The sequence below is a fragment of the Apodemus sylvaticus genome, chromosome 20, assembly GCF_947179515.1.
Source record: "Apodemus sylvaticus chromosome 20, mApoSyl1.1, whole genome shotgun sequence".
Lineage (NCBI taxonomy): Eukaryota > Metazoa > Chordata > Mammalia > Rodentia > Muridae > Apodemus > Apodemus sylvaticus.
The window spans coordinates 47143012-47212757 of NC_067491.1; the positions used below are offsets into that span (position 1 = coordinate 47143012).

The 69746-nt window shown below is 42.2% G+C and overlaps 1 protein-coding gene across 2 annotated transcripts; it reads right to left on the reverse strand.

The window, feature by feature from the left end:
• Positions 1-15465: 15465 nt before the first annotated feature.
• On the reverse strand, positions 15466-59023 carry Washc3 (WASH complex subunit 3). 2 transcript variants are annotated; one of them, XM_052165027.1, is made up of 7 exons: positions 58877-59023; positions 58219-58317; positions 48165-48230; positions 45790-45897; positions 43082-43189; positions 25502-25566; positions 15466-15721 (listed from the first exon to the last, which is right to left on the reverse strand). In XM_052165027.1, exons 1-7 carry the CDS (start codon positions 58925-58927, stop codon positions 15637-15639), a joined length of 582 nt encoding a protein of 193 aa, XP_052020987.1. In that variant the 5' UTR covers positions 58928-59023; the 3' UTR covers positions 15466-15636. The 2 variants fall into 2 exon arrangements, with proteins under 2 accessions (XP_052020987.1, XP_052020986.1); XM_052165026.1 differs by having other exon boundaries at positions 43082-43192.
• Positions 59024-69746: the final 10723 nt, after the last annotated feature.

Here is a 69746-nt window from a genome sequence, read left to right on the forward strand (position 1 = left end):
AAATCAGCCAGAGATACATAGCAAGACCTTATATGAAAACAATCTCCATCCAGGGAAGCAGGGAGGCTAAGTGTAGATCTTCACCACCTCTCTCTCCTCTCCTTCAATTCAAGCCCCCAGTATCATCCTCATCTCTGTGACAGAACACCCATCGTGGTCTGTGCTTCCTTTCTTCCCCCATCTCCAGTGGATCACATAGACCCTCGACCCTCCCCTTCAATCATCCTCCGGGACTGCTCATCAATATGTCCCCACCCACAACTCCACCAGGCACTCCCTGGGAAACCATCAGTCAAGAGTGGCAGAGCATCTGTACCTCATTTTTTAATAGGGTTATTTGGTTCCCTGGGGTCCAACTTCTTGAGTTCTTTGTATATATTGGATATTAGCCCTCTGTCAGATGTAGGGTTGGTGAATATCCTTTCCCAATTTGATGGTTGCCGTTTTGTCCTTTTAACAGTGTCCTTTGCCTTACAGAAACTTTGTAATTTTATGAGGTCCCAATTGTCAATTTTTGATCTTAGAGCATAAGCTATTGGTGATCTGTTCAGGAACTTTTCCCCCCTCCCCCCCTGCCTATGTCCTCTAGGGTCTTCCCCAGTTTCTTTTCTATTAGTTTCAGTGTGTCTGGTTTTACTTGGAGGTCCTTGATCCACTTGGAGTGAAGTTTAGTACATGGAGATAAGAATGGATCAATTCGCATTCTTCTGCATGCTGACCTCCAATTGAACCAGCACCATTTGTTGAAAAGGCTATCTTTTTTCCACTGGATGTTTTTGGCTCCTTTGTTGAAGATCAAGTGACCATAGTACAGATCTAAACAAAGAATTTTCACCTGAAGAAATTCGGATGGCCGAGAGGCACCTTAAGAAGTGCTCAACATCATTAGTCATTAGGGAAATGCAAATCAAAACAACCCTGAGATTTCACCTTACACCAGTCAGAATGGCTAAGGTCAAAAACTCAGGAGACAGCAGGATGTGGAGAAAGAGGAACACTCCTCCACTGCTGGTGGGTTGTAAGATGGTACAACCACTTTGGAAATCAGTCTGGCGGTTCCTCAGAAAACTGGACATGACACTTCCATAGTACCCTACTATACCTCTCCTGGGCATATACCCAAAGGATTCTCCGGCATGCAATAAAGACACATGCTCCATTATGTTCATAGCAGCCTTATTTATAATAGCCAGAAGCTGGAAAGAACCCAGATGCCCCTCAAAGGTGGAATGGATACAGAAAATGTGGTATATTTACACAATGGAATACTACTCAGCAATTAGAAACAATGAATTCACAAAATATTTAGGCAAATGATTTGATCTGGAAAATATTATCCTAAGTGAGGTAACCCAGTCACAAAAGAATACACATGGAATGCAATCTCTGATAAGTGGATATTAATTAGCCCAGAAGCCCTGAATACCCAAGGCACAAATCGCATAACAAATGACTCCCATGAAGAAGTATGGAGAAGGTCCTGATCCTGGAAAGGATTGATCTAGCATTGGAGTGGAATATCAGGACAGAGAAGAAAAGGAGGGAGGTAACAGGAGAATGGATGGAGAGAAGAAGGTTTATGGGACATATGGGGAGGGGGTTCCAGGAAAGGGGAAATCATTTGGAATGTAAACAAAGAATATAGAAAATAAAAATATTAATAAAAAAAAGAGTGGCAGAGCAGCAAGCAGGAGAGCATTAGATCTTCATGCTCCCCCATCTCTACATCTAATTCCCTGCTCTGCAGCACACTCCCTATTGTGGCCTCTCCTGGATCTCTACATCTAATTCCCTCTTCTGCAGCACACTCCCTATTGTGGCCTCTCTTGGATCTCTCTGCCTCTACTCCCAGGATTTGCACAGAAAACTGGTCTCTGCCTTAGACATCTTTCTGACCCTGAAATGGCCCTTACATTTCTCATTACTAAATTAATTCTACAGAATTTCGTATTAATGCCTGTTGGTGCTTTATTGATTTAACTGAGCTGCATATCCCAACAAGCTGAAAAATAATTATGAATAATAATTAATAATTATTAATTATTAATTAATAATATTTATAGTTTATTTTATATTAATAACATATTTTATATTTTAAATAGTTATTAATTAATAATTAATGATATATTGATTAATAATTTTTAAATATGAAATAAAGACTCTATGCAATCTGTTTCCTTCCTATCAAATTCAACTATCTACGGATAGAGCCTGGTGGGACACCCTGCTTTCCTCTCCCTGTGGACTCCTCACCACCACCCCATCCCATGCCCACTTCAAAGTGTCAGTTGTCAGGATCTAGAAACACATTTTACCCACAACCCCACAGTGGCCACATGTGACAGGATCCCAGAAGTACTCCGTACTAGTCAATGTGACCACACACACACACACACACACACACACACCCGCCCCAAGAACCAGCAACAGCAACAGAAACCAAAGAACAAAACACCCACCCAAAAAGACAAGATCAGACATCAGTACTAAGAATTTCAATCTTCCCAAACCCAGATGCCTACATGATAGTGTAAAAACACACTAACAGCCAGGACAGTGCTAGAGCCCAGAAACCCTACTGCAGTATGCCCTGAGAATTGAAACATAGTGGAAGCATAAGACAAGGACCTTAAAATAATTGTTATGAATGTGATAGAGATCCTTAAAAAGGAAATGAATGAATCATTTTAAAATATCAATGAAAGCACAAAGAGTGGAAGATGAATGAAATTCTGAAAGTAGAGGGAGAATCAATAAAGAAAACCCAAGCAAAGAGAAATGTGGAAATGGAGAACTTAGGAACATCAGCAGTAAACCTCACCAACAGAGTACAAAGGCTGGAAGAGAGAGTCTCAAGCACTGAAGACACAGTAGAAGAAATGGATGCTTCGGTCAAAGAAAATATTAAATCTAAAATACTCTTGGCATAAAACATTCAGGAAGTCTCGGACACCATGAAAAGACCAAGTCTAAGAACAATAGGAATAGAGAAAGGAGAAGAAACCCAGGTCAAAGACTCAGAAATTATTTTTAACAAAAATCATAGAAGAAAACTTTTCTAACCTAAAGAAGGAGATGCCTACTAAGGTACAAGAAGCATACAGAATGCCAAATAGACTGTACCAGAGAGAAAAGTCCTCTCAGCACATAATAATCAAAACACTAAACATGCTGAATGGAGAAATGATAAAAGTAAATTTAAGCAATATCTGTTTATAAATCCAGCCCTATAGAGGTATTAGAAGGAAAACTTCAATCTAAAGAAGTTCCCACACCCAAGAAAACACAAAGAATCCAAGACTAGAAAATCAAGAGAGGAAACACACACACACACACACACACACACACACACACACACACACACACACACACACACAGCCTACCACCACCACCACCACCACCACCACCACCACCACCACCAAATAACAGGAATCAATAAACACTGCTCATTGATAACTCTTAACACCCAATTTCCCAATAAAAAAGACATAAGCTACAGAATGGATGCAAAACCAGGATCCATCCTTCTGCTGTATCCAAGAAACAGACCTTAACACCAAGTATAGACATTACCTTAGGACTGAAAATGATATTACAAGTAAATGGAGATAAGAAGCAAGGTGGTGGAGCCATTTTAATATCTGACAAATCAGAAGAGTCAAGGAAAGGACACTATATACACATCAACGGAAGCAAACCACTAAGAGAACATTGCAATCCTTAACATCTATGCACCAAACACAAGGACACCCAAGTTTATAAAAGAAATACCACTACAGTTTAACTCACACATTAACTCTTACACACTGATAGTGGGAAACTTAATACCTGACTCTTGCCAATAGACAGGTCATCCAGACAAAAGCAAAAGAGAGAAATGCTGGAGTTAATTAATGTTATAAACCAAATGGACCTAACAGATATCTACAGAACATTTCACCTGAACACAAAAGAATATGCCTTCTTCTCGGCACCACATGGAACTTTCTCCAAAACTGACCACATAATTGGACACAAAACAAGTCTCAACAGACACAAGAGAACTGAAATAACATCTTGTATCCTATAGGAGCACCACAGATTGAAGCCGCACATCAACTACAACAGAAAACACAACACAACAAAACAGAAAGCTTACGGAAACTGAACAACTCTCTTCTGAACTGAAAATGGATCAAGAAATAAATGAAAAGGCTTTCTAGAATTCAACAAAAATGAATATATAACATATTCAAACTTATGGGACATAATGAAGGCAGTTCTAAGAGGCATGTTCATAGCACTAAGTATCTATATATAAAAAAAAAATTGGAGATATCTCATACTAGTAACTTAACAGCATGCTGGAAAACTCTAGAACAAAAAAGAAGAAATCACACCCAAAAGGGGGTAGATGGCAAGAAATAATCAAATGCAGGGTGAAATCAATAAAATCAACCAAACAAACACATCACAAAGAATCAATGAAACAAAGAGTTGGTTCCTTGAGATAATCACAAAGATTAATAATACACACTTAACCAAATTACCCAAAAAGAAGAGAAAGAATACCAAAATTAACAAAATTAGAGATAAAAGGGGGTATAAGAATAGAAATCAAGGAAATCCAGAGATTTGTTAGCACATAATTTAAAAACTGTACTCCACCAAATTGGAAAATCCAAAAGAAATGGACAATTTTCTTGATAGTACCACAAACCAAAATTAAATAAAGATCAGATAAGCTATATAAACAGACCTATAACCCCTAGTAAAGTAGAAGCAGTCATTAAAAGTCTCCTAACTGAAACAAATCTTGGGGCCAGATGGTCTCAGCACAGAGTCCCACCAGACTTTCAAAGAGTCAATGCCAACTCTCCTCAAATTATTCCACAAAATAGAAACAGAAGAAACATTGCCCAATTTGTTTTATGAGGCCACAGTTACTCTGATACCCAAACCACATAAAGACTCAACAAAGAAAGTGATTTACAGACCAATTTCCCTTATGAACATAGAGGCAAAAATTCTTAATAAAACACTCACAAACTGATTCCAAGAACACATCAAAAAGATTATCCACCGTGATCAAGTAGGTTTCACCACAGAGCTGCAGGGATGGGTTAACATATGTAAATCAATAAATTTAATCCGCCATATAAACAAACTAAAAGACAAAAACCTTATGATCATCTCATTGGATGCCAAATAGGCCTTGACAAAAATAAATTTCCCTTCATGATGAAAGTTGTGGAGAAGGCTGGAGAGATGGCTCAGTGGTTATGAACACTGGCTCTTCTTCCAGAGGTCCTGAGTTTAATTCCCAGCAACCACAAGGTGGCTCACAACCATCTGTAATAGAATCGAATACTCTCTTCTGGTGTGTCTGAAGACAGCGACAGTGTGCGCACATACACATGAAATAAATAAATAAATTTTTAAAAAGACTGGTGTGACTAAAAAAATCTTTAAGACATTGAAAAAATGAAGAGATCAGAAAATGTAAAGATTTCTCATGCTCATGGATTGATAGGATTAATAAAGTAAAAACCACTCTCCTACCAGAGTCAGTCTTTAGATTCAATGCAATCTCCATCACAATTCCAACACAATTCCTAACAGATCTTGAAAGGACAGTTTTTGGCTTCGTTTGGAAATACACACACACACACACACACACACACACACACACACACACACACACACACACACACACCAGCTAAATATAATCCTGAGCAATAAAAGAACTGTTGGAGGTATCACCAGTTCTTACCTCAAATTGTAGTACAGAGCTATAGTGATTTAAAAAAAATCTAAAAAAAAATCTACACTGCTTGGTGACCAAGAGCCTGAGATTCGGTGGCCCATGAGCCTCAGTGAAAATTAAATGGACACATGGCCTCATTCCTTTTTTTTTTATTTATATATTTTTATTTATATTCTTTGTTTACATTCCAAATGATTTCCCCTTTCCCAGTTCCCCCCTCCCCATATGTCCCATGAACCTTCTTCTCTCCACTTATTCTCCAATCACCTCCATTTTCTCTGTCCTGATACTCCCCTCCAATGCTAGATCAAGCCTTTCCAGGATCAGGACCCTCTCCTTTCTTCTTCATGGGAGTCATTTGTTATGCTAATTGTGCCTTGGGTATTCAGAGCTTCTGGGCTAATTAATATCCACTTATCAGAGATGGCATTCCATGTGTATTCTTTTGTGATTGGGTTACCTCACTTAGGATGATATTTTCCAGCTCCAACCATTTGCCTAAAAATTTCATGAATTCATTGTTTTTAATGGCTGAGTAGTATTCCATTGTGTAAATATACCACATTTTCTGTATCCATTCCTCCACTGAGGGACATCTGAGTTCTTTCCAGCTTCTGGCTATTATAAATAAGGCTGCTATGAACATAATGGAGCATGTGTCTTTATTGCATGCGGGAGAATCCTTTGGGTATATGCCAAGGAGAGGTATAGTAGGGTACTCTGGAAGTGTCATGTCCAGTTTTCTGAGGAACCGCCAGAGTGATTTCCAAAGTGGTTGTACCATCTTACAACCCCACCAGCAGTGGAGGAGTGTTCCTCTTTCTCCACATCCTCACCAACACCTGCTGTCTCCTGAGTTTTTAACCTTAGCCATTCTGACTGATGTGAGGTGAAAACTCAGGGTTGTTTTGATTTGCATTTCCCTAATGACTAGTGATGTTGAGCATTTCTTAAGGTGCTTCTTGGCCATCTGAATTTCTTCAGGTGAAAATTCTTTGTTTAGCTCTGAACCCCATTTTTAATAGGGCTATTTGGTTCCCCGGGGTCTAACTTCTTGAGTTCTTTGTATATATTGGATATTAGCCCTAGGGTTGGTGAAAATCTTTTCCCAATTTGTTGGTTGCTGATTTGTCTTTTTGACAGTGTCCTTTGCCTTACAGAAACTTTGTAATTTTATGGGGTCCCATTTGTTAATTCTTGATCTTAGAGCATAAGCTATTGGTGTTCTGTTCAGGAGCTTTCCCCTTGTGCCCATGTCCTCAAGGGTTTTCCCAGTTTCTTTTCTATTAGATTCAGTGTGTCTGGTTTTATGTGGAGGTCCTTGATCCACTTGGAGTGAAGTTTAGTACATGGAGATAAGAATGGATCAATTCGCATTCTTCTGCATGCTGACCTCCAGTTGAACCAGCACCATTTGTTGAAAAGGCTATCTTTTTTCCACTGGATGTTTTTGGCTCCTTTGTCGAAGATCAAGTGACCATAGGTCTGTGGATTTATTTCTGGGTCTTCAATTCTATTCCATTGGTCCACTTGCCTGTCACTGTGCCAATACCATGCAGTTTTTAACACTATTGCTCTGTAGTATTGCTTGAAGTCTGGGATACTGATTCCCCCAGAAGTTCTTTTACTGTTGAGAATAGTTTGAGCTATCCTGGGGTTTTTGTTATTCCAGACGAATTTGAGAATTGCTTTTTCTAACTCTGTGAAGAGCTGAGTTGGGATTTTGATGGGCATTGCATTGAATCTGTAGATTGCTTTTGGCAAGATGGCCATTTTAACTATATTAATCCTGCCAATCCATGAGCATGGAAGATTTTTCCATTTTCGGAGGTCTTCTTCAATTTCCTTCTTCAGAGACCTGAAGTTCTTGTCATATAGATCTTTCACTTGTTTGGTTAGAGTCACACCAAGATGCTTTATATTGTTTGTGGCTATTGTGAAGGGTGTCATTTCCCTAACTTTCTTCTCAACCTGCTTATCCTTTGAGTATAGGAAGGTAACTGATTTGCTTGAGTTGATTTTATAACCAGCCACTTTGCTGAAGTTGCTTATCAGCTGTAGGAGTTCTCTGGTGGAGTTTTTGGGTCACTGAAGTAGACTGTCATGTCATCTGCAAATAGTGATAATTTGACTTCTTCCTTTCCAATTTGTATCCCCCTGACCTCCTTATGTTATCTAATTGCTCTAGCTAGAACTTCAAGTACTATATTGAAAAGATATGGAGAGATAGGACTGTCTAGTCCCTGATTTCAGTGGGATTGCTTCAAGTTTCTTTTCCATTTAGTTTGATGTTGGCTACCGGTTTGCTGTATATTGCTTTAATGATGTTTAGGTATTGGCCTTGAATTCCTGTTCTTTCCAAGACTTTTAGCATGAAAGGATGCTGAATTTTGTCAAATGCTTTTTCAGCATCTAATGAAATGATCATATGTTTTTTGTTTTTGTTTTTTTTTTTTTTTACTTTGAGTTTGTTTATATAGTGGATTGCATTGATGGATTTCCTTATATTGAATCATCCCTGCATTCCTGGAATGAAGCCTACTTGATCATGGTGGATGATCGTTTTGATGTGTTCTTGGATTCAGTTGGCAAGAATTTTATTAAGTATTTTTGCATCAATATTCATAAGGGAAATTGGCCTGAAGTTCTCTTTTTTGTTGGATCTTTGTGTGGTTTTGGTATCAGTGCAATTATGGATTCATAGAACAAGTTGGGTAGTGTTCCTTCTGTTTCTATTTTGTGGAATAGTTTGAAGAGTATTGGTGTTAGGTCTTTTATGAAGGTCTGATCGAATTCTGCATTGAAGCCATCTGGTCCCGTGCTTTTTTTGGTTGGGAGACTTTCTATGACCCCTTTTATTTCTTTAGGGGTTATGGGTCTGTTTATATAATCTATTTCATCCTGATTTAGTTTCGGTGTCGGATATCTGTCTAGGAAACTGTCCATTTCCTCCATATTCTCCAGTTGTGTTGAGTATAGGCTTTTGTAGTAGGATCTAATGATTTTTTTGAATTTCCTCAGTTTCTGTTGTTCCTCAGTATCTCCCTTTTCATTTCTAATTTTGTTAATCTGGATACTGTCTCCGTGCCCTTTGGTTAGTCTGGCTAAGGGTTTATCTATCTTGTTGATTTTCTCAAAGAACCAGCTCCTGGTTTTGTTCTTTGTATGGTTCTCTTAGTTTCTACTTGATTGATTTCGGCCCTGAGTTTGTTGATTTCCTGCCTTCTACTCCTTCTGGGTGAAATAGCTTCTTTTTGTTCCAGGGCTTTCAGGTGTGTCATTAAGGTGCTAGTATATGCTCTCTCCATTTTCTTTTTGGAAGCACTCGGGGCTATGAGTTTTCCTCTTAGCACTGCTTTTATTGTGTCCCATAGATTTGGGTATGTTGTGTCTTCATTTTCATTAAATTCTAAAAAGTCTTTGATTTCTTTATTTCTTTCTTGACCAAGGTATCATTGAGTAGAATATTGTTCAGTTTCCACGTGTATGTGGGCTTTCTGTTGTTTTTGTTGCTATTGAAGACCACTTTTATTCCATAGTGATCTGATAGGAGGCACAGGATTATTTCGATCTTTTTATATTTGTTGAGGTCTGTCTTGTGACCAATTATATGATCGATTTTGGAGAAGGTACCATGAGGTGCTGAGAAAAAGGTATATTCTTTTGCTTTAGGATAAAATGTTCTATATATATCTGTTAAATCTAATTGGTCTAAAGCTTCAATTAGTTTCACTGTGTCCCTGTTCAGTTTCTGTTTTCCTGATTGGTCCATTGAGGAAAGTGCAGTGTTGAAGTCACCTACAATTATTGTGTTAGGTGCAATGTGTGCTTTGAGCTTTAGTAAAGTTTCTTTTATGAATGAGGGTGCCCTTGCATTAGGAGCATAGATGTTCAGGATTGAGAGTTCTTCTTGGTGTATTTTTCCTTTGACCAACAAGAAATGTCCCTCATTCCTAACCCAGAAGCCATCTCTAATTGATAACCACTTGCAAATGAAAATTTAGTTTTCTCCAAGGGAGTCTCACTGGAGAAACAAACTATTCATAAGGGTAGGCTGTGTGCCCAGCAGTAGATGGATAGCAGAAAATGAACTCAACTGCATCTTTGGAGGTTTCTTGTCTCCTAATATCTTGACAAGTCTTTAATTTTTTTTTGATTATTTTTTTTCAAGACAGGGTTTCTCTGTGTAGCCCTGGCTGTCCTGGAACTCACTCTGTAGACCAGGCAGGCCTTGAACTCAGAAATCCACCTGCCTCTGCCTCCCAAGTACTGGGATTAAAGGCGTGTGCCACCACTGTCTGGCTTAAAAAAATTTTTATTACACATATTTATATTCTATTTATTTCTATTATATAGAATAAAATATTTTCTGTCTCTCTCTCTGTCTCTCTCTGTTTCCTTCTCTCTCTCTTTTACCCTAAAGGGGTTTGTGTATATATTATGGCTACCAGTTTTGTGTTTTTTATACGATTCCTGAGTTAGGGAATAAGTGGTTCTGTGCATCTCTGTTTCCTGTGCCTTTGGGGTGGGGACTCTTTTCCTTCTGTTTGTTTATACTGGACTAGTACGATGTGTTAAGTTTTGTTTTATCTAATTTAATTATCCCTTAGAAGCCTGTTTGTTTTCTAAGAAAGAAGAAAGGGGGTGGATCTCAGTTGGAGAGGAGGTGGGGGAGTTGGGGGCAGCAGCAGGAGGGAAGACCGTAGTCAGGATATATGAGAAAAAAAATCTATTCTCAATAAAAGGAAACAAGGGAGAAAGGCACAAAAATTGTAAACTGACTCCAGACAGAGGTGTCTTAGTTCACTGTGCTATTCTGCCTCTTGCCTGCAGTTGAGATTATTTCCAGTTAAGAAGACAAGGCCTCATGAGGAAACTTTTTTCTCTCATACTTCCCTTACCAGTGTAAGTGAGGGAAGCTCCGGCCAGGAGCTGAGAGCAGGCAGGTTAAAAGGTCCTGGGTGTTACACGGGCTCCCTGAATTATAGGCGCTCTGCATCTCACATACGAAGCCTACTACATAAAAAGGAGAAATCCCATCTTTATCAAAAAAAAAAAAAAGTCCCAAAGGAAAAAATATAAAAACAAAGGAACAAAATCAAGATAAAATCAAACACTGAACAAAACCATATCAGTAGCAGGCAGGTCACATGCTGTGACTAGTTATGTGGCCTCTTATACTGCATTTTAATTTGGGAATGATATTAACAGAATAGTTACGTACAACTAGTTCCATTTTAAAAAGTTTTTACATTTAATACCACAGCAGATTTGCTTGTGTTTTTGTTTCTTGAGACAGGGTTTCTCTGTGTAGTCATGACTGAACTCACTCTGTAGACCAGGCTGACCTTGAACTCAGAAATCCACCTGCCTCTGCCTCCTGAGTGCTGGGATTAAAGGCGTGTGCCACCAACACGTGGCTAGCAGATTTTTTTTTTTTAAAAAGTAAATTCTTTTCTTGTTTTTTTCTTTTTTCCTTGGTGCTGGAATGGCAAGTGCCACTGCACTCAGGTCATGTTGTTCTGGCTTTTTGAGAGGCCAAATGTGGTAAACAGGGATGAGGAAGACCATCTGGGACATGACAGAGAAGTTCTGTGCTCTGTGTCCTGGCATAGACATCAACCTTAGACTGAATTCAGTTGTCCTTCAATAAGATCAGAATAAGGAAACTGTTTCTTAAGGCAATTTTAGAAGATGGACTGGAAAACAGAGCCAATACGCCAATATTAGCCAATTCTAGAACTTTCTAGTCTGTGGGATATAAATTATAGAATTAGATCAGGGCCAGGTAATGAAATGATATTTTGGCAGATGCAACATACGAGGCATTTCCTCTGAAGACAATTCAGACATCTATATTAGACATGGACATGTAATTGCCTGGAGGGTCTACTGAAGAAGGGGCCAGTATGTTCATGGGGGTTTCTTGGTGATTTCCATGAACATTTCAGAAATGATATGGAGGTATATAGACCACAGGACAATGGGTAAAGAATTCCTGTTTAGGGAAAGAACCAGAATAGATAATATGGCATACAAAAAGTTCATTGATGAAAACGGGAGGAAATGGGGCCTCATTCATTCAATAACTGTTGCATATCCTGAACGCACAAAGCCCTATTCTGTTAGCTTAGCTGAAAAGGCCAAGGTTGCAATTAAATTAACAGTCTGCTTACAGTCTAATTAAAGCATTGGGAGCTGGTGGGATAGCTCAGTGGTTAATCAATGCTTGCTGCTCCTCCAGAGGACAGGGCGAGGGGGATGCTCATCAATCACTAGTAACGAGGTGGTAACTCATTACCTCATAGCTAACAACTCCATAACTCCATACTCATAACTCCAGTTCCATGACCTCAAATGCTTACAGCCGTGAGGGAGTAATGGAAACAAAATTAATCTTTTCTTTAAAAAGTTAAACATTTCTCAAACATTGACTTTTGGATATTGCAAATCAGGCAGTACAGGCGTTCTCCTACAAAAGACACTGAATGGTACAGTTTCGAGGACGGTGTTCAGGGAAGCACTTAGGACAGCTTGGCAGTCTCCCTGAACTGGGCAGACAGAGTTTAGATTATAAAGATACCAAAGCAGTACAATTCAGGGCCCAGAATGCTAGAGAGAGGAGCCGGAACAAGCCGGCGACAAAGAGTCTCCCTGGGGCTTTCGCTAAATTGTAGTCAGCGTGTGGTTGTGACAAATGGTCAAGGCTGCAAAAGAAGCACAAAGGGAGAAATCTGGGGCGTCCCCAGGCTGGGTGCTGCAAGTCCCCATGGGCCACAGTAGAAAAACTTTACCTATGAACCGAATAGAGCCCTCAGGAGAAGGAACTAGTCATTCTGAATAATCCCTAGCTTAAGAGACAGTTTGAAATCACAAAATTTAGGGGGAGGCTTCAAAACCAAATAATTAAGCCCAAGCAAATCACTAGTCATTCCAGACAAAGAGCACAAAGAACAAACAAATCCAAGGAACGAATACACACACACACACACACACACACACACACACACACACACACACATACATACACACATACATACACACACATATGTAGGACAGCTTGGCAATCTCCTTGAACTGGGCAGACAGAGTTTAGATTATAAAGATACCAAAGTAGTACAATTCAGGGTCCAGAATTATATATATGTCACTCCTAAACATGATGGATACTTTTCTTAATTACTAATTAATGTGAGAAGGTGGCCCAGGCTACTAGCTAGAGATGCTAGCCCTGGGCTATGTAAGAAAGATGGCTGAGCCAGGAAGGGGACTGTGGTTCCACATCAGTTCCTGTCTCTGAGTTCCTGCTTGAGCGACTGCCCTGACTCCCTTCACTGACAGCCCGTTACTTGGAAGTGCAAGCGGAGTTAAACCTTCTCCTTTCCCAAGTTGGCTTGGTCAGTGTTGTATCACAGCAAGAGAGGGACCAGCTAGGAACTCCAGGTGCACACTGAGGAATGGTACAGCTGAGTCCTATTTCCCTTGATTTCCACAATGGCTGCCTTTGCTTCTTTTGCAGTTGAGTAGGGTTCATCTTTCATGACGTTGGTGCTGCATACTTTCAGTAAAGTCTGTCTACCGGGGGCTCATGTATTTAAACATGTGACGCTTGGCTGGTGGAGCTGTTTTGGGGGGGGGGGGAATGATGCTGAAGGAGGTCCATCACGGGGAATGGCTTTGAGTGTTTCTAACCTTGTCCCACTCTGAGTTCACTTCCTTGGCACCTTTTTGCAGGTGAGAAGCTTCCTGCATCAGCGTCCATGCCTACCTGCCACTGACATCAGTGTGTTTCATTGACGAGTTACTTTAGGCCTTGGCATTTTGTCACAGCAGCAGAAAATTTGCTGACATAATGGCTAGCAGGGATTCCCAAGTGTGTGTCCATGTGTGTCCATGTGTGTGTGTGTGTGTGTGTGTGTGTGTGTGTAGGGGTGTGGTCTGGGCAGATAATGGATTCAAGGCCACGCTGATCAGGCACAAATTACTGAACTCAACAGCACAAAGGAGGACAGGTTTCGGAGAAACGGTAGTTGCAACTGAGAATTTGACTTTGGAGCACTTTGGACTCCCAGGTGATGCTACCCAGGATCAAAGGAGTTGCAGCAAATCTGGTGTGTGTGTGTGTGTGTATGTGTGTGTGTGTGTGTGTGTGTCCTGGATTGGAGATGGAGATTTGGAGTGAATCAGTTTGGTTGGTGAAACTATGGACCTGGATAACGAGAAAGACATGTATTGACAGTGTTTCAACTTCTAGTAGTTATTATTTTGAATTGATCTTCCAGCGTTCCAATACCCAGTCAGTGGAAGCCTGTTCACATTGGTTATTTTGTCTTTCTGAGCCTCACCTGGATTGTTTCTAATACTAGCTCCCTTGCCTTCCCACATATTTTATTCCAAGCATGTTTTCTTTTCTTTCTCCCTCCCCCCACACCTTCCTTCCCTCTCTCCTTCCCTCTCTCCCTCCCTAGGCTTAAAGCTACCCATTTTCCCTTAGAAGCTTCATGGGGAACGGTGCTGGGGACACTCCCAGTTGATTTTACTGTATTGATCGTTATGTCCTTCAATCTTGTGAAACTTGCCTGAGTTCCATGTTGTCTACTCTCCCCTCCAAGACTTCAAAGAGGATATCAAACCATACTCTTAAAATACGATACGAGATTAATAAGACACACTATCCTTCCTGTTGTCGCAGCTGAACCCGAGGCCAAACTGACGGTTACCGTCTGCTTTCTCTACTGTCTGTTTTAGAAGAGAGTATGGACTACAGGGGATTTGGAAGAAGCTAAAGTTACTTTGTATGAACCTATAATGTTGAAGCCATTATATGTTTGTCAAAACCCACAGACCTGACCAGAACAGTGGATCTCAATAGAATCTGTAGACTAGTGAAAAATAATACATTGATATTTATTAATTTAACAAATGTATTGCTAAAGCAAGAGCTTAAAAACAGGGAAGGTGGGGATTTGGAGTGAGGTGAATTTATAGGTCTGTGAATACGATCTATATAAAAGAACCCTACTAATCAAGCACTTTTATACATCTTTCCACCTAGGCATTGTAGATATTTTCTAGGCTGTGCTTAAGTAATTTGTTATGAAGATTTACTTGCAAGGTGAAGTGAGAACATTTTAACTTCAGAAATGTAATGTTCTGTCAAGGAGAGAGTCGATGACAGTGATGACTCTGCACTCTGAACCACACTGTAATCACCCCACTATTTCTATTTAGTAATAGATACAATAATATATCTGACTTTGGTAATATATAAACTATTGGCTAAGGCATATATATATATATATATACATATACATATACATACATACACACTTTAAAGATATACATCTCTTTCTATATATATGCATGTACACACACACACACACACACACACACACACACACAAATGCTATCAAATACTGTCAGTGAATTCCATAATAGCTGTGTATAAGTTTCCAACACTGACTGGAAATCTCACCACAGTACTAATTTCTATCAGAACTTTCCTCAATAAGTTTACAAAATAAAAACATACACAATAATTTTCAAACTAACATTCACTAAATTGAAAACTTAGTCCCATTCTCTTATTTTTTATCAGTAAACCCACTAACTCCACTTTAGAATGTTCATCGAACCCATCTTATTATTCACAGTGTTTGTAGCAATTTATGTTGTTCTCTTGTTAACTTCAGAGCATTTTATTTGGTTAACAAATCATATGGAAAGATTATAAATGCTTTATTATTATTATCATTATTTTTAAACAGAGAAAGGTTGGGGTAGGTATGTAGCAGTTGGTGATTTTTATCACCGAGAGCTATCAGAGCTTAGGCTCTTCCCTAGAACGTAAATACATCCCTCCACATTCTGTGTGATTCTCACAGCCCAGCTCAGTCACTGAAGGAAGAGTCACTATCTGAACTTTCTTCTATGGCTTTCTCACTTTCGCCATTAGGCACCGGAGCATCTGGCTTCCTGAAAAAGAAGGGAAAAATTTTAAGGTTTTTTTTTTTTTTTTCCCCAACTGAAGAAAGCACTTACAAACTGTAAATTAGCTTCATCCTGGAATCCCGTTGCTAATAAACCTGCCACATCTGTGTCCTTTCCCAGGAACCTCCAGCAGGACACCCCAGCCACACCCCAGTGTGCTGCTTGAGGCTCCCTGGCCTCAGCACTGTGCTTGGGGATTAAGTGCTATTCCTGCAGAGGCTGGGCACACTTGCCAGCCCTGACCCAGTGTGCTCCCTCAGCACTTTCTGCATCCCATTACCATGGAGACACAACTACAGACAGAGATGTGATCCATACAGGCTGGCTGCCCAGGGATAAGCTCCTGCCTGCGGCCTTGGGAGTGAGTGCACTGAGGTGCGGAGAGGAGAGGTCAGGAACAGAAAGGGAGTGAAAGCTGTGGAGACTCCAGAGCTCACAAGCACAGGCAATAAGGAAGTTCTGTGAGGGAGGAGCGCATGGCCAAAGAAGGTTCTTACTGTCTACGGGATGTTTTCACTTACGGGATTTTTGTTTCTGTGTTTTTATTCTAGAGCATGAATATAAAAAGTATGAGTTGGTTAAAAAAAAAATTACAGTCTCAAAGACAGCACAACAGGAAACACAGATCGCCTACACCCAAACTTCGTATGAGTGTGCTATACTAAACAAAATGAAAGCTTAACAGGGCTTTTAAAATCACTCCGAGAGGCTCAGCTGATGGCTCAGGCAGTAAAGCATGTGCCTTGGACGTGTGAGACCTGAGTTTGCAGCCCCCAGACCACACGGGGCCAGAGATACTGACAGTGAAGTGGGAAGTGGGGGCAGGGAGCTCTTGCAGCCTTCCGGTCTGTTAGTCTAACTTACTTGGTGACATTTCAGGACAATGAGAGACCTTGTCTCAAACAACAGGTGGAAGGCACCCGAGACATGACACACGAGGTTGTCCTCTGACCTCCACTGGACAAGCACACATGTGCATGTATGCACCTACACTCATATGTATACCACGCCCAGAAGCATGTGCCCCGCCCCTTGGCCCACTCCCCACACACAGTTCTTTTTCGTGGGCCTCAGTAGTGTGTGTGCCAGGAAGCCATCTACTCACCACTGACGGGCTCTCACTCAGCTTCCGGTCACTCGGACCAGAAAGCAAGGCAGGAAAGGAAAGTGCACGGCCGGGGAAAGCAAAAGAGAAAGCTACATGCTTCTAGTTAAAATGACCACGTTCATTTCTGCATCAGGGCCCTTGGCTCTTATTAAAGGATTCAGAAGACACATTGAGTAGAAATTATCACCAACATGAGGCAATACATAGTCTTATTTGCTACTTTTAGCTACTCAAAAGTATGGCTAAAATATGGCTTATTAATCTGAATACATCTGGCTTGTCACTCAACAACAACAGCAAAATGCTAGCACTGCTCCTACCTGTCACATATAAGGTAAGTGAATGTGCTGAGCTGTTTTCGACTACGCCTTTAAGGCAGTCATATGAATCCACCAAAGAAGAGTTTTGAAGGTTTGATTGACACTCTGTAACCCTAAAATACTAATGGTCGCCCTTCCCCGAGGCAACAGCTCTAGAAGCGGTGGACATGATACAGGACACTTCTCCTCATGTTTCTCTCTGCTCTACAGCTGATGTCTAACATCCCCCCCACCCACTGAGACAGTCTCACCATACAGCTCTGGAACTCCCTGTGCAGACCAGGCTGGCCTTGAACACACAGAGATCCATCTGTGTGTCTCTTAAGTGCTGAGATTAAAGGATGCACCAACCACATCTACCTTCCATTTTTGTTAATTTTAAAGGGAAAAAGTTACTATAGGGAATTATTTCAATACTACATCAAAATGATTTCATTATCTATGTCAACTCAAGCAAATGAAGCAATATACACATTTACCTAAAATAAATGCTATTTAAGAAAAGGGTTGGCTGGATAGGGTGATACGCCTATAATCTCAGTATTTGGGAGGCTGAGCCAGGAAGATTGCTGTGAGTTCATGGTCATACTGGCCTGCCCAGTAAGATCTTGTGTTATCTACACTCCGAACAGAGTAGCAGGTTACAGGAGTGCAGAGGCTTGCAGTGGGGGCCTTGGGGTCTGGAAACCACCAGACCATCTGCATAGCACCTGCGAACTCATGACAATTTGACTTCTTCCTCTTCTATTTTTATCAATTTATTTTCCTTGTGTGGGGCGTGGGTTGGGGGCTGGGTGAGCTTATTCATTGCTGGTAGGAATGTCTGGTTATGAGGAAAATCAATATGGAAGTTCCTTAAAAATTGAAAAACAGAATTTCCATCTGATTCATACATACCACTTTTGAGAATATATATTTCCAAAAGAACCACAATCAGCTCTCTATAGCAGTAGCTGCATGCTCATGTTCATTGCTACACTACTGATAATAACCAAGTTATAGAATCATCAGGCTAGGTGTGCATCAGTGGACTAGTGAATAAGTAAAACGCATACACACACAATGAAGAACGAGATTATGCCACCTGCAGGGAACTGGACCCAGTGTATTAGACGAGATAAGCCGGCCCCTCAAAGATAAGCATCATATTTTCTCATATGTAAAACCTGGTAGAGGGAAATACATGAAAATGAGCCAGGGGCTACTGGTGAGGAGAGGAGAGGAGAACACAGAGAAAGGAACGGGGTGCATGTGATCAAATTACACTATCAACATTCACTAATAAGAAGAAAATGTGTCAGTGCAGTTATTCACAGATCCCGTGGGCCTTGGCATTTCAACTGAAACCGTCCTCAGGAGCGGGAGACACATGTCGTGATGAGGCAGGCAGACAGAAGAATGTCAGCCTTCAGCCGTCCTGAGACTCTGGGTCTCCAATGCCTGCCCTTCACACCAGGAGCCAGCGACCTCCCCTAAGGCTCAAGCTAATCTATATGGGTTTTGTAATTCTGAACATGGAGAGTGTAAAACACATAGATTGTTGATCTAATATTTTTCATTAAATAAAAATTTAACTTTGCACTTAAAACCATTGCCACTTGAAGGATATACAAATCAAATAAATATTCTTTGGAAACAAATCTTTATACAGATACTCTGAAATCACTTTTTAAATTTTCTTTACATCTAAATCAGTTGAATTTAGTGGAAACTATACAACAAAATATTGTTAGAATAACTATGGCTGAGCAGAAGGTGGAAGAGAGAGCATTTACTCAAATGGCTTTCCTATGGATTTTCAATGTCACGTGATACTGTTGTCAATTAGTGGCTTATGGGAGCTCTGTGGTATAGCAACAGGTGCTCCTGAGGGAAGAGAGGACACTGAGGGTCTGAACAGACACAGCACTGACTAAATACAAACCTCAAGGCCCCGCCCCTAGATGGACAGCTACAGAAATCAGCGGCAGCTCGGAGAGGCAAAATTGGCTTCTCCAGCTCAAGTGGCCAGCCTAAAAACACACACGTGAGCAAGTTCTACTAAGCGGACAAAGCAGGATGGATAGAAGTGTGTGTGTATGTGTATGTGTATGTGTGTGTACATGCGTACATGTGCGTACATGCATATAATACTCATTGTATATATGTGTATATACGTACACTTATATCAATTATAGAAGCGGTCATACATTTGAGAGGGAGTTGGTGGTGCAGAAGGAGCTCAAGGGCAGAGGGAAGCTTGGAAATGGTGAAAAAGAGCATTTGTGTATTTAATTCTCAAAATAACAGAAGTTAAAAACTCAAAGTTGTGACGACAGTGGAGCTCAGTGATGGAGTGTCTATTTATTACTTGTGAGCCCCAGGGTACATTTCCCAGCACAAATGTCCGATATATTCTTGCCAGTAGCTGCTAGTCAGTAACTGAGAGCTGGCAACACAAAAATACTGAATGAGTGAAACGTCAGACCAAATAAAATCCACCTATTGTTTTGGAATTGTGCAGTTGTGGAATTGAGATCTATCTTAATCAGTTTACCCCTAATGTTTGTTAGATGGTTGGATAGTGTGTTGGCTTGCATATGTTTGGCCCAGGAAGTGGTACTATTAGAAGGTGTAGCCTATTGGAGGTGTGTCACTGTGGGTGTGGGCTATAAGACCCTCATCCTAGCTGCCTGGAAGTGAGTATTCTGCTAACAGCCTTCAGATGAAGATGTAGAACTCTCAGCTCCTCCTGCACCATGCCTGCCTGGATGCTACCATGCTCCTGACTTGATGATAATGGATTAAACCTCTAAACCTGTAAGCCAGCCCCAATGAAATGTCCTTATAGGAGTTGCTTTGGTCATGGTATCTGTTCACAGCAGTAACCCTAAGACAGATAGCTAGCGGGGGAGCCAAAAAGAACACTGATGAGTATGGAATTTCTCTGGAAATTTTGCTACGTTTATCAGAGTTTCCCATTTTCTCCCTATCTCCGCTGTGGTTTCATGATGAGTTGAATAAAATGGCCACTCGTATTTACTCTGGTTGTCAGGGGAGCATGAATATTTGTAGCCCTAGCTCCATCCTGTCCATATTGTCTAGTTTTATGTCAGCTGCACACAGGTAGGGTCATCTCAGAAGAGGGAGCCTCAATTGAGAAAATACCTTCATTAGACTGCTTGTAGGCAAGCCTGCAGAGCACTGTCTTAATTGGTGAGCAGTGAGGGAGGGCCCACCTGGAGGGCCCAACCACGGTGGGCGGTGCCATGCCTGGGCTGGTCGTCCTGGGTTCTATAAGAAAGCAGGCTGAAAAATCCAGGGGAAGCAAGCCACAGAACAGCACCGCTCCATGGCCTCTGCATCAGCTCCTGTCTCCAAGTTCCAGCCCTGCTTGAGTGCCTGTCCTGACTCCCTCCAATGATGAACTATGATCTGGAAGTGTAAGCCAATTAAACTTGCTTGCTTTTTGGTCATGCTTTTTGGTCATGGTGTTTCCTCACAGCAATAGAAGCCAAACTAAGACACCATCCCAGTGAGCAGCACCTGATCTGATCCCCAAAGTCTGCTAGAAAGTGTCATCCTGAGCGAGGTAACCCAGTCACAAAAGAACGCACATGGTATGCACTCACTGATAAGCGGATGCTAGTCCAAAAGTTCAAAACAAACAAGTTACAATTCACCCAGCACAGGAAGCTCCAGAAGAAGGAGGACTTAAGTGAGGGTGCTATGGTTCCTCCGAGAAAGGGAACATAATACTCACAGGAGCAATAAGGGAGACAATGTATGGAGCAGAGACTGAAGTAAAGGCCACCCAGAGACTGCCCTACCTAGAAATTCATCCTATAAACAGTCACCAAACCCCGACACTACAATAAGAAGCATGTACCAAAAGGAGCATGCCATGGCTGTCTCCAGAGGGGCCCTGCCAGAGCCCTACAAGTACAGAGGCAGAAACTAGCAGCCAACTATTGGACTGGGCTTGGGGTCCCCAATGGAGGATCTGGAGGGTGGTCCAGAGGAGCTGAAGGGGTTTACAGCCTCATGGGAAGAACAATGACTTTAGACACCCAGACACCCCAAGACTCCCAGGGACTGAACCATCAACCAAGCGGTACACATTCCAACCAAAAATGTGGCAGAGGAGGGCCCTGTTGGGCATCGGTGGGAAGAGTGGTCTTTGGTCAGGTGAAGGCTCAATAGAGGCCACAACAAAGGGAAATGGATGGTGGGGGGGAGGTGGGAGTGTGTTGTTGGGTAAGGTAGGGGGTGGGAGGGGAAGGGGGCTTTTGGGAGGGGGGAAATTGGGAAAGTTTACCATTGGCAATGTAAATGAAGAAGATACTCAATAAAAGAGAAAAGAAAAAAAAAAAGAAAAGTCTGTTCTTTGCTACATAGCTGGAAGTAGAGGTTTTCAGTTTGAGAAAATAGAGTGTAATTTTAAAAAATGATATTCTGTGTATGAAATACGCCTGCTGAAAACATGAGGGTATACACGCGACTCAGGATCACAAACAAGTTATGACTTCAAGGCTTGGTAAATCCATTGTTTAGAATTTGCCACATATTCCTCATTAAAACATTCACAAATCACAGCTGCCATTCACTAACACTCACTGCCGGCCCAGCACTCGCTGGGCCTTTCTGTTCCCATTCACTGCTGACTCCCTGGCTGCAGAGATGGGGAGAGGCAGTCCCAGTGCCTCAGGCTGACTGCCTCTTGTCTGACTGAGCCTGCGCCTCCCCTAATGACCAGGAACTTGCTCCTAAAATGCACAGGGGTACAGGCCAATCTGTCATCCCAGAGGCACAGACATCACTGCTTGGCAACACCCATACCCTGAACCTATGCTCAGGGCCATGGAAGCGGAAGCTTCTGTTTCCTGGGAAGAAAATGTAGGTACTGACTGGGAGCATTTTAAAAGCATGACTATTCAATCTGTATTTCTAGATACAGCATTAAAGCAGATTAAGCTCTGAATAAAGAGGAACCAAAAGTTTCAATTTCCCCCTCAAACTCTTAAGTGTGACAGGGATTTTTTTTTCCATCTTGTCTTATGCCAGTAGCACCAAAACAAAATTTGAGAAGCCCAGGATTTAAAACAAGTAATTAAAACAACTGGAAGTGTCAAATAAATATTTGTTCAGCAACGATCAACCACTTTTCTCAATTTTACAGACATCTCAAATTCGAGGCTACACTTCCTCAATTTTCCAGTAGAGCCTCCCTTCTTTATAACTTCTACTTTAAAGCTGTGTGCTTTTAGCGTCCAACTCTGGCTGTACAGCAGCCAGTCCGACAGACAGCAGGCTTGCTGACAGACAGCAGGCTCGCTGACAGACAGCAGGCTCGCTGACTGCTGCTTATTTCTCTCCGCTTCGGTGTCTCTCTGTTCAGGACAGACAGATCTAGCCCAGCACTCCTGACAGTTATAGGAGTCTGTCTCACTACCTGAAGCTAATAAAAATACAGAGTGTATTAAAGTTATACTTTTAAAGGAAAGAGAATCAGGACACTTTTTACTGCAGGTTCTTGGAGGAGGCTTACTTTGTAGCTAAGATTCTAAATAAAACTGTGCTTCCCTTGGACGGCACATTCCCTCCCTACTCGATGTCAGACTTCTCTGCCCAGGTGAAGCTTCCTAACAGGTGTAAACCCAATTCCGCAGCACCAGAAGGCCTCTGAACAAGGTGGCCGTTCCACAGATACTAAACTAAATGGAGATGAGAATGGTTGTGGTGACTCTCAGTGAGCCAGTCCACTCCAAGCAGTGCCCGAGGTGGCCACACACATACCCATGAGGTAATGAGTCAGAAGTCAGCCTCTAGGCTGTCCACGTGGAAGCTTTCCTAAGGCCATGCTAACAGTGACTGTAATCCTACCCCACAACACGGCGCCCGTCTCATCACAGCTGAATGTTCTCCACATTTATAGACAAGGACATACACTCAAATTTGCTAGCGGTGACATAAGAGCGTACTGTACCCCTGGACCTCTTAGGTAATAATAACCGAATCCTCTTGAAGAACAATGAGCTAGCTAGGCCAACAGGATAGGGGAAAGAAAGGAGTTCTGAGGAGGTGAAGACATCATTTAAAAATGCCAAAAGGGACTAGGAAGACGCTAGGTTCAGATAAATACAGGTCGTTTGCAATGGCTGCACAAGAGAAATGTACAGACGCAGGAGGAGCTGGGGAAGTCATCCAGGACATGATGGGGAAAGCGTTTACACACAGTTAGAAAGGAAATGCTGAAGGCAAGAACGACGTGCTGAGCGAATCCACGCGTATTGATTGGGGCCACATCAGGTGCTACTGTCATAGTTCAGGAGAGGTGATGAGAGGCAGACTGAGCAGGAGCGGGCTGTAGGCATGTGGTGACCATGCATACAGGACACTGTAGGCATGTGACCACGCATACGTGACACTGTAAGCATGTGACCACGCATACGTGACACTGTAGGCATGTGGTGACCACGCATATGTGACAGTGTAGGCATGTGGTGACCACGCATACATGATACTGTAGGCATGTGGTGACCACGCATACGTGACACTGTAGGCATATGGTGACCACGCATACGTGACACTGAAGTCATAGAGACTGAGGCGGTGGGGAAGAGGAAAGGTGACTTCAGCTTGGAGCGTCCATAGCTGCTGCATAAAGGACTACACGTAGAGATTCTGGGATGCAGAGGAAATGAAACAAGTGGACCACAGCCCGGAGATGTAGACCGTGCAGATGCTCACAGGACACTGGCTTCCCAGAGTGAACGTAGCCATTTTAAAGGTCATTTTTGATCTTCGCTATTATTTATGGCCTATTGTGTATTTCCAGAAGCAAAAAGAGTCTCAATCCATGGTAAATGTACTTACAATTATACAAAGTGAGTACCAAAATAGATTAAATCCAAATGTCCAATTCTTATTAAACTACACGCCACAATTCATCTACTTTTAAAATGTCAGAAACAATTTCCAGAACACATATTAAACAACGCAGATACCTTTTGTTCAAGTCACCAAGCCACAGCATTGCAGGCAATTCTTTTGCCATTTGGAAACAAACCAAATGAACATACACGTTGGAAAATCCATTGTTGGCAGGTTTAAAGACATTCTTGGATTTTACATTTTTGAAAATAAAATACAAGAAGATGACTTTTATAGGGTTTCATTTCCAGAATGCACACCTTTTCCTCAAGTGCTGGGGCCAAGAAAAATTCCAAAGCATACTGCTAGCACAGTCTGAATGCCCGGGTAACACAGGGCAAGCGAAAGCGCCAACTAGAGAGACTCTTCACTAGTGTCTGCATGCTTGTAAAGCAGAGGAGTTGTGAAGAACCCATTAAGATATATAATTTATTGAGATGACCCACATAGCAAGGTTGGCACGGATGGAATGAATTATTATCCATGTTCTGAGCCATCATCTCTCAGCATTTCTAAAAGACATTTTATAATACACATATAAACTGGCATCTGTTTCATAATAACCAGGACTACTGCTTATCCTAGTTATGTCTTGGACTGGCTTAAACTAGGTCACGGTAGAATATATTTCTTATGTGTTGTAGCCTTGAGTAGAAACTGAGGTAGATAATATCTTGTCACATCACTGCCAAAGAAAAAGTCAGTCTGAGGAAAAACAACAGCAGCAGTAGCAGCAGCAGCAACATCAACAGCAGCAACAATAGCAAAACAACAGCAGCAACAACAGCAGCAGCAGCAACAACAGCAACAATGATAACAACAGCAACAATAACAACAGCAAGAATAACAACAGCAACAGCAACAACAACAACAGCAAAACAGCAAAAGCAACAACAGCAGCAAAACAACAATAGCAACAATAACAACAACAGCAATAGCAAGAACAAACAACATATGCCCAGCCACCAAAATCTGAGGAGACTCCATACTGAATTTCACCTCCTGAAGTGTGCCTTGGCTGGTGTTAGCAACCTATGGTATTTCCTTTTCTTTTTAACAAGGCATGGAGCTGGGCGGTGGTGGCACACACCTTTAATCACAGCACTTGGGAGGCAGAGGCAGGCAGATTTCTGAGTTCGAGGCCAGCCTGGTCTACAGAGTGAGTTCCAGGACAGCCAGGGCTACACAGAGAAACCCTGTCTCGAAAAAACAAAACAAAATAATGCATGGGCATGATTTATGATGATCATATTCTCAACTATAAAACACTGTATACGAAGCACGAGAGAGAGAGAGAGAGAGAGAGAGAGAGAGAGAGAGAGAGAGAGAGAGAGAGAGCGAGCGAGCTCGGAATATTTTTGTTGTTGTAAATGTGTTGACACGTTTCCTACTGTGTAGATGTAATTTTATAGAATCATTACTCACTCCAGTAGCTCTGGGTCCAGTCCTTCCGAGATCATCTTGTCTCTGATTGCCATCACTGGAACACCCTATCAAAGACCAAGGATAAGGATACAGTCATTAGAGAGTCTTCCTCATTCCCAGGAACAACCTGAAGGCCGACAGGAGGCACCCTCAGGGTTAAAGCAGCTCTCGATTTTCCGCTATGGATGTGTGTGCAGAGCTCCCGAACGACCTCGGCAGCACGTCTTACTCTGACCTCATGGAATCAGCACTATCAAACCCACCTGACCCAAACTGAGTCACCGGGACCACCTCATGGCTACTGCTGCTGCTGTGCAGGGCGAGGAGACCACATTTTCACCAAAAGACGGAAAGCATCGAGAGCTCAGGTGACAGGAAGTTTGGTTAAATGGATAGAACGAATAGATCACTATACATCATAAATAATAATAATAAAGAATTTCAGAGCTTCCCAAAACATAGCATATCTAAGTGTGACTGTTCATGTAATAACAAACACTCTGATTCATTTAGATACCTCAGGAACACAGAATCTAAGCAGTGTATTATACACACGAGCGCCTGCATTTGGGTTAAGAATATTAAAGTGATAAGAAGGGATACACCAGAAATGAACACAAATGTATTTGAATCAACAAACCCCACATCTTCAAGTCACCGGATGCAGATATGTCACAGAACTTTTGGCAGCACACTAAATGGTTTTGGAAAGTAGCACACTCCAAAGTTAATTCAGAAATAAACACACGTTGCCACCGAGGTGTTGCCGTCAGTCCTGGCCTGTGCTGTGACAGTCGGCTCTACCGAAGCCTCTCGACACCCAGCACTCGGACACTGCTATGTCCACAAAATTACACCGTACGACATTACGAATGCTACCTGAAGCACCCCTGCTCGGGTTCAAAACCATTGTTTGCTATAAGCTGCAGTGCCTTTTTAGCTTATATTCAAAGGCTTCTGCTCTTACAGAAACAACAGTGTAACTTATGGAAAACAAGCTTTTGTTATAATTTCTTACTCCTGTTCCTCAGCATACCCAATGAGCATCCGCAGATGTCCAATGAGTGTGTATGATTTGGGTTGTAGTGTGCTCAAGTGTTTGAAGTTCTGAATTTCATTAAACAAATGTGTTGGGCCGGAGAGAGGGCTCAGTGGGCAGGAGCACTTGCACTCTCCCGGAGGCCCAGCGCTTGGTGCCCAGCGCCAGTGCCAGGCAGCTCACAATGTGTTGGAACAGGAAGGTGGTTGTGCTCACGCGTAGGCACCAGGGGGACCAGGACCATTAAACACACAACTGTCTCTTCCATGGGAGAGATGGATAACATGCCTTCCACCCACAAGTCTTAGAGTGAGTGAAGGTTGCCAATAGCCGGGGTGATCTGTATTCTCAGGGGTTCCCTCAAGCTCCCCAACCAGAATGAGAGATAGCTAATAGCCCAGATGACCCCTGAATTTCTGTATGCCTGAGATCACACCAGATCCTTCCCCAGGCCCTTAAGACTCCTCTGTGGCCTTGGTGTATGCAAAGACCCCCACAACTTCTGTATCTCTCTCTCCAGGAGACCAGACACCCTCTTCTGGACTCTGTGGGTGTACCTACATATAGGCCCCCACACAAAATGTTCGATGAATTTGGGATTATGATTAAAACAGAATTAAAATGTCTGAAATAACTTGAAACATACTTTTGCGACTTTTTACCATGTGTTTATATGAAGTGGTGTTCTTGTCATTGATTAGAAAATTAAAATATGAGTCTTTGAAAAAAAATCTGATACTCCCACAGAATAAACATTCAACCAAGTTTTGTTTATGGAAAGAGAAATAAGCACATCAATTCATTAGAATGCAAATTTGCTTTAATCTTTAAGATGTAGAAAATTATATATGTATATGCTAATGAATTGTTTTTAAACAATTTTTCAAGACTTATTTATTATCAGTACATATCTGATTATATACCTGATATCGGTATCTATATCTACATGTAGATATGCCTGAGGTTATGTAAAAAGATTTTCAGGAAAAGGGGGTTCACAAATGGAAAAGGTTCAAGCAATCCTGCTTAACTGTACCCTAAATATCAGACGAACAGGAATTAATAATTCCAACCCAGAATGCTTTCCATAGCGGTTCCCCTGAAATGACCATTTTCCATGAGGCAGAGCTACTGCATTCTGAGAAGTAAATTATGATAAATCTGGGAGACAAAGAAAATATGAGATAAAAGTCCGAGCCTTTGATAACTTAGGGAGTCAGACAAGACAACTGCAATGTTGAATCACCCATTCGACATGAACGACTGAGAGGCCAGGGTAAGCTTACTTTTGAAGTCTAGTTCTTAAAGCTAAGACTTGGGTAAAATAGATTGAAAACCCGAATATACTACTTACATTTATACTACAACATTAGCATGCTTCCACCCTTCCCAGAGCAGCTCTTTTGGCAGTGAATGGTGGCTAATAGAGGCACAACTGGCCAAAGCACAGAACGGAAGTGCCTGTGGGGGAGCTCAGCTCTGAAGGGAAATCTATTTCACACCTTGCCCATGAAGACTTAGGGGATGGTCATGGATGAAGACAGGGTAGAGGGACTGCGCCAGAGGCTGGGGGGCTGGCCAGTGCTGCACAGATGAGTTCTAGGTTCCCCTGGTTGCAGGCACAGAACCTGCACAAGATCAGACCAGTCAAAAGTCCAGCAAGAATCGGGAGAGGCTCACCAAGCACCACTGCTTATAGAAAGGATGGAGGGTGGAGGGAGGGTCACTGAGAGACCGCCATGTTCCTGCGGGGTGGGGGTGGGGGAACCCTATACCCTTGCACAGACTCGCCACACTAAACTAGAGTCAGTGGGTTAAAAAAAAAAAAAGGACATGAGCTGGAGTTGAGAGAGTAGCGGGTGGGTGGCGACTGATCTATTTAACTATTTAAGGATAACTGAATGAGAGAAGTTTAGAACATTTCATTTTCCAAAAGCACCGATGTCCTACGGCTAAGGGGAAAAGAACAGAGTTCGTGCCATATTTCCTAAAAACAACAAGAACCAAACAACCTCTCAGCTTCTATTAAGCATGATTTAATGTTATAAGGTCTTTCTACAAACACAACTATGTGACTTATTTATCATATGTTAGCATAAGCCACGGGACATCACTGGAAAGGTCACAAAAATAAATGACAAAATCCAGAAAACAGAAGGGAAGAAAAAGGGTTTTTTTTTTTAAAAAAAAACAAAAAAACAAAAAACAAAACAAAAAAACCAAAAAAAAAAAAAAAAAATCCTCCCACAGCAGACTGTCCTAAAATATAGCACAAGGGGCAAAAGAGAGGGAGGGGGTGTGTGTGGCGGGGGTGGGGGGTGAGGGGGGTGGGGGTAGGGTTGGGGGGGATTCAGGGATGAAAATCATGGATGCTGGTAAAATCAGATAACCTCCCATTTTCATAGATCTGAGGAACTGATTAGAGTGGAGGAATAATGGACATCTTGAGTTTGAAGCATCACATTTTAACCATACTTTTCTGGAATTGGTAACAGAAAGAACACAGAAACAAAGTCCTGGGAACCCCCCACCCCCACCCTGGCACATTTGTATATTGACATAGGTAAAGGGAAACACACCCAGTTTTCAATCCTCTGCCCTACAGAGGCTTCTAACCACACCTTAATGTAAATATCATAAAGTAACGCTAGAAAACAAAACCACTAACTGGGCCTGCTTTCCATGGATGCGGGACCTGCTGTTGTATCTGCAGGGTCCTTCGGGGATCTGCTGCTTGCTACATTCTTGCTAGGAAGGACTTCAAGTAACAGAGTCTGGTTTGTTAACCATCAAACAGAAGTGTCCAATTTCTAATCATGAAGAGACAACACGGTAGTCTAAGGAGGACACAAGAGACCTCAAAAACTGAAGTCTACCGAACTGTGGGATTTTTTTTGGCAGGTGACGAGGGCAGTTTGTCCAACATAAGTAACGAAGGAGAGAGAAGGCAGCCATAGGGCTGGCGTTCCAAAAACTCATGTCTGCATTTGCGTCACTGGAGAAAGTGTGTAAAGAAGCCACGCTAATGAAATTAGGATGGCAGTACTAATGGTTAAATACTAGTTTCTTATATCACAAAAACTGTTCAGAAGGTTTCCAGGCCTACCAATATTTACACATATCTGTTATTGCACTAATGAAAACCAAGCTACTAAATCTCTCTATAAAACCATGTTGAAATTTTCCTAAAGTTTTAGATCCAAAGGGGTAGAAGAGGACCATGATTCTTGAAAAAAAAAAATAACAAAAACAAATCCTTATATTTTAGGGTTTTTTTTTCTGTCTCTCATTCTATGAATTTGAATCCAATAATTTAGTTATAAGAAGTGGAAAATATGAAGCTCTTTCCTTACATAGAGCAAGCGTAATAAAAGTCTTCTGAGTGGACAGGGAAACAGAACTTGCTTTGCAGAGGGAACGGAGGGGAGGTGACATCTGTAACCAGATCCCCAGGTTCTGGCAGGAGATCCCAGACTGGGGCCAGGCTGGGTTACACCGCAAGACGGTCTCAACCATTTTCATTTGCAGAGAGAGGTGCGTGTAGAAAGTGTAAGATGCTATGGACTGGAGAGGGAGGCCCGCCACTCCGGTGAGCTTCTGTAACACTGCGAAATGGACTCAACCATATCTGTGCCTTCTGCTGTTTCAAAAGTGCTATTTTTAATCATTAATTTATATTTGGGCAGTTGTTTATTTTGAGACAGGATTTCAAACACCCCACGTTTGCTCAAATTAACCCTGTAGCTTGGGGCTGGCCTTGAATTCCTGATCCTCCTGTCTTCACTTCCCAAACTGTGGTATTACAGGCATGCATGTCTATAGTTAGGAATGCCATTTTTAAAACACATCACATTTTATAAAACAATATGGTCTTATGTTGAGGATAAATTTTCCTTATAAATGACTTTTTTTCCTCCTGGGAGCTTCCAGTAAAGGAATATAAAATTAATTTAAATAAATATCTTTAAAACTTTAACATAAATATAGCTCTCTAAAGAGGGAAGCACTGTTATGAAGACTTGTACAGATTGACAAGATGCTATGTTCTTATATGAATGTATAGATTGTTGCTGCTCTTTCTAACTTGAACCTAAACATGTATGTGGGTCAAAAATCCTGCTTGGTAGCAAACACAGTCACTTCTAGGGAAAGGAACAGTGACTGATTTCTTTTGCAAGGATTATTTTCAGTGATGAGTGTTCCAGTCAGAAGAGCTTCCTCACGGTTACCAGCTATCTGTAGAGATGCAGGGTCAGCTCATAGGAGAAAATGGCCAAAAGCCACATCGCCATTCTCAGGGCCTAGAAAGTTGGTAAGGAAATTACCATGTATTTATTCACAAAATAAATATATTTTAGCAGTCCTGTCTCTATCTTTTGGGGATAAGAAATTAAAGTCCATCTGGATGCATATGAAGTTTTAAAAGCTTTGAAAAAAAATCATTTCCAAAAGTTAGGAATCTATTATTATGAGATAATTTAAAACATAGCTACATCAATTTTCCCATGTTATTAACACCCTCCCATGCCCCATAAAATATACTTGTAACGTAATAAATTTCATGTGCTAATGACCAGCAGAGTGCATAAAATGTTTTCTTTGCATTTGTAACTACTCAAGTATTTGTTGATTTAAGAGTCATTTGGTGCTTTGGGAGCCCAATTTCTTCCCCTTACTATCATATAAAAGAGGTATATAGAACTTTTTTATCTTTTTTTTTTTCCGCTTTCATTATGCAGCCTTGGCTGGACTGGAGCTCACTATGTAGACCAGGCTGGTCGCAGACTCACTGAGGTCTGCCTGCCTCTGCCTCCTGAATGCTGGGATTAAAGGGTAATCAATAATGGACCCATTACCTCATTCCCCTCAGAAGATAGCTTCTTTCTACACATGTATTCACTTACATTTTACATGTCAGTGTACTTTAAATTTCTAACAATAAACTTGCAAATAATTTAAAAATATTGATTTAAATTATGCACATGAGCGTGCATGTGACTATATATAAGGGCATGTGCACATGAGTGCAGGTACCCTCAGAATCCAGAAGAGGGCGCCAGATCCTGCAGTTATCCTTACAGGTGGCTGTGAGCAGTGCTATGTGGGTACCAGAATAGAACGCAGGTTCTCTGCAAGTGTAAAATGTTCTTTATACTATTGGGCCTTCTTTTCAGCCTGCCCAAGTCATTATAAAATCATTTTAGAACTTGCTAGTCAAATTACAAGTCTATGAGTTCAAATGTCAAAGTATGCACATATTATTTAAGCAAATTTAAACCCATTTCTCCAAATATCTAGTAACTGAGTACACTGAATGCTTACTTCCAGGTTAATTTTCCAGTTGGGGTAGGGAGTCTGGACATCTGCATTATGGGTCTCTCGCTCTTTGACCTTAGGAATCCAGACATATGCAAAGAAAGATGTTGAGGGCTGGGTGCCTATGGGAGCTACAGAAACACAGTAAAGACTTGAGCCTGCTAACGATATGTCTGTCATCAGCCTTAGTCTAAGCAATGAATTGAGGGTCGGTCCTCTGTGAGCCTGGGCCAGAGAGGTGTTGCTGTGTGCGGGAGTCTCCTCAGGCCTCGTACATAGGTGTGGACCGGCTGACAGGCAGGCCTCTCCCTCCTGAGGGAGCCTGGTCTTGTGGTCTTTATTTTTCCTCTCACAAATTAACCAGACTGATAAACAATTAAGAGAAAAGGTGAAGAACTATGTATTTTTAAGAGGAATAAACAGAAGGAAGTAACAACTTAGAGTCCAGTGGCTATTCTCTCCCCTTACCCATCTGGAAAACTTTCTGGTGTAGATCCTTATCTCCGGCAGAGGTGGGAGGTGAGAAGAGAGAAGGCTCTGATGAATCAAATGCACATACAGGACAGGGCGAGGGGAGGACCTCGCCTTCAGCGATGACTGACCCTCCAGGATGTGCCCAGGCTGACGGCCTCCTTAGGAAGCCCCAGCGAAGCTACTGCCTGTGCCTTTCCTATGACGTCCAGAGAGTCACAAGAGGCTGTGTACTGAAGGACAGGAGGTCCCGAGCGTTCGCGTACCTGTGCTTTCTGCCCTTCTAGGATGGATGAGGACAGCTTGTGCTATGGTGGTTTACCACGACTGAAGCTGAACGTGCCAGTACTTAGGTTAAATAAAGGAGATGGATATTGAAGTTATTTCAGACGAGATCGGGTACGTTCAGGGTGGTATGGCTGTAGACCTGAAGTTATTTTAAATAATGTATTTTATGTATTCTCTAAAGTGTTTTAATCATAATGCCATTAATAAAAAAAATCTAATGAGTTCATTAATAAATACATTTTTATGCTGACTTTTATGCAGGTCCAGGGGACTGAACTCAGGTCAGGCTTGGTGGCAAGTGACTTGCTGAGCCATTCTGCTGACTCTCAATTACATTTTGAATATTATTTTGCATTTTCTATTTTCTTATTTACCACTTATCCCTTTAAAATTATTTATCATTTTATTTCTATTTGTGTGTGTGTGTGGGGGGGGGGGGTGTGCTTGCCCGGGCCTGCGGTGGTGAAAAGATGGTACTGGATGCTCTGGAGCTAGAGTCCCAGGCAGCTGTGAGGCCCTAATATGGGAGCTGAGCTCTGAACTGCAAGAGGAGCAAGAACTCTTTTTGTTTTTGGTTTTTTTTGTTTGTTTGTTTTTTGAGACAGGGTTTCTCTGTGTAGCCCTGGCTGTCCTGGAACTCACTCTGTAGACCAGGCTGGCCTCAAACTCAGAAATCCGCCTGCCTCTGCCTCCCAAGTGCTGGGATTACAGGCGTGCGCCACCAACGCCCGGCTGAGCAAGAGCTCTTAACTGTTGAGCCGTCTCTCTACTTCTAAAACCTGTCTTTACCTAAAATTAATCCTGTATCTGATACAGCATTAGAAACAAAGAGCTCTAGTGTCCGGGAGCCAAGTGCCTGTCAGCAGCTCTAGGGAGCCCGGCTTCCTGTGAGTGAATCAGTTTGTTGACCTGTGGCTGTTCTTCGTGTGCGACCGAGAAGCGCTGACCTCTGAAGGTTCCCGATTCAAGCTACGTTTTTCAAGCACATGGAGCACCAGGTGTAAGCGCAGTCTGGCAAACAACAGGCTGCTGGACACAATGAACATCTTGATGAAAGTGGCACACAGGGCATGGAAACCCCGCGGGAGCGCGTGGCAACAGTGACGTCATGAAGGACCGCAGTGCGGAGACGAGGGAGGCGCTGAGAACCACGGCTACAACTCAATACAGGGGCCCGGGTCTGCGTGGCACCGACTTCGTGCCATCCTCATCGTACCTCAGGGAAAACGTGAGGCTTAACATCTGAGTTCAATGTATTGTTTATTGCTAATGCCATATTTATAATGGGGTGAGGGAGGGAGCTGGGCCAGGTGTCGAGGCCTGTAATCCCAGCTGCCTGGAGTCTGAGGCAGGAGGACAATATGCTCAAGAACTGCCCCGGCTACAGAGTAAATACAAGGCCAGCCTGGAAACTCACTGAGACCTTCCTCACTGCTGGTGGGGTTGCAAGCTGGTCCAACCACTCTGTAAATCAGTCTGGTGCTTCCTCAGAAAACTGGGTATGATACTACCTGAGGACCCTGCTATACCACTCCTGGGCATATACCCAGAGGATTCCCCAGCATGTAATAAGGGCACATGCTCCACTATGTTCATAGCAGCCTTATTTATAATAGCCAGAATCTGGAAAGAACCCAGATGTCCCTCAACGGAGGAACGGATACAGAAAATGTGGTATATATACACAATGGAACACTACTCAGCTATTAAAACCAATGAATTCATGAAATTCTTAGGCAAGTGGGTGGAACTGGAGAATGTCATCTTGAGTGAGGTGACATAATCACAAAAGAACACACATGGTATGCACTCACTGATAAGCGTATATTAGCCCAGAAGTTCGGAATACCCATGACACAATTCACACATCCCAAGAAGATGCCCAAGAAGAAGGAAGGAGAGGCTCCTGGTCCTGGAAAGGCTCAATGCAGCAGTGTAGGGGATTACCAGGGCAGGGAAGCGGGAGGGGGTTGATTGGGGAACAGGGGGAGGGAAGAGGGATTATGGGATTTTGGGGGAGGGGAGAACCAGGAAAGGGGAAATCATGTGAAATGTAAATAAAGAATATATCTAATAAAAAATAAATAAAACAAAATAGTTTTTAAAAAACCAAACCAAACCAAACCAAACAAAAATAAGAGCTAGGTGCCCAGCACTAGGGAAGCAGAGGCAGGTGGATCTCTGAGTTGGAGGCCAGCCTGATCTATAGCATGAGTTCCAGGACAGTCAGGAATTGTCTTGAAACAACTGTCTTGAAAAACAAAACAAAACAAAACAAAATCCCCCAAAACCCAAAGCAAATAACCCCCAAAACCCAAACCCAAATTAAAAAAAAAGTAACCCTTCCTCCAAACAAACCCAAAGTTAAAAGGTTGAAAAGTAGGTTACAGCTATAGCTTGGTGGTAGCATACAGCCTAGTGTGCACAGACACAGCATTTGGGAGGCCCTGGGCTCAATTCCCAGCACCCAAGGGACAAAAACAGCCAATAAGAAACCCTCCAACAAGTACACAATTTAAAGGCATATGCATAATTTAAAATCATTTCTGTTTCATTTTTGTTTTTTAGATAGGAATTCAGTATATAAGTCAGGCTGACCTGGATCTTACATATATATCCCAAAATGTCCTTACACTAGTGATCTCCATGCCCCAGACTCTCAAGTCCTGGGATTAGAGTGCACCACTATGTAAGGCAGGAGTGTGTCTCCACATTAAATTCATGTCCACTGTCACTTGTTCTGAGCCACAACTTTCAAGGCAACATGCAGATGCTTAAAAGAAATGCAAGATGATTTATAGCTAACAATCTTTATAGAGTTTATAACTCAGCATCAAGTATTTCATAAATAGTATATAAGATATAGTCCAGTTCACTGGGAGAAAATTGTAATTTTTATATTTATCAAAAATAGGACACAACATTTTCTCTCTAGGTTTTCTGATACCAAGTCATGGCAGAGGACAGGCAGTACTGTGACTGTGACGTTTTCTGCTTAAGGGTAAGGTCTAGCTAGCTTCTTGTATTTTTACTAAGGTACGATGTAACAGCTGAGTCCTGTTCATTCCAGCTCACAGTTCCTCCTCATTGGCCTACTGCTCTACAGGACTTGTGTCTTACTTCTAATCAAGTTGTATCTTAGTTGGCAGAAAATAGAAAGCTTGTCCAACGACTAGGTGCATGGCTTTAACCTTCAATAACCAGTATGAGATTGTTCCTTCATCCTTCAGATCTTCCTATGTCCAGAAAAAAATAGCCTTGGTATTGACTGTAATTTATATATATTATTATAAAACCTCAGGTATTGTTAAAAACCAACATAATCATAATTATAAGAAACATATACTTGTTAAACTAAATCTGGAACCAGTGTTCAACAGCTGGCAATACATAAAGTGTCACTCTGTCTTTTGGTCACACTGTTGATTAGTGATAAGCAACCTGTCCTGGAGACAAGTTTCTAGACAAGGGGAAGCCACGTTGTACTCAGATAAAAAGGGTCTGGGGGTCAACTACTCTCGCAGCAACTCTACTTTGCTTCTCTCTGAAGTGAAGGCTGCATCCCCAGGCCCAAGGTATATCACCTCTTGCACATCTTTAATAATCATTTGGAGACTCTCTGCCCTTAGGTAATGGACGTCTCATTTCCCTGGGCCAGTGCTCACTGCTGGCAATGGATGCATCAGAGCCACCAGAACCAGAGATTATTCAATTCACATTTGAAGGAAGCCAAAGAAAATAGAGCTTTGAGAACTCTAAGTGTCTGAAGAGACTGTTTTGGCAAATATGGTTTGAAAAAGTACAAGTCATTAGCTTCCTTAACGTGGAAGTAGGACTTTCCCAATGTACAATTTATTACTGGCACAAGATTCCCCAGACTCTGCCAGTAAAAAGGGGGGAGAGTATTGTTGGAAAAGTGATCTATGTACGCCATTCCAATTAAGTTATAAAAGCAATATGTAACTTAGCAAAGGCTGGTGCCAGGCCATTATGGTAACAAGCACTAAATCAGAATCAATTATCTGCCACATTTGGAACAAAATTGTATTACTCACTGAAAAATCTTGCATAAAACTTACTTTAAAAGGAAAAGAAAGGAATCAGAAAATGCTTGCAGGTGTTCCAGGGACCTTTATTAGCAGCAGGGGGCCAGGACTGAGGATCTAGAAGGACATTCAGGTCTCAGTTTACACACGAGGAAACAGGCCTCCAGGTGACAAAGCTTGAACACGGTCACACACAGTGTGAGGCAGAGCTAAGAAGCTACACCGAGTTCCATTTCAGGGGTACACATGCTTCTAGGCACTTGGGACGGTCACTCAAAACAACTGCTCTCTGCACTGGAAACCATCCCAAGATGTGAAACCCAAAAGGTCGTAGAAGCCGAAATGCAAGGCATTACTTCCTGTTCTGTGGACAGGGGCTTGGGAAACAAATGGAAGACTGTAATTTCCATTGGAAGATCTTTATATTAGCTAATTTAAATTATTAGGCTTTAAAGTACATCTATGATAATGTGACAAGTGAGGCTGGGCAGCTCCAAAGCCAATGCAATCCCGGAGGCAGCTAGGACATAGGGGCAGGGAGTGTTCATGGCATCTTAGGGAGGACCTCTTCCCTACAGTGCATCCCTGTCTAATCAGAGGATGAAAAGATTTTAAACAATCTGGGGAGGAAGCAGAAAAAAGATGACAAGGTCACAGGGACAGTAACCATCACAAGAGGCTGCCAAGGGAGAATACCACACCTCAACGATGGGCTCCGCACAGGTGCAGTTCACATTGATGAGTGAGAACACAGCGGCACAGACAGACAGACAGACAGACAGACAGCACAGGGCTGTCCCCAGACGAGGCTTTGTGGCACTGACAGACAGACAGTACAGTGTCGTCCCCATGTGAGGCTTTGTGGTACCACTGATCCCTTTTGAGAGTATGAATTATACTGCTGATCCAAGCTGTGGGTTCTTTTGTCAGAGACAGATCTGCTTTGTTTTAGACCAGGCTATCTTTGTTTTTGTCAATACAAATACACGCCCTCCCCCTGCCCCCATAGGTAGAATGTGGGCTTCTGTGATCCAGCTTCGGTGGTTTGCAGTAATAAGTCCAGTGATGGCAAATTGCTCCAGACCATATCTCTCTATAAGCAAATTCTGTGAGTTTCTCTGACACCAGACTTTTGCATTCCTAGGCTTCGGAACACATGGAAACAGTGAACCCCAGAAGCTGAGAAAAGTGGTGCATCTCAATAAAATCTCTGGCCTTCCAGGCAGAGAAAAGCACTTTTCACTCCCTTAAGGCAATCTACAATGAAGGACTGCTCTAGAGTTAGGCTGCTTGCGGGAACGGCAGTGTCATAGGGTTTCTATTGCTGTGAAGAGACACCATGCTATGGCAACTCTTATAAGGGAAAACATTTAGTTGGGGCTGGCTTACTGTTCAGAGGCTTAGCCCATTACTGTCATGGTGGGTGGCGTGCAGGCAGACATGGTGCTGGAGGAGCTGAAAGTTCTCTATCTTGATCCACAGGCAGCAGCAGGAGACTGCGTGCCACACTCAGTATAGCTTGAGCGTCTGAGACCTCAAAGCCTGACCCCACAGTGACACACTTCCTCCCACAAGGCCACACCTACTCCAACCAAGCCACACGTCCTAATAGTACCACTCCCTGTGGGCCAAGCTTCTCAAACACATAAATCTATGCGGGCCATTGCTATTCAAACCGCCACAGCAGTAAAGTATGTTCATCATCTTATCCATATGCCACTGAACTCTGCTCATTTCCACACTGAAGGAGCTGAACCTACTGAGGAGAGCATACAACTGAGTAGAGAGTAAGAGAAAACAGGGCGTCCATCTCATCATCCCAAGACCATTTAGAGTCTTCTCCTGTCACTGATAAAACAAATGAACAGATGACCGGTCTAATGACTACTGCCAGGCATTTTCTGAAGAAGGTGGTAATGTCCTCATCTACCTCCAGTTCCACCTTTGACAGCTACTCACAATGTAGGCAAGAAACACAAAAAGTGCTTATTTACAGATTAATAATTGGATTTGAAAAATTGGTGTTAACACCGAGAGACTCCTCCTGCCTTGGTCCTATAAAGCATTTAAACCCAACAACTTGAAGAAACAGGAGCTAATTATGCATGTCTACATGACCATGGCTGGAGCTGAGAACGGACAGGCAGCAGTATACTGTGGCTGAAAAGGCCGAGCACTGACTCTTTAGACTGAGCATGGTTAAAGTGCTGTCACAGTTGGGGCTGTAATTACTAGGATAAAGACCATGGCCCAAAGCACCTTGGGGAGGAGAGGGTTTATTGCAGTGTATAACTCTCAGCTCACAGCCCATCACTAATGGAAGTCAGAGCAGGAATTGAAGGCAGGAACCTGGAGGCAGGAACTGAAACAGAAGCCATGGGGAGGCGGGTGTGTTTGTGTGTGATGGCTGCTCATCAGCTTGCTCCCCACAGGTTGCTCTCTTATAAAACCTAGGACTGCTTGCCTAGGGGTGGTACCACCACAGTGGGCTGGGTCCTTCCACCTCTACCACTAATCAAGCACATGTCTGACAGGCTTGCTATAAGCCAATCCGATGGCTGCATTTTCTCAGTTGAGAGTCCTATTCCCAGATGACCCTGGCTTGATTCACTTTAACAAAAGAATTAGCCAGCACTGGTGCTAAAGTGAATATAAAGATTACCTATGGCTGTTTTTCCTCAGACTGTTCCCACTTTGACTGGTGATGTAATAATAATATATTTATAAATTATATGGTAATTATATATATATAAATATAAATATAACAGAATGGTAATAGGGCAAGTAACTTATAGAGGATCTACCTCATAGGCATCTTAAGAACTTTGGTTTCAAAGAGTAGACACGGAGGAACCCATGGTTCCAGCTGTATATGTAGCAGAGGATGGCCTTGTTAGACATCAAAGGGAAGAGAAGAGAGGCCACTGGTCCTGAGAAGGCTCGATGCCCCAGTATAGTGGAATGCCAGGACAGGGAAGTGGGAATGGGTAGGTTGGCTGAGCACGGGGAGGGGGATGGGATAAGGGGTTTCCGGAGGGGAAACCAGGAAAGCGGATAACATTTGAAATGTAAATGAAAAAATATCTAATAAAAATTTTTCAATTAAAAAAAAAGAACTTTGGTTTTATTATCTGATGAGATGGCAGGCTATATGATTAGAAAAAATGATCAAGGACCATTTTACACACACACACACACACACACACAGAAAGAGTGAGAAAGAGAGAGAGAAAGAGAGAGAGAGAGAGAGGTGGGGGAGAGTGTGCAATAGAACTATTTTTAAGTAATTAATGACAGTATTATATACAGTCATAGAACAGAGTATGAAATAACAGTTTCCGTAGTGAATACAGAAACACGCTGTGTCATGGAGGGAGACACAGTTCTGGCCCTGGGAGTTGCTAGGCACAGAAGCGAGGATGCGGGATGAGCGGAATCTGAAGGACAAGCAACGGAGAGAAGCGGAGTCTAGGCTCGGAGCTGGAAAAGCATTACGCTGCTGTGAGGAAGGATCTGTGGTTTGGTTTGAATGAAGAATGGAATTCAGGACAAGGAGCAGAAGGAAATAAAAGTTGGGTAATAAGAGTCTGGGATACAGGTTGGCACAATGAACTAAAAACAATAAAATTAAATTTAACTTGGATGAACTTCCAGCTTGGGGATGGCAAGGCAAAGATATTGTTTCTCCCTTTCTTCTTGAAAACCACCCCAAACAGTTAGAAAACAACCTCCAACCTCACTGACTAAGAGGCACGTAAGAACCACACTGCTAGAAAATTAAAAGCAGAGAGAAGCGAGAATGACTCGATGAGCTAGGGTAACCAACGGATAAAGGCCAAGCGCCCGTGTCCCAGGGGGAGACACCGCGAGCGAGCGAGCACAGCACCTCCACCAGGCTGGAGTGTGGGAGGCAGGAGCTTAAGACGGGAAGCCTGGCTTCAACAGAAAAGTCTGAGACAGCACACTGGACCACTGCTGATGTGCAGGCCCAGAAACAAAAAGATACGGTCTAGAGTTAAGCTAAGCAATTCTAGCAAGTTATGTTTTCTTCTTAACAAAACATTCATTTTTTTAAATAAAAATATGATAAAATATTTTTAAATTAGAGACCATTTGGAAAACACATATGGTCTGGCTCTGACTTCCTCATGGAGAGACTCTGATTCTGAAGGGTGGAGTCATGGACATGTGCTTCATAGACTCCGCATTCTGAAAACAAGGCCAGAGGACACTGTCGCTCATCGCAGGGTGACTAAGGAAGGCCTCACTTAGAAGAGTTATTTTGAATGAACTGTTGAAGGAAGTGGCGAACAAGCCACTTGGGGAAAGTGTTTCAGAGGGAGAGCACCTGACGTGAAGCAGCCGCTGACTGCCCTCGTGCCCAAGGAACATCACAGAGGCCCGCAGACAGGAGGCTGACCGCACGCCTACCCAAGGAGATCCATCACAGGGCCAGGTGAGCTGGGGCAGTGACTGAGGACTGGAGTCAGAATGTAACAGGCAGGAGACTTAGAGAGGATCTGCCTCACAGGCCTTAGGAACCATGGCTTTGTTATCTGGTGAGAAGCAGTCTGCAAGATTAGAAAAAAATGACAAAGGACCATCACACACACACACACACACACACACACACACACAAACACACACACACACACACACACACACAAAGTGCATACACATACATGGAAAGCAACAACTTATTTTACTTAATTCATGACAAAAAAAATCAAAACTGAAAGAAGCTTTTGGGGATGTTTAGTGGCTAGCTAATGTGACCTCGGAAGTGTTTAGTAATCACCTGTGACATAAGTGGGCTCGTCTGCAGGAGCTGAGACTCGCCGGGGGGGGGGGGGGATACAAGAGGGGACTGACCCTCCCTTCCAGGCACCACAGTCAGGACTCGCAGCCTGTCTGATAACTGTGACGAGTGACACAGTGTGAAGACAGTGGGTGGGGGAGACACTCTCCAGAGAAAAAGCCACAGAACATCAAATAACTTAGGATGTATGAACTGTTTCCTTATGCAATTTTCCTTTTCATATTTTCCCTTTCATGGTTCTGGATCACAGTTGACTGGTTAACTGCAATCATGGAAGGCAGCGCCACAGACACAGAGAACTGCTATCCAGCGCTAAATATGGTCTTTTCATGACAGGTTTCAGAAAACTCAAGTCCACTTTCTCAGACCTTATATTGATTAGGCCAGAACGCACTAACATAAAAAGCTTTCTTTTTTTTCCCCCATTTTTTGGATTTGGCTTTTTTCGAGACAGGGTTTCTCTGTGTAGCCCTGGCTGTCCTGGAACTCACTCTGTAGACCAGGCTGGCCTCCAACTCAGAAATCTGCCTGCCTCTGCCTCTAAGTGCTGGGATTAAAGGCGTGTGCCACCACTGCCCGGCTCATAAAAAGCTTTTATGTGTCACTTTTGAAGGCTTTTCTTTCTGGTTTTGAGAGTCCTACAGTTTTAAGAATTTATCTTTTAAGTGTAGTTTTCCCTACATTAATCCATCATTGCTCAAACTCAAGCTGGACGTGTCCTTGTTCTTATTAAAAACTTAAACATTCTTACCCCAAAGTTCACCTTACTCCCCAAGCCTAGAGGCCACGGCACTGACAGCTAGTGCACCACTCCAAAGCACACAGAGAAGAGAACATGGCTTCCTGTCACCAGTCCTCTCTGCTGTTGGGCAGCAGTACTGGCCTTCAAGTTGTAATGCCACTGACTGTGAAACAAATTTATTTTTTAGACTTCAGCATTTTTTTTTTGCCTGATAAAAAAATGTTATAAAAGCATTAATTTCCCTCTTCCCATTAGTATTTTTGATGGGCAGAAATATAATAATTCGGTTAGCTCTTTCCAGTTATGTGCAGTTGGGCTTTCTATGGGTATGGGAATAAATTTATTTCTGCTACAGACAACCACAAACATTTTCTACATCATACCATGTATAATTTCTTGGAAAAACATAAACCCTAAAGGTATATAATATTAAAACTATTATCTTATGTAGCCAAGTGCACTGTGTTCTTTTTTATAAACCAAATTACTGAGAGATGACCAGTAAAATAAAATACATTTTAAAACCATATTTACATCGGCATATGGGAATCAAACTCAGTTTATCAAATGCACAGTTCTCTTTCTTTTTTTTTTTTTGATACAGCCAAGATTTCAAATACAATAATAACAACAATGCTGCAGACCCACACTGAACTATGTGAACCCATGCCAACTACAAGTGTAACTGACTGTAATGGGAAAGGCTGGACTTCTGGTTCCTTTTAAGGAACGCATTACAAAGTAGGAAAGATGCAAGAGACTTGAAAACTTGGTCTTTCTGGTTAGCCGTTTCCTCAGACTGGAAAAGATACAGTGACATCCCCAGGGCAGACAGAGAAGGCAGGCAGGATTAGCTTACCACTTGAACCATCTTGAGGTATCTGGCGTAGCGTGGATCCTTGGCTACAGTGAGAATGTTTTCTGATGGCGTGCCACTTTCCTGCACTCCGGAGTCTTGCGTGCTATTCTGCTGTAGAGAATTTTTATGCAAACCTTTAGACGGTTCATAGAAAGGGCCTATCATGCTACTTAAAAAGCAATGTTTATTTTTAAAATTATGAAGCAATAAATACTCAAAAATTGTACTTTTTTATTTAAATACCAATCATTTAATTATAGGATATGCATTCCTAAATATCTATACTTTAAACTAAATGCTATCAATTATAGATTGTTCCTGAGATGCAAATGTATTTCTATGAAACATGATAAGTGAATACACCAGGAAATTAGCAAAACAATTTGTCAACTGCTCAACAAATGGACAGTGAGGTATCTGTCATCCGCCCTCCTGCCCCTCATTTATTTAACTGTTATATTTTAAATGGATATGGTGATGCTAAGTCTTTAGAAAGCAGAGCTCAGAGATTGCTTGGAGAACACCAGATTGTCTGATTGTGTACATTTTGTGTTGAAGAGTGGTTATTAATGGTAATACATCAAAAGAGTGCCCTGAATACTCAACGCTGGTGTTGGGGGGGGGCGAATACTGAGGGAAGGGGACGTTAAATAACTGTCCTCCTGACGGTGTACAACTGGTGTACAGCTCTGCGTCGTCACTTGAGCACAGGGCCTCCCTGCCCTGGGGTAAGTGGGAAACGAAGATTCATACAGCACACAGTACCACAGTTCTCGGCTCTCCAACCAATCTGAACGTTAGAATAAGCTCGCTTCTGTGACCCCCACTCAGCATCGGCACAACTGTTACAAGGAATTTCTTCCTCACACGCCATTAGTTTTATGTCAATGTATCTATGTTAAAATGTAGACAGATTAATATTTTCAAAATCTTTGGTGTCATCTGGGCACTGGTGGCACACTACTTTAATCCCAGCACTCAGGGAGGCAGATGCAGGTAGATCTCTTGAGTTCAAGGCCAGCCTGGTCTACAGAGCAAGTTCCAAAACAGCCAGGGCTACACAGTGAGAAACCCTGTCTCAACAAAACAAAACAAAAAAACCTTTAGTCTTTATAATATGAACCTATGTTTGCATACTGAATTTTTCTAACATAATTTATATGAAAGCCAAGTCTTTTATTTTGTTTTGTTTTGTTTTGGTTTTGGTTTTTCGAGACAGGGTTTCTCTGTGTAGCCCCGACTGTCCTGGAACTCACTCTGGAGACCAGGCTGGCCTTGAACTCAGAAATCCACCTGCCTCTGCCTCCCAAGTGCTAGGATTAAAGGCGTGCGCCACCATCGCCCAGCATTCTTTTGGTTTCTTACACTAGGTGATATTGTTAAATGCTACAAAAGAGAGTGAAATATATATGAGTATAAATATTCATCTGCAAACAGTTAATACAGAAGTCTGAAACATCATTACCCATAAAAAGAAAAAATATCGATGTGCATTTCTAAGTCTTTATGCATGGCTCACCCGAGCTCAGCAGAGCAAATGACAGCTCTATCCAGTCTAACAGTCCTCAGCTCCCAGGGGCTACGCTGTGCCCAACAACCACGTCCTCCTCGCAGGGTTTAATTACGCACCAGCATGCCTTTACTATGTGAACGGTCCATTAAGCATCATAATCCTTTCTCTCAACTGTCCTTCATTTCGTTCTCCAATCGATCTCAATCTGTACAACTATCTTGAACAAAGATCTGAGGCATGAGATTCTTGAGAGCTGTCTGAAATCAGGATGCAGACCTCGGGACTTTGACTCATAGTTTAGAGAGTGTGATAAATGGGAGGCTTTGTTATTGTGTTGTGTGGAGACAGGAGTTTCATGTAGATAGGCCTCCAGTGCACTATCTAGCCAGGGATGACCTTGATCTTGACCTCCCGCGTGCCAGGGCTGTACATGCGTGCATGTATATCAAAAGTGCATAGCTGATTTGACTATCAAAACCATGGAAATCTTCATAAAACAATATTTAGTTCCTTTCAAAATATGATATATATATACAATATATATACATATACAATATATATGTGTGTATACACACACACACACACACACACTGGATTTTTGAGACTGGGTTTCTTTTCATAGCACTGGCTGTCCTAGAACTCACTCTGTAGCCCAGGCTGGCCTTGAACTCACAGAGATCTGCCTACCTCTGCTTAGAAGAGCAACTGCACAGGGCCACGGGGCTCTTGTGAGGATTAGCATGTATGACCTAACATGCTGTGTCAGAGCACTTGTAGGTGCAAGCACTACATGTACCTGCTCAGGGTGACTATTTTGCTGATATTTTAGTGGCACCCCATTTGGGTGGTTAATTGTTTCATATTTCAGTACCTTACTGAGATGTATATATATTGGAGGTTTTAAACTAAATAGTAAAAAACATAAATGTATAGAAGCATAAAAGAATATTATAGCATAAAAGCTGACTGTACAGTGACTCTTATCATGATGTAGAATGTAGATTCAAACAAGTCAACGTCAAAACTACACCTTTTTCAGTTCACTGAAATATACAGCCTTGGGTCTTGTTGATTTTGGACTGATATTCAAAGCTTAAGGTTTTATGATTTGACTACCAAGAGTTTCACACATATTTAGCATCAGCTGTCCTGTTCAACCCAGATGTCCTGCAACTATTGTAACCCGGATACTTACCTGTGGTTGCTCTGAAGTGGTTTCAGAATGTGATCCATTTGTGACAGCAGTGACACTTAAAGGAGACACTTCAACTGTGACGTCCTCTAGGCCTGGGATAGATGACAGCTGAGAAAAGTGAATTAGTGTGGGCATATGAAGGTCAGTCTAGGCGCACAAATAAAACTTTTATTTGTTTTATTTGGATTCTGACTTAGCTCTCTTAAACCTATAAAATTGTACAGGTTCAGAATTTTATCTTTAATCTACATGTCATAAATTAAAAGTGAAAAACATTCACTGTTCTTTGGAAGTTTGTTTTTCAAAAGTTTAATTTAGTTGATAACCTTTCTTTCCCTACAAATTATTGTTCCTACAAATTATTCCACAGACTATAGAGGATTGAACATGGGCTTTGGAATCTGACTGCCAAAGTGAACTAAAGTCCTAATATGCTGGTGGGCTCCCTGCTCCACCCTCTATGTTTATCCTACTTTTGTTACCTGTAAGGGGATGAAAACATTTTCCTTATAAAACTATTTTAAAATATGTTTATTAAAAATGCCTTGCTAATGAAAAGTTCCCTGTGGCACACCGTTTTCCTGCATGTGGTGTGTGTGTGTGTGTGTGTGTGTGTGTGTGCGCACACCTGTGTCGGGGTGAGCAAGCATGTATGTGTGTGTGCGTGAATGTGCTGTGTGTGTGCATGTGCACTGGGTCTCTCAGTGACCCCGCAGCATCTCTTTGGCTGGATTCGCTTGATCCTTTCTCCTCTCTGAACTCGGGCCCTCAAGCGTGTGTAGCAGGTACTTCACCAGCTGAGCCTTCTCCCCAGCCCTCTACCAATTTTAAGTTTTAATTATACAAGATATGTCTTTACATTTTAACATATGACACAGCTTGTTTTTCTCTCTTTAAACATTTATCCTTGAATATTACCTAAATATTTGCTCTTCATACACAACAAATGGGCATGATGTCAACATTTCAGACTTGAATGGTAAACATTTCAAAACAAAAAATATAAGCCTTTGGGTTAGACTTACAAAAAACCCTTCCTGCTTTTGTCCTGGTGTGATGTGACATGTGTTTGTCAGCTGTTTGGCTGACTGTGGATATTGTACTGCGGCCAGGGTAACACTAGGGTTAACTGGCCCACACAGAAACCTAACTTGTGTCCTTGGATGGCAGCACTTTAATTTCCCAACTGTTAAATAAGATTCAGTCATAAGATAGGATAAAGAACTCCCGGATGATAGGATCTCAGGCATCAAAAGTCATTGCGAAGTGCAGACTGATGGCAGTGCTTAGCAAAGAGGCAGTGGCCCCAAAGTCACAAGTGGGTGTATTTGTGACTGACACGATGTCCCCAGCATATTCAAGGCCAGGTGTTCTAAATCTCCATGCCAGAGAAATGTCCTAAGGCAACAGACACACTTGCTGAAGTCCGTAGAGGGCAGAGAAAGTATACTTACTTCGTTTCCTTATTCTCATGTGAGCATAAAAATTTCCACTCAAAATAGTAAACATTTTGATAATTAAAAAAGTTAGATTCTCATGGCCACAGTACACTTTTATGAGCTATCAGGGAGGGGAGGATAAAAGTTACAAAAATACCATAAAATTGCATCCTAGATCTACCTCATAAACAGGAAGAAATGTATAACATTATAAATTAAACCAAGTTAAAATTGAATGTGTCAGTTATTTATCAAAATCTCTAGGCTTTAAATAAAAATTATTTTTCCCAGGTAACATGGGACCTTTTTGTTGTTTTATTTCTTTCATTTTTAAAATTTTAATTAATTAATTTTTTTTAAGAGACAGTCTCCTCTCCATATGGATCAGGCTGGTGTCAAACGCGTCATCCTCCTGGCTCAGCCTCCCAAGTACTGGGATTATCACTTCAGACTAATATACCCAGCTCCTCTATAATTTGTGATTTCAAACTGATGATCTTTCAATATTTTCATAACTTTCAAAATATATACAAATAAAAATATCAGATAGTATCAATAAATCTTGCTCTGGAAACATTTAAGTTTTATTCCACTTATTATATTATTGTTCTACTATTACTACATTATAGCCATTAAAAATAATTTTTAGTTTCCATTAAATAATGTGACCCACATAACAGCTTAATTTGGAACCATGTTGTTTATATTGTACTTTTAAGTGGCATAATCAAAGAAATATGAGACCACCAGTTCATTGGAAATGACTAAATTGATGTCTATAATGAACAGCATTCATTGTCTTACAACTATGTTTTTTAAATGTGCAACACTGTATTGCTCAACAGATACAGGGTTAGATTGAGTTCACCCCCAAATACATTTTAAGTATGACTGAGAAAGATGGTGTCCATTTATCCTGTATTCAGAAATACAAACCTTCGCATCTAAAATATTGAGAGTTGTTTCAATTTGCTGAATCCGGAGGGAAAGATCTGCCAGTTTCTAGAAGGGTTAGAGACACAAGAATAAAGTGTTCGGTTAAAACGGTGGAAGAGAACAATGAAGGGCAGATCTGAAAACTAGAAACTATGTGATTTAAGTATTTCTCAGGCACCATGTCTTTACAAGAGTGGAATTCGAACTCTACCGTATTGGAATATGTCATACAGTTTTTATATATTCACTAATAAAGATGTTAAACTCTCAGCTTTCTTAAATTCATAATCAGGGCAATAAACCAATAAAGCAAAATACAAACTCAACCCAGACCTACCTAGAACAGGACCTGAAATTTAACAGCAGCTTAATAATTACTCCCAAATGAATCATTTTTTTCCATGGAAAACAAGAGAAAGAATAAGAATTAGTCAGAGATAGGCTTATATAGGATCTGCCTGTAGACATTACTTAGCAAATAAGCAAGTATAGTTTAGTCCAAATTCAAATTCTCAAGTCTGAAAAGGGGAATGGGGGCGTGAAGTGGGAAGGTGAACGATTTATCTCCGAAAGAATGTAAAGAGAATAAGAGTTCTTCAGAGGCAAAATGAAACATCTACTATCAAAATCTAACACATACCAACCACATCAGGACACACCGTGCCCTAATTACTTTCTACAATTACACTGTTATCCATCTGGTCCTAGGGAGAAGGTTCAGGGAACGGTGGGGCGGGGAGGGGGAAGGGGGGAGCACTTGCCATTCAAGTCTGAGGGTGCGAGTGTGTATCCCCAGCATCCACAGAAAAGTCACGTTGGCACAGTGGCCCACACAGAGCAGGTCAGTGAGCGCAGCAGACAGTGATGGAGGAAAACATCTGCTGCCAACCTCTGGACCTCGTGTGTGTGTGTGTGTGTGTGTGTGTGTGTGTGTCATATATGTGTCACACACACATATCATACAATGATTCACCAACACATATACATACTTTCACAAAGAAAAGTTAGCATGACGATGTGCAATCCATAAACACACTTATTGAATACAGTATCATATTTAGCCAGACATCCCGAGAGGGCTGGCCGGTTTACTTTATGGCTCAGGGGCAGCATTCTGCTAGCTGCCGGGGATAATATAAAAAAATCCTTACTACAAGCAGAACTTTCATGCTCTACGGTCATTTTGCCCGCAGTTAGGAGTAAAATGCTGACCCCTGGTCAGTGCTTAGGGCTGCTTCTTAGGACACTTCATTGTTCTGAGACAGGATCTGCTCATGCTGCCTATGCAGGTCTCAAACTTGGTCCCAGGGAAGCTTCCTACCCGAGCCGCACACACAGCAGGGAGGGCAGGCTATTCTACTCTACCTGAATCTGTCATCTGAAATGAAATTAAAGCTGCATTCTTTTTATTTTAGCGATTACTGTATTTTGTCTCATTCATCTTGGCAAGCTGGGATGAAGATGTACAATATCCATCTTTACACTTGGAATGACATGGAAAGCCCTAGGGGAAGGTGAAGCAAAAGCACGAGAGAACAGCATCAGAAGACACTGCTCTTGGGTCAGGTAGCAGCTGCTCTTGATAACTTAGATCAGCAAGACAGAACTTCATCACTATTTACTTTGTATGCTCAATGTTAGCACGCTAGCTCATACCTTCCTCAGACCTGACACAAGGTGCACACATACAGAACATCTATTTTATTTTATTTTTTTGTTAAAGCTTATTTTAAATTATGCGTGTCTGTGTGTGCACATGAATGCAGGTACCACTGGAAGCCAGAAGAGGGTGTCCTATCTCCTAGAGCCGGAGTTAAGGACAGTGGTTTATCACCCTGTATGAGTGCTAGAAACCACACCTGGGACCACGGAGCGGTCTCTCCGGCCTCAGAGCACTGATTTTTAACATGATCATCTAGACATCTCCACAGATGCAATCTGGAAATTAAACGCTCGCAAGCTAAGCTGTGGTTTTGGTCTCAGTTCTGGAGAAAGGGGTCACACTAGGGAAGTTCAGGTTGCCTTCAAACTTTCAGTACAGCCCAGGCTAAACTCAAATTCTTAGCACTTTCAGTATAGCCCAGGTTAGCCTCAAATTCTTAGCACTTTCAATATAGCTCAGGTTAGCCTCAAATTCTTAGCACTCTTTGCTCAGTCTTCCTGGTGCTCAGATTTCAGGCCTCAATCCCTTGGATAAAACTTAGTTTTAATGGCATCAATGCTAAGTTTAACCTTGAGATTTGTTCACAATAAGCAGTTATGTAAACATAAATCCAAGTTATAAAACATGTCATGCTATCCAAATTACAGGCACATTCCTGAAAGTCATGGAAATTCAATTTTGGCAAATTAAATAAGTCTTATAATTTGCTAGAGAAGAAATCTTACAACAAATTAATTCACAAAATGATAACTTCCATTTGTGAAAAAAAATGAACCAATTTGAGTAAAATGAATATAAAAACAAAAAAAATGTGTTCAAAATGTAATACTTTATCCATGTATGTGAACATACTTGTGTGTGTGAGAAAGTACACACATGTTTGTCTACGTGGAGGTCAAAGGTCAGCACTGGCATCTTCCTTGATCTCTACTTTAGGTTTGGGACAGGGTATATCCCCGTCCTGGAGCTCACCAATTCAATTAGACAGGCTGGCGAGCAAGTCTGGGGAATCCTCCTGTCTCTGTCCTCTGACACAGATCACAAGTCATCTCCCTGCTTGACTTTTATTTGGACTCTGAGAAATCAAGTTCAGGACCTCCTGCTGTCAGGGTTATCTGAGCTATCACTCCAGTTCCCCAAATTTAAGTTCTAGGTTTTAATATATGCCCACATAAATATACACTTTCAAATATTTACTATCATAAATCCTATGGATTTATAATATTATCCTGAGCACTTAGGTATGAGATACTGTATCTGTAACATATCATTGAAACCCTCACACCAACTCTATGAAGTAGGAACTATTTTGTTAATTTTAAGGAGAAAAAGAAAAAAAGTGATTTCATACAAGTAAAATAACCTGGACCAAAACACTTCAAACCCAGAGCTGACAGAAGTTTCTAGGACATGACTGCAAATCTGGGGGCTGCAGACTATCGTTTATTACCCAGAGTTAGTAAACAACCGAGCAGCCTCTCAGCCAGCTCTGGGCCATAGACTGGAAATCAAGTGTTTCTGATCTTTTAACACTTACTAAGGCGGAGGGATGCTCTTTACCTGAAATTATTTTCCTAATCAGTATTAATTACTTCATTTTATATTAGAATATAAAACTAACTGGTTACTGAGTATTGAGTTGGGATTCACATAGGGTACGCTGAATGTGGAAACACAGAGCTTAGCAATATCTACCTCCTGACCTGACTGCCAATCACTGCAGAGCAGCAATTTCTCTTTGCACGTCCTGTCGGACTGTGTGGAACCACTGTTCCTTCCCTTGGAGCTCACTTCAGTTCTCTCCTCTGCTACTCTCAAAGCCTCAGAAGGTGAGGTGATTGATCCTGCCAAGACATGAAAGACTGGTAGCAACATCAACGTGAGTCAGTTTATAATCTTTTATCTAAATACCCTTATAAATACAATTAGCATTTAGGGATGAGTATTTTGAATAGTTGTTTTTTCCTTACTATGGCTACTACTACCTATGTTAAAGTTAGGCAAACCAGTGTAAATGTTATATATATATATATATATATATATATATATGAGAATACACACACACACACACACATACATATATATTGGTTTATCAAGATAGTGTTTCTCTTTGTAGCCCAGGCTGTCCTGGAACTCACTCTGTAGACCAAGCAGGCCTCAAACTCTGCCTCTGCCTCCCAAGTGCTGGGATTAAAGGTATGCACCACCACTGCCAGTTGTAAACGTAATTTTAAGAAAGAAAAATAAAAAATCCTTGCAGTTTTATGCTACATTGAAGTTCTAGAAACCCCTCCAAAATGTCTAGCTCTTGATTTAAAACCTCATGTGAGGAGTTTGTCAAGAAGTGATTCTCACAAGTAATACAGAATAGAAAATCCTGAAACACTGGACATCTGAGATTCTCAAACCAGCCCAGAGAAGGCAAATTCATACCACTGTGAATAATGGGGTGACAAAAATGTGTGATTGCAAAATCCTGAGCATGTATAGCCACAGCTCTAGAGGAGAGTTCTAAAGTAGATCTCAGCTGTGCTCGGTGTCCTAGAAGCCAGCAAGGGAATCAATCAATGTCTTTATTAATCCACATATAACTCTCATGCCTCCCCACTATAAAGATGTGGCAAAAAACAAAAAACGGGTTTAAGAAAGACATCATTTGTTTCAAAGTTAAGTTCAATGTGGGTGTAAACCTTGGCTGTAAGAGACAAACACTATAAATTTGTTAGATGAGAATTCTCTACACCTCTGCCGGTATTTAAGGATTTTTAGAAGAAAAAGATTAGAAATGATTTGAAATCCAGCACCTTGTGTAACGAATCTGAGTCAAGATAAAACATCCACATGTCTTGTTTACATGGGGTTGATGAGTCTGGAATTCATGGTTAAATGGAGTCTGCAGAGATTTTACTGTAGTAAGAATTCGAGATGGCTGAACTGAGTGGTGAACTATAATGAAAATTCTGGAACTTTGGCTTCTTTAAAAATACAGAATGTGTAGCCGGGTGGTGATGGTGCACGCCTGTAATCCCAGCACTCTGGGATGCAGAGGCAGGGGGATTTCTGAGTTCGAGGCTAGCCTGGTCTACAGAGTGAGTTCCAGGACAGCCAGGGCTACACAGAGAAACCCTGTCTGGGGTGGGGGTGGGGGTGGGGGAGCCTGGATCCCAGGTGTGGGGCTGGCTCAGGCTGTCTGCAGCAGCTGACTATGATTTGCCTCATGCTCCGGCAGAGGCATGGCTTTGCCAACTGCAGATATTTTCTGCGATTGTGCGATGTTTGGAATTCAGAGGGTATATAATGCTAGAGCCCAGAGAGGCAGGGGTAGATGGTTGGTGTTTATTCAGGAAGATTGGTTTTGGTTACGGTACTGGTTATTGGTTATTAGTTGTGTTCAAATGAGAAACAAGCAATTAGATTCAAATGTCTTTATCTCTCTCCCCTCTATCCTTCTTTCTCTCCTATCTAGTGATGGGGTGAACTGAGTGGGGTGCGATGGGGGATAAAGGGTAGGAAAAAGTAGAACCAACAAAGTAACAAAGACCAGCTACAGTGTACCATCACACAATTGTGCTGACTGGGACAGAATAAAAAATGTTTACTGAGGATTTGTGAAGGAAGAGGAGATGACCTTAAAAGCTTTGTAACTTGGGTCTGATTCAATTTCTTCCCTTTCTCTGGCCTCTGGTTCCAGCAGGCAAAGAAGAATTATTTACAAAGTTGCCTGGAATGCAACTTTTTAAGAAAGTTGAGTTCTTTACAAAAAAATACAAAAAGAGTTCTATACTCTTCTCTTTATCAGAGAATTCTAAGAAACAGAATAACAGATGAAGAAAGAGCTCAGTTTGTTTCAAATTTAATCCTAGTTGAGGCTGAAAGTGTTACATTTATGCTGGATTTATATCAGCTCAGGGTGGCAGTGGTTAGGGGGTGTGTGGTTGGGTCTTTCTCTCTGCAGATCACTCCTAATATAAAAAAGCAATAAAAAAGCAGTTGACACTCTTTTTTTTTTTTTTTTTCTTTTAGGAAAGTGGTCACTTTGGTTTCTGTTAAGGCTTGCCAAACAAGGACAACAGCCTTCCCAGGGGCTATTAACAGATTAAAAATGATTCCAGAAAGCCACTTTGAGATACATATATAACATCTTCAGAAGTGATCGTATCCACAAAGATACTGCATTTAGTAGATACAGAACAACACAACTATAATACAGAGAGAAGGTGTTTAGTTTCTTCACTTTGATAAGGGCTGGAATCTCAGTCTGGTTCTTTGGGCTCTGTGCTTCTCTCATCCAGTTGGAGTGTTATCACACAGCTAGATAGAAACCTCAGGGACTCAAATACATGTGGGATGAACAGACAGAGAGCAAACCAGGCCAAACCCTCACATCTTTGTGGATATACCAGAGAGAGAGAGAGATGCCTGGACATGTCCTAAAACAAGGGCTGTGATGACTAGACACATCTAATTCAGTGAGTATCACTGACCAGCCTACAGCTTACAACTGACAAAAGTATAGAAATTGCCAAAATATCAACTGTAAGTAATGAATCATATAGCCAATTATCAAACATAAAGCAAAAAGGCTGGATATCAGGAAGATGGTCACCTAGGACTTTCCAGTACCCATCTATAAACAAAAGTATTGATTTAATCAAAGAGCCACACATACTTTCACAAGAGTTGTGTGTGTGTGTGTGTGTGTGTGTGTGATGTAATGTGTGTATGATGTGGACAGTTTCACATTCCTGGACTCATCTCTCACCAAACACCAAATGGTACATCATAGTGAGGAAACAACTCTACTTGGGGAAAAGGTAGGGGAGTGAGAACCACCCTCTGCCTCAGAACTCATCACAAGGACTACCCCAGGCACTGGACAAGCCCTGGTGGTCCCAGACACCTGGTATTACTCATGCTCTGGTCAGATTTCAGAATCTCAGAATCCATCCCTGGTCCACTGTCAGGTCAACCCTAGTGGTCTAAACCTCCAGATCAACCTAAGATTCAAGACAGTCCAATGGTCAGGCTAGTCCCCACAGACTATGTCTCCAGACTGACAATAGAGCCATGACGCCCCAGACTCAGCCTTCATGTTAGCCTCTGGGAATTCAGGTTTCAGGTCTGCCCTACATTCTAACTCAGCCCAACGCCAGGCAGACCACACAACCTAAGTTTCAGGCCTGTCCCAGCTCCAGGTTTATGCTTCCGACTCTAAAGTCACCAGACTGACATCCATGAACACAGTGGGGTCATTCCCTACAGTCTTACTATCCAGGCTGGCTACAGAGCTTCAGGCTCAGATGGACTCAGCCAGGGACAACCTTCCTAGACCTACGATTCAGGCCAATATATGCAGTCCCCACAACTCCAAGTTCCTGCCCTTTAAACATGTGGCCTAGAATCAACCCAGCACTCATTATCCCACACTCCAGAGCAAGCTGGAGGATGTAGGTGCTGTACGTGGCATAGCACCAAACTAGCCACATAGACTCAGAATCCCAGGCAAAACCTAAGCAGATCCTAATGACTTCACAAACTAAGGGCTCTTAGAAGATCCCTGCAGATGCAACCATTAGATTGTACAGAGTAGACTGGGCCTACCCTCTCAGATTCAGGCTTCTGACACATCCCAGAGGGTTCAGGACTGGCCAGGTACATGGCCTGACTTTGCAAACTCAGGTTCAAGGCCAACTACAATTCCAAGTCAGTCTTTGTAGACTTGGTATTTAGAATGGCTTCTTAGAGACCAGACTCTAGGTATTCCGTTGCAGATTCATACCCGAGGCCCATCTCATAAGCTTATCAGTAAGTCCATCTCACTGGATCAAGCTCAGCTCAGAACAAAAGAATGTGAGATCTGTATACCAAATGCTATAAAACATGGATGAGAGAAATCAGACACAAATAAATGCAAAGACATCCTGTGTTCATGGGTTTGAAGAATATTGCTAAAATGTACAAACAATCTAAATGGTTTATTGACATAACATAATCTCTATCAAAATTCCAGTATTGCTCACAAAAGTAGAAATTGTATAATTTCATCTAGGAATGCACACACACACACACACACACACACACACACACACACCATACAGACTCAAATAAGACGGCAAATCTAAACAAAAGAAGCACAGATGGAAGCATCATGTGACCAAGCAGAGGTGGAGGTTATACAAGGGCTCATCTATGGGGACTGTCATTCGCTGGCTGCAGCGACTGCTGAGTGCCAGAGGCTGCTGAGTGCTGGAGACCGACAGTGACTGAGCCCCTGACAGGCACCATTTCCCTGGGTAACCAGCCAGCCACCTGGTGGAAGGTTTACTACACTGGGCTTCTTTCTTCCTGGAAAGTTTAATGCTTTGTCCTTGCTGCAATAGATACTTCTTCTGGCCATGGATTTGCCTTTCCTGCAAGTAATGTCTCTGCCAAACTCCCACTGTGAACTCAGAAATGCCTTGTCCACCATCACAGTGTTCCACACAGCATCCTTCTGATCAAGGAACTCACTTCATGGTCAGAAGTGTGTGGCAATGGGTCCATGCTCATGGAACTGGTCTTACCACGGTCTCTACCATCCATCCTGAAGCAGCTGGCCTGAGAGAAGGGTGGAATGACCTTGTGAAGACAGAGAGAGACAGCACCAATGAGGTGGTAGCTGACTGGAGGGCTGGGGCTGGCTTCTCTAGAAGGCGGTATATGTTTTGAATCAGCATCTAATACCTAGTACAGTTTCTTCCATAGCTAGGATTCATGGGTCCAGGAATCAAGGGGTAAATGGGAATGGTGGCAGTCACGACAGCTCCTAGTGACCCATCTTAAAAAAAAAAATGCTTCCTGTTTCTGTGACTGTAAGTTCTGTTAACATTAAAAGTTATCTGACTTTAAAAACTGACAGCAAAGCTATACAGACCAAAACAGTATGGTACTGATAAAAACAGGCTGTGGAACAGAATAGGGTACCCAAAATAAACCCAAACATTTATGATATGTTGATTTTCACAGACATGCCAACACACACACACACACACACACACATACACACATACACACACACACACATACACACACACACATACACACACACACATACACACACACACATACACACACACACACACACACACAAGCCAAAGAATAAAAATCAGAGGCTATCACGCACCATGCACACAAACAACTCAATATGGATAGTACGCTCACATGTAAGGCCTGAAACCATAAACCCACCAGAAAAGGGAAACACAGAAGGAAAGCTGTAGGCAGTGGTACGGAAAATGATTTTTCTGGAAATGACCCAAAAGTCCAAGTAGCCAAAGCAGAACTAGCAAATGTACTTGAAACAAAAATGCTTCTATACAGAATGGAACTGCCTTCAGGGGTGAAGACCCCCTATGTATGGCAGGGTGAAGACCCCCCTATGGAAGGGGGATATCTACAAACTGTCTATCTAATAGCATGGTGAGAGCCAAATCTATTATCAAACCACAACTCAATAGTAAAAAAACCAGACAATTCCATCTTAAGAAATGGACAAAGGACCTGAACAGATAATTACCAATAGAAGATACAGAAATTAAATGGATACGTGGGGGGAAAATGTTTAGCATCACTTATTATGAAGAAAAAAACTGCAGATTAAAACGTAATGAGGACTGGAGAGATGGCTCAGAGGTTAAAAGCACCGACTGCTCTTCTGAAAGTCCTGAGTTCAAATCCCAGCAACCACATGGTGGCTCACAACATCCATGATGAGATCTGACGCCCTCTTCTGGAGTGTCTGAAGACAGCTACAGTGTACTTTCATATAATAATAAATAAATCTTTTAAAAAAAAAAAACGTAATGAGAACTCACATCACATCCATTAGAAGATTAATGTTAAGAGATTAAGGTTACTAGATTGAAAACACAAAAGAATTAGCACGGAGGTAGAGGCACATTTATGCTGTTGGTGGAAATGTAAGTTAATGTAGCTGATTTGGAAAGCTAGTATAGAAAGTCTTAAAGGGAAAAAAGGGAAGTGTAACTTCTGAAAGATCAATGATCCCCTTCTGGTTACACATGCAGTCAAAGGAAGCGGTGTCAGTGTGTGAAAGGGACAGCTGTACAATCCAGTTCATCGTAGCATCACCACCAGCCAGGATACAGAATCAACCTAAGTGTCTACAGATAATGACTGGACAGACAGAATGTCAGACAGATACACGAGGAAAATTCCAACCTTATGAAAGGAGATCTGTCATCCGTGGTGACATGAACTCAGAGGACACAAACACGTGACCTAAGCTAAGTGAACATTACTATACATGTAATATATAACATATATATATATTATGCATGTATACATAAAATCACTCTCGGTGTTTCCATGAAGCAGTAGCCAGGGACCTACCTCCTCACAAACTGCAGAAAACCGATTGAGAAACTGGACAGTGTGCACCACAAACTGGTTTAGAAATGCCACCGTTCTTTTCTGTTGAATAGCTGGCACCTGTGTCGTAAAAACAAACATGATTCTTACAGGAGAAGCATACCCTGTGCCATCCTTTGGATATCTCGATTTCATAGTGGGGATGGGCTTCGCCCTGGGACATAAATTTCATGAAGGGCTGAGACGAGTGTCACTAATTTGTTTTCCTGAATCTTGTGTGAGTCAAAGTGACAGGGACTGCATAATTTAGGAATGTCTCAATCTCTCTCTCTGTCTCACACTCACACACACACACACACACACACACACACACACACACACAGTGCAGCTCCAGGGTCAAGTAAGAGGTGAAGTGTTAGAGGTGGTACTATCTCCAGACTGTCAATCTTGGGCGTAGAGACACGTGATGTGGGGAGCAAAGGCGGCATGGCACACCAACTCTTTTCTTAGCCCAGAAGGGACCCCTTTCAAAGTGGGGTGCAGGGCTCCCCCTTCCCCAAGCTAGGAAAATAGGGGCTCGGGATTGGGCCTAGAGAGGTGGCGTCTCCCGTGGAACTGGGGTCCCTTGGCCAAGCCTCCTTCCCTGTTCCTTGAAAGTTCAAGTCCGTCTTTTACAAACCTTGGTCAGATCTATGCCTGACCCCATGAGAGGAAGCCCATCCTCATCCATCTCCTCAGCGGATGGGGACCCCGGGGCTCAGGCACAAACTCCTCCCAGCCAGGTCAAGAGCCCAGACTCCTTTTCCCAACTTCCTACTTCGGGGCCTTTCCGGAAGAAAGCACTAGTGTTCACCAATCAATCGGTAGTTTCGGAGAGGCTGCCACGCCCCCTCGCTCTCGCTCAGCATTCTGGGATTCGTAGTTCATGATTCGAATTGTAAAGTTGAGCTTGGAAAAGCTGTTGATGAGCAGGGTTCGCAGTTGATGTTTTAGCTGTAAAATCTGAAACGATCTGAAAAAAGGAGTGAGGTGGGGGGAGGGAGGGAGAGACAGACAGAGACACAGACACAGACACAGACTCAGACACAGACACAGACACAGACACAGACACAGACACAGACAGACAGAGACAGGGTAGGGATGAGTTCAATTTGAGAAAATTAGAAGCTGGGTTGTACCCGTTTTGAGATTTTTATCTGCTTAGTCCTGTTACAAAAAAAAAATGCACAATTCACTGAAGAGTGCTTCTCTTTTTATGTAATCCTACTAAGTGCCAGATATTCTGTTAGCCCTTGTGAAGAATAAAGAAATCGATCAGAATGAGTCTTCAGTCCTGGAGAGCCACATACCCTAGAGATCAGTTTCTAAAACCTTTCCTTCTTTCTTTCTTTCTTTCTTTCTTTCTTTCTTTCTTTCTTTCTTTCTTTCTTTCTTTCTTTCTTTCTTTCTTTCTTTCTTTCTCTTTTTTAGAGACATAAATTCAAGCAGCAGCTGCGACACCAGCTGTGAAAGTGATTGTCACTTACATTAGGTCAACAATCTTTGATACATATATCAAAGGTTATATAAAGATTTTGGTTCAGAGTTTGGCTGCACATTTTTACCAGCTATGGAAGTTAGGACAGGTCACTTAAGCACAAGTAAACCTTTTTATTGTACCAAACAAGTACTGAAGAGGTGACAAGATTGCTTCTGCTATACTGTTCAAAGGGAGGATGTGCAGAATTTTGATGTACAATATTTAGATGGACGCGCAAACAAAATCCTATGAAAGTGACATTGCAGGTTAGCATGTACAACCCCTTATGGACCCATGAGTACATGCACTCCGCATGCAAAGTGCTGTGGTTCTGTGGATAATAGGAGCTTCTGCGTGGTTCAAGAAGAGGAAGCCAACCTTAGTATCTACTTAACACTAAGAGGAGTTAAGATGACTTTCTGGAATGAGCCTTTGTACAAAGGCACAGAGGCACGAGAGTGTGTGGTGTTTGAGGCAAAGGGAAAGCCATCTGGTGGTGTAAGCAGAAATACCCAGAAGTGGAGAACAATGAGAAACAAGGCAATAGTAGACACCAAAAGCTGACAAAGGGGCTTTTATGTCAGAATAAGAGTTGTGTTTTTCGTGAGCTTCTGTTTGGGAGTGCTTCTTAAAAACGCCCATTCCAGAGATTAACCTCAGACAAGCCAAGTCAGGATCTCTTTTGGATAAATGAGGATACTTGCATTTTAAATACCACTCCCGGAATGATTCTTCACTGTCTTGTCTGCAGCAGTGAGCTCTTACTGTCAGGTTCTGGGACCTCGATGACCAATAGCTCTAAAAGAGGTAATCCATTTCTACTTCTAGGATTTCTGTTAGCCTGCAGTATCTAGTAGGACCATTGTTGCCTTATAACAGGGCAGTTCCATTAAAATTATACATGCATTGCATTAGTCAGGGTTCTCTAGAGTCACAGAACTGATGGATAGCCTTTATAGTAAGGGAATTTGTTATGATGACTTACAGTCTGTAGTCCAGCTCCCCAACAATGATCAGCTGTGAACGGAAGTTCAAGGATCTTGTAGTTGTTCAGTCCTTGAAGGCAAGCAGGAGAAGAGTGAATCTTCCTTCTTCCAAAGTCCTTATCTAGGTCTCCAGCAGAAGGTGTGTTCCAGATTAAAGGTGTGTACCACCACGCCTTGATCTGGGACATGTTTTGCCCCAGGCTGACCTTGAACTCAAAGATTTCCTAGCCTTAGTCTCCTGAGATTCATAGCCACTATGCCTCAATCCAGGTCAGAAACTTGTATCTCTCAGCCTCAAGATCTGGATCACAGTTGAGCCTTCCAATTCTGGATTGTAGTTCATTTCAGATATAGTCAAGTTGACAACCAGGAATAGCCATTACAATCCACCCCTTGTCAACACAAATAATATCTCATGTCCACATGAAAGAATAACAAGGTAATGAATACTCCTAACATGATATAACTATCCCTCATACAACTGCAAACACATTTGTAAAATTACAATGGGGCAATGTCCCTTCGAAACATTCTTGTAGGATCTCAACTTAAATACAAATTGATGTTAAAGAAATTAGAAGAAAGCACAGATAGCTATACAAATGTGTTCTTAACAAAATAAAACAGAAGCATTCATATTACTTTATAATCCTTGTTTCTGAAACTGGTTACGTGGCCTTAGATGGTATTTATAATTTTGGTTGTGAGCCTAGCCTTCAATGGCTGAGCTGTCTCTCCAGCCCTTAGCTGGTATTTATAACTACCTTCCTCTGCTACCCATTCTGTATTTCCTCTGCCCTCTGCAAGTACCTCAGCAGGTGTGGGCTCTTTTCCTGGAGGGATAACCCATACCTTCATTCCTGATGGGTCTGCATCCTTTGCCATCCTGTTTGGATTAGGCTGTTGTAGCTTTCCACTGACTTTAATTACAGAACATGGTAGTACTAAGAGATGCCCTAAGGGATCTCCTGCACTCCAGACATAATCCTGCTTATCTCCATTGTGGAGAGGCAATCCAATTTCTCCATGGTAATCTGGATCTATCACCCCTCTTAACACTGTTATTCCTTTCTTAGCCTGTTGGCTTAAGGGTATTAGAAGCCCAAAATGACCAGGGGAAAGTCTGAGCTTCCAGTTCAATGGAATGTTTGTTGTGGATCCTGGTGGGAGCACACCCCCAACTCTGGAACCAAAACTTCTAGGCCAGCAGAACCTAGAGTTGTGGGAACAGGAAGCAAAAATTTTCCTTGAGGGTCACCAGGAGTGATAGTGAATGAAACTATTCCTTTTCCACCCCTCCATTCCTGGGCCCATGGATCCTGGCTATGGGAGAAACTGTATCATATATTGGACACTGATTCAAAGTATATACTACCTTCTGAAGAACTCTGCCCCAGCCCTCCATGCTGCTGCCACATAATTGGTTCTGTAACTGTGTCTTCAAAAGTCCATTCCATCTTTCTATTAGACCAGCTTCTTCAGGATGATGGGAACATGGTAAGACCAGTGAATTCCATGATCATGGGCCCATTGTCACACTTCTTTGACTGTGAAATGAGTTCCTTGGGTCAGTCAGAAACAATACTGTGTGGAACACCATGATGGCGGATAAAGCATTCTATAAGTACACGGATGGTGGTTTTGGCAGTATCACAATGTTCAGGAAAGGCAAATCCATGACCAGAATAAGTGTCTACTCCAGTAAGAACAAAACATTGTCCTTTCCATGGAGGAAGTGGTCCAATGTAGTCAACCTGCCACCAGGTTGCTGACTGGTCACCTTGAGGAATGGTGCCATACATAGGTCTCAGTGATGGGCTCTGCTGTTGGCAGATTTGTCATTCAACAGCAGCGATAGCCAGGTCAGCCTTGGTAAGTGGAACTCTGTGTTGCTGAGCCCAAGCATAACCTCCGTCTCAGCCACCATGGCCACTTTGTTTTTGTGCCCATTGAGCAGTGACAGGGATGGCTGGGGAAAGAGGTTGACTGTCCACAGAATGGGTCGTCCTATCCACTTGGTTACTCAACTCCTTCTCAGCTGAAGTCACCTTTTGGTGAGCATTTACATGGGACACAAATATCTTCACATCCTTTGCCCATTTAGAGAGCTATCCCTATACTTCGTCCCCAGATGTCTTTCTCACCAATTTTCCAATCGTGATATTTCTAAGTCTCTGACCCTCCATCCAATCCATTGAGCTACTTGAGATATATAGAACATTGAAACAATATCATCTCATCTAGACTTTGCTCTCTTTATAGAGCACAGGTAGAATAGATTTAATATAAATCTCAAGGGCCCTAGGTTTTTCAGAATGGTAAATTAGCATTGGCTTCAATGATAAAAACTCCAGCTTCTTTAATCCCTAACAGGAGAATTAGTCTGACCTTTGAGGCTTTGACAATGGCATTGACATCTCTTTGGCTATAAAAGTCTGACATGGCATCTTCTAGTAGAAGGCTGTTCCATCTGTGCTGAAAGATGATTGGCTATCATGGCCACCTTCCTCATTGGTCGTTTCTAGACCTTAGAAACTTGCTGCATCTTCTACATCAGCACTTCCTGAAAACTTCATTGAACAACTTCTGCTAGAACCAAAATTGCCTTTTGTGGGAGGCCTTTTCCTGTCTCAATTTTCAAAGAACTGAAGATAATCAAGATCTTTTTCCAGATTAGGCTTTGACTAAGGAGAATATAGTGACTGGACTGATTTGCTATGCAGACCAATAGCTTTCTCCATATTAATAATAAGGCTGTCTCAGGTTGGTTTTTTTTTTTTATCATTCATATTAATTCCCTTCAAAAAGTTCTTCTCAAAAAGTTTTTTTTAATAATTGCAAGTTTTAACAATACGTTTTTATAAAAAAATCAGTAAGTATATCATTTAAAAGCTTTTATGGCTTGATTGTTGGGTAGAATGGGTGTAGCTTTGGGCCTGCCTGTGCTCTCTTCATGTCTTCCTTGCCATCCTGAATTCTTTTACCATTTGGGTTTAAATGAGATAGAGGAGATTCTTCTTTCACGTGGGAACATAATACACCACCATGTGTGAATTTACTGTTTTCATTTATTTTTGCTGTTGTATTTATTTATTATTTATTAATTAATTATTTTACATCCTGATCTCAGCCCCTCCTCAAAGTCACCCCCCAGCCTCTCCCCCTACCTTTCTCCCATGAGAAGGGGACGCCCTCCTGGGTATCAACCCACTCTGGTCCATCAAGTCCCTGCAGAATCAGGCACATCCTCTCCCACTGAAGCCCAGTTGGGGGAATGGGTTCTTCAGGGAGGCAAGGGTCAAGGAAATCCCTGACTCCAGTTGTTGTTGGGGGGGGGGGATGCTGCATGAAGGCCAAGCTGCACAGCTGCTACATAGGTGTGGGGTCCTAGGCCCAGCCTGTGTTTATTATTTGGTTGGTGGTTCCGTCTCTGGGAGTGCCCAAGGGTCCAGGTGAAATGACTCTGTTGTTCTTCTTGTGGAGTCCTGTCCTCTTCAGTGTAGAGTCCAGCTCTCACATCCTAACCGTGGGTTCTCTGGAAGGAGAGATGGGTAAGGAAAGGGGGCAAGAGAAATCACATGGAGAGACACAAAAACACATGGCTTCTGGTTTAAGTCTCCATCTTTAATCCCTCTCTCCCAAGAAACAAAGGCAGACCGAGCCCCTCCCCTGAAGGCTGGAAACCAGTTCTTGTTCTTCAGGAGGTGGGTGGTCAGGTTGCTGACTGCTGTTCTTGAGAGCAGTGGGCAGGGGGAAGTCACAATTCCTCCCTTCTATTCTTGAGAGCAGTGGGCAGGGGGAGGTCACACTTCAGGTTCCTCAATCCTTTCCCCAATTCTTCCACAAGACTCCCTGAGCTCCATCTAATGTTTGGCTGTGAGTCTCTGCATCTGTTTCCATCAGCTGCTGGGTGGAGCCTCTTAGATGACAGTTTTGCTAGGATCCTGTCTGCAAACACAACAGAGTATTATTATTAATAGTGTTAGGGGTTGGTGCTTGCCCATTGGTTCTTGCCATGGGCCCAACTTGTCTCAAGTTGATCCAGTCATTGGTTGACCATTTCCTCCCTCTCTGTGTCCCTGCATACCTTGTAGGCAGGTCACATTTTGGGTCAAAGGTTTTTTGGGTGGGTTGGTGTCCTTATCCCTCCACTGGGAGCCCTGCCTGACTACGAGAGGTGGCCACTTCAGGCTCCATATCCCCCACTGCTAGGAGTCTCAGCTAGAGTCATCCCCATAGACTTCCTGGAGCCTCCCCCATCTCAGGTCTCCCATATCCTAGAGACATGACCCTGCTGCCTATTTACAGTCTCTCTCTAGGCTCTCCCTGTACTTGATCCCCCAACTCTGTTCCCATGCCCATCCCTTTTCCCATCTTGTTCCCTCCCTCCCTCCACCTCCAATGTCTATTTTCCTTTCTGAGAAAGATTCAAGCATCCTCCCTTGAGTCCTCCTTGTTATTTGGCTTCTATGGGTCTGTGGGTTCTAGTGTGGCCCATTATTGTGTTTCAGAGGCTAGAGGGAGACATAGGTGGATGGACTGGTCAGGACAAAGATGATGCTTACTTACAGGTTAAGTCTGCCATCTCACATGGGTGTGATTTGCAACACTCCAAAACAATCATGTAGTAACATCAATGGTTATGGATCCAAAATGACTGTAACAGACATAATGAGAAGGTTGGAAATTCTGAGAGTTACTAAGCCGTGACATAGATGCCGGGGGTGATCACACACTGTTAGAAAAGTGATCAAGAAATAGATGTGCTCCGTACAGTTGCCACAGAACTTTAGTTTGCAGGGAGAGAAAAAAAAAAAGCCATTATCTGGAAAGCCCAGTAAAAGCACCCACAATAAAATGAGGTATGTCTAAACTGTACTTGTGCCACAAGTATAAATAGCATATGCGCTGTGACAGTTCTAGGCAACTGTACTTATGTTTTGTTTTCTCCCCTTGATAAAGTCCATACGACCTGGAATTTTTCCACTAGACTGTAAATTCCTTGGAGCAAAGGCTAGTCTTTTCTTTGGAGTCTTCAATTAGTAACCTGTCAAGCAGCTTGCCAGTGAAAACTTATTAATAAATTAAACATGCCATTTTAAGGACTTATTATGATGCAGACGTGGTTCTTGGCACCCAACAGTCATCCTTCAATCTCATCCCTTCAGCCGTCTCCTCAAACATATCTCGTGGTATGTACTCAACATATAAACAGGCATATGAAAGTGAACAAAAGAAGATAAAGCTAATGTTCTCATGCATATGATAACAGTTGTGGAGTTGCTCACAGTCTAGACTGGGAGACAAATGAATGGGAGATTCATAGTGTCATAATGATTAGGCTAAAGTGTGCCCTGAAGAGCAGCAGCTAATAGATTGAGGAATACACGTATCTCTTTTTAAAGGACCTGCTGCTTAGTTTTGAAGGTAAATAGATGAATAAAGCAGAGATAGGAACCCCACAGCACGTACAGAAAATGGTGTGCTACACTGATGATCTTATCCCTCCCAGCTCCCAAGCCCTTGCTCTAACATGTAGAAACCAGCCATGGGCAAAGTCCCCGGTAGCCTCTCCTGAGGATACCGCCACCTGTGTAGCCTCTCTCTGGTTCTTTCCTCATCTTTAGACCCTTCCTCTAGTATCAGGGTCAGGGAGGTGGCCATTTCCCTTGCTCCTCATTGGACTTACCTCCCCTGTAAACGTGCCTCCACATTTCTGTGCTCATGCTCTATGAGAAGCTATTCCTGTAGTTGGCTTTCTCTTGCTCATCCTCTTTTGAATGTCTAGAGACAATATGGACCCTGTTTTCTCAGTTCCTTAAACTGTCCTCCAAGCTCTCTTCCGTTCTGATGCTTAATCTCCAGTCCCTGTAGCCTCTTCTTGTATCTTCACCCTCTCCGTTTTTTACTGAAACATTTCTATCTGTCCATGTGTTACCTTTCCAGTTTATTCTCTTGCCACAACTTAAATGGTTTCTCAACTACAAGAAGCCTACTTTATGTTGTTCCTGTGGGTTTTTTTTTTTGAGTTTTTGAAATTAAAAAACAATTATGTTGTTTCTCTTCTTCCCTTACCTCACTTCATCTCTTCCCATTCTCCCTCTAAAATTCATGGAATATATATATATATATATATATATATATATGCGATATACTCATATATACATATTGCATATATGTAATATTCATGTTTGTGTATGTATATACATATGTGTATATATGCACAACTATATAAATCTGGTCAGTCCATTTAATTTTACTTGTATGTGTATGATTTCAAGGCTGGCCAATTGGGACTACATTCCTGGAGAAGACTGTTTCTCCCACTTCTAGCCTACCTTAGTTGCCTTAGTTCTTTGTTTAGGGACAGGGTCCTTTGAGGTTCCCTTGTCCATGTTAACATGCCTATTGGTATTGTACTTGCTTGGGTCTTGCAAAAGCAGCATATTCTTGAGGTGTCATGAGTGAAGTTTCCCTGTCTTCTCTAGGAGATACAGTCTCATAAATTTCCTAGAAGTCATCATTTTCACCACTCCTCCCTTCCTATCCTCAGTTTTGTACCCCGCGTTTTATTATAACAACTGTAAGTTTGCTTGTCCCCTTTTGTCATACTTGTCTGGCAACATTAAAGGGCTTTTTGCTATGACTGTCATCTGTGCAATATAACTATCATTGGCCTCTACCAAGAAGCCCTTCGTGTCTTCGAGACACTAGAAGCTAGAGGCTAGACTTGCAATGCCTTGCTCCCATCCATTCCCGATCTATACCAAAGTCTTTAAACCTTGCCTTCCCTTAATTACTTTGAATACACTGTCCTTAACCCAAGAAAAAGACTGTTCCTCTACCTGTGCCCTAGATACTCGCCCCAGAACATCATTCCAATGGCCGCTCCCTTCTCCCGGCCCCATCAGCAAGGACTTTCATTGGCTCATTTCCAGTAAACTACACATGTGCTCTGACTTCACCTTTTCCTCTAAAATGAACTCTGCTCTCCCTTTCAGGCAAGTTCCTCAAAAGATTGTCCAGCCTCTCATTTGTAAATCTTAATTTTTTTCTTCTCTCATTCATTGCTGGACATTTTCATAAACTTCAGCACTGATCTCAGGGCCACCTGTGACTTTCATGCTATCACCAAAAGATTCTTACTATCCAACTTGACCTGTAAAAACCATTTGAGAATGTTGATCACCATTTCCTGGTTGGAACCTTCTGTTTGTTCCAGGAAAGCCGAGTCCTCTTCCTTTACCCGCTCTTCATCTTTCTCCACCACGCTGGCCACGTCCTGAGTGTCTCTTGCTAGTCTGTCCTTACTACCTTTATATGGCTACTTTGGGTATCACAACGGGAGCCAATGAACCTGAATTGGAGTTAAAAGTGGGCAGTTAAAGGTGTTTAAAAATATGAGGTTCTTTGGAGGGTACAGTGTGGCAAGGACTTTGGGTTTTTCCTCTGAGATGAGAAACCATGGAAGGGTGCAGAACAAAATCATTCCTGGAGCTCCTGGGGAACGTTAAGTAGGGGAGTCGTATGGTTAGAATCTTATTTTAGGGCAGGCACTCTGTTTGGCACAACACACAACCATGTGTGCCTTTTTAGGTAGGCAAGCTTGGAAAAGTTACATGGCTATAGCAGGCTATACAGCTATACTCCAGTCCCTCGTACCTTTGAGCATCCTGGCCCTGCATCCTCCCATGCCTCAGCAGCTCCTGAGTCCACTCGCATCCGTACCCTCCCTGCTACATCTCAAGTTCTGCCAAACGTCCAGCTACTTGCTCACCTCTTTCATCTCCCTCTTCCCTGCTCTCTGTAAGTCCAGTTTCTTTCCACTCCTGCAATCACTTACTTGACACTAAACTTTAACCAGGTGGCTCTTTAAACACGATGTCTCCTCTGTCTGGAACACACGGCTTTGCTCCTAAGCACTGTCTGGCTAACTTCTGCTCATTCTCACACCACTTCCTTGATCTTCAAGTGTGTATACCACATGCTCGGGGATGGATCGAATGTTTGCCAAGAACTACATGCTGTTCCTGTTAGTAACTGCAGGGGATCTAATTTTGTGACCAGGAGCCTTCCCGATGCAGGTCTGTCCCCACAGCTTATATTCTTAGCAAGGACCCACCTGATTTCTTCCTCTTAAGTCTTCTTGCAGGAGGATGTTTTCCTTTCTCCATTAGACATTCTCCTTCCATAGCTCCGTGTTCCCCTGTGCTTCTCAAGAGCAGCCTCTTCAGAATGTGGCTCACTAAAGGTCATGCTGTTGCTGCATCTCAGGACTCCCGTGGAAATATTTGAGTTTTGCTTTATTTAGTTGTTTCTTGTTATTGTGGCTTTGGAAGGCTTTCTCACAGCCTTCCATATCCCAATCATTAGCAGAAGTTGTACCACTCCATCCTTAGTTTTTTTGATCTGCCCAAGGATGCCATCATTCTGAAGATACTGCCAGCCAGCTCTGCTTAATCTTATATTAGCAAATATACCTTTTGATCAACAGACCAAGTTACTTGCCTGTTTGCGTAGAGCCCTGTTGGAAGTCAATTTAGGGCAGAGCCTGCCTTGACTTCTACTTCAGTGCAAGCCCAATGTTTGCCGCATAGCAAACCCTTAATAAGTGTCTATTGAATGACATTTAGACCTTTGCACTTTCACATCTTTATCTTCCACGAACTCTTGACTTAGGTATAACTCACAACTTGCAGCCTTTCTGGGGCACAGAATTTGTTGGCCTATTCTGACTCTCTAGAGCAAAGATAGGTTCCTGGTCAGAAGAGGAAAAATCCAGGAACAAGTGAGGGGTGAAACAAACAAACAAACAAACAAACAAATCACCACTATCCACGGCCTACTAGTAAGTAGTGTTTGTGTGTGTATAATACAGAACTGTCAATGTATGAACTTCCCGGTGGGTCAAAGGACAATAAAAGTTGTTTGATATATGATACATATCAATAAGTATAAGTAAGCAATGCTGGAAGATGCACCGTTGAGGCAGCAGAAGGCACGGCTATTTCCAGCTGCCTTCTTGGGTCCTGGTTTTGTGTTGC

Coding starts and splice junctions, on each gene's coding strand:
- Washc3 (XM_052165026.1), bottom strand. CDS start 58,927: ATGGATGAGGATGGGCTTCCTCTCATGGGGTCAGGCATAGATCTGACC. Junction 43,193..45,789: donor CCACTTCAGAGCAACCACAG/GTAAGTATCCGG, acceptor AATTCTCTACAG/CAGAATAGCACGCAAGACTC. Junction 15,722..25,501: donor CTGGACCCAGAGCTACTGGA/GTGAGTAATGAT, acceptor CTTCTTTTTCAG/GAAGCCAGATGCTCCGGTGC.